Source organism: Lygodium microphyllum, chromosome 19, assembly GCF_053477565.2.
Source record: "Lygodium microphyllum isolate KBCC chromosome 19, Lygodium_microphyllum_v1.1.10, whole genome shotgun sequence".
NCBI lineage: Eukaryota > Viridiplantae > Streptophyta > Polypodiopsida > Schizaeales > Lygodiaceae > Lygodium > Lygodium microphyllum.
In genome coordinates, this window is record NC_141153.1 from 105,139,478 (window position 1) to 105,211,566 (window position 72,089).

The 72,089-nt window shown below is 40.7% G+C and overlaps 1 protein-coding gene across 1 annotated transcript; it reads right to left on the minus strand.

The window, feature by feature from the left end:
• Positions 1–21,470: 21,470 nt before the first annotated feature.
• On the minus strand, positions 21,471–24,937 carry LOC148020240 (uncharacterized). Its single transcript, XM_087700569.1, has 4 exons — positions 24,242–24,937; positions 23,104–23,160; positions 22,870–23,006; positions 21,471–22,777 (listed from the first exon to the last, which is right to left on the minus strand). The coding sequence occupies exons 1-4, from the start codon at positions 24,887–24,889 to the stop codon at positions 22,534–22,536; spliced, it is 1,086 nt and encodes a 361-aa protein (XP_087556695.1). The 5' UTR covers positions 24,890–24,937; the 3' UTR covers positions 21,471–22,533.
• Between the last annotated feature and the right edge of the window lie 47,152 nt (positions 24,938–72,089).

The following is a 72,089-nucleotide window of genomic DNA, read 5'->3' on the forward strand; positions in this document are numbered from 1 at the left end:
CTCCTACACCAAGTAATTTCCACGGAGAGACCTCTCACGGCGGGTTCGGTCCACATTCTCGGCACGGATTCACAATACCCTTGGTTAGGGTTTGGCGGTTTGCGGGGGGTAGCTAGCGCCATCATTCCTTAATTATCCCTTTAGGAAATCAACCACAGCTAAAGCAACCAGCTTAATAACAATTACTAGGGAAAAAAACCCTTTTATTTCCATGGCAATCAGTCATCTCAGACCCGGCCATGCAATCATCAATCACAAACAACTTGGATTAGCATCCAAAACCACATCAACAAACAGTTGAATGCACAACCTCTTACTTCAAGGCATCACAATCCCATTGCATGCACAACCAGAATTTAACTTGGATGTATCAAAACACTTTTACAACCTTTCCAAACAACCAAGCATAACTTGGGTCAACAATCCATCTTTAACAAGACCAACCTTCATTAAAACCATTTCAACAGTTCCGAGCAACATGCTTAGCACGAATCAACTACCCTAAAGTTCGCTCTCCCCCTTGGGTTAGGGCTTCGCAGGGTCGATTTAACAAGTTCCTTCTAGGTCCTTTTTTCTTACGCGGCCCTCAACGGTTGCGACTTACTTGACAATTTGTCTAGTTCATTGAGTTTCACAACCATAGAGCCTTTGATGGACAACCCTTTGTTGGAAAAGAAATGACTAAGTTCTTGGAGTTGGGTTCTTAAGTTTTCAAGGTATGGCAATAAACCCTCCTTGTTGGTCATCAGTTGGACATCAACTTTAAGTAAATGCAACATCTTCTAACCTTCTATCTTTAAGTGTGATACTATGCAAAATTTTTCTAGTCAAATTCACTCCTCATGCACTTGGAGCATACCAATGCAATAGCCACTCTTATCACCTTTCCACTCTATTAGCCCCATTAAAGTGATATGCAATGAGAAGTTCATGCATTGATAACCTCTAGACCCTAGTGTATCCACCTTTGTGCGGGTGTTTGCAAAGGTAAACATATATCACAACAACTATTGTGTCGTAGGAAATTTCTTAAGTGTGTATTAGATTCCTAAATGGATACATCATAGTGTAGGACAACTTAGATGTTTAAGAGAGCAGTTTTGATATTGATTATAACTTATTTAGGATGCAATCTATGTCATAACCTCAACTGAACATTATATGACTCGTACTAAGCCTTAATAAGTTTGCATCCTATGTGGGAATAAATTAGAAATTCCTTTCATTTCATGTGATAAATCATGCTTATAGATTAAATTATGCATACAATGGAAGACATAAGTTCCTTTTGAGTTTTACGGGTCACCTGGATGTGGAGAGAGGGTGACGAGATGTTACGGTTGGTTGTGACTCCACTGGCATTTCTATCTTCGACCGCGGCTTTCGCGCTAGTACTCTTAGTAAGCTTTCTCTTTGGATCCATCTTGCATACATGATCCTTCACCCTGGGTCCTTGATGTGGTGGCTTTGTTCAAGGGTAGCTCGCAAGTGATCACCAAACCGATGAGGGAGATGAGAGTCCGATAGTGTTCGTGACTTTGAAAATCGCCTTGGCTGGAGATAATCTCTAACTTTCACCCTCTCTCTCTCTCTCTCTCTCTCTCTCTCTCTCTCTCTCTCTCTCTCTCTCTCTCTCTCTCTCTCTCTCTCTCTCTCTCTCTCTCTCTCTCTCTCTCTCTCTCTCTCTCTCTCTCTCTCTCTCTCTCTCTCTCTCTCTCTCTCTCTCTCTCTCTCTCTCTCTCAGCATGACGGTCTGATTCTATCTCTCACTAACTATATCTCCCTTCCCCTATCATATTAATCCCTCTCTCTCTTCCTATTCTTCTCTTCTCTCTCCCTCTTCTCTCTCTTCTTCTTCTTTCCCTTTCCTCCTTCTCTCCTTCCTCTTCTCTCCTTCTCCCTCTTCTTCCCTTCTCTCTCCCACTCCTTATTCCTCTCTCCTTCCCCTTCTCCTTCTCTTCTTCTATTTCCTCTCCCACTCCTTCTTCTTCTCTTCTTTCCCTCTTCTTCACTTCTTCTCTTCTCCCTCCCTCTCCTCTTCCTTCTTCTCTTCTCCTTCCTTCTCTTCTCCTTCTCTTCCTTCTCTTCTCCTCCTCTTCTCCATCTTCTCCTCCTCTCTCTCCCTCCTCCTTCCCTTCACATTTCTCACGGGGGAAAAGGGCGCAGCTGTCAACGAAAAATGGCCTCTCTAGGCTTAATGAGCATAAAATCATACCTAAGGAGCTAGTCTTCAGGGTCTTTCCATGAGAAATATAGTTGATTAATGTTGGAGGCTAACAATTTAACAAACTCCAAATACACCCCAAATATATAATTCATAGAATCCTTCTTAATAGCAACCACAAAGACATTGCATTAGTCAAAAATTTGAGTTGTCAACTCCCATCAAGCAATGGAAATACTTGATAGTACCATCCCAGATATTCTTTTTTATTTTATGAAGTAGAGGGTTTGTAGTAGGGGTAAACACCATTGATATTGATTGAAGTAGAAGCATTTTTTAAAAGGGTGTTAATCATACAAGTAAAGATGTACCAAACCATAGAGTTGCAAGTAGAACCATGATGGATGCCCAACTAATGAGGTCATAGGCTTTGTCCAAGTCCATGTTGATGAGGACAAACTGGGGGGGGGGGGGGGGGGATTTTACATGGACTTTGCATTTTCTTGCACTTTTCCCCTGCCTTTCTCATTGCACCTATCATTGCACATGTTATGGCACCGTGGCCCCCCCTAATGTGACCCTGCTACCCACAATAATGGCATGTCAAAGAGAACTTACAAATAGTAATTATTTAGATTGCAATGTTATCAATGCCTTGACATAAGTAAATTCATGAGAGTCAACTCCCTTGTGTGTGAATCATAAGATCTTCCCATAGAATTATAGGTAAGACAATCTATGGTCTATTAAGACAAATTTCCATTGTCAAGTGATTGAAATAGGCAGCTCAAAGGCTTAAATAGAATATGGGTGAGGGTGTCCCCAAATAAAGGCCATGTATAAAATCAAGAAAAAAGAAATAGAAGATAATTCTTGTGTATGCCAATTTGTCTCAAGCATTCTCTTGCTTAGATTTTCTACATACTTTATTACTACTATTGTGAGAGAGAGAGAGAGAGAGAGAGAGAGAGAGAGAGAGAGAGAGAGAGAGAGAGAGAGAGAGAGAGAGAGAGAGAGAGAGAGAGAGAGAGAGAGAGAGTGTGTGTGTGTGTGTGTGTGTGTGTGTGTGTGTGTGTGTGTGTGTGTGTGTGTGTGTGTGTGTGTGTGTGTGTGTGTGTGTGTGTGTGTGTGTGTGTGTGTGTGTGTGTGTGTGTGTGTGTGTGTGTGTGTGTGTGTGTGTGTGTGTGTGTGTGTGTGTGTGTGTGTGTGTGTGTGTGTGTGTGTGTGTGTGTGTGTGTGTGTGTGTGTGTGTGTGTGTGTGTGTGTGTGTGTGTGTGTGTGTGTGTGTGTGTGTGTGTGTGTGTGTGTGTGTGTGTGTGTGTGTGTGTGTGTGTGTGTGTGTGTGTGTGTGTGAGAAACTAGAGATGAAGCACTCCTTGGATCCACTACCTCTATCTCCATCTTCTTCTTATTTATATATTCTTCTCCTCCTCCTTACAATGGTGACTAGAGCTTGAAGTGGGCTATGAGCATAGATCAAGCACTTAGAGTGAGGAGACTGCACAAGGATCATGAGACCGTCTCCAACTTCAAACTGGATCAACTACAATGAGAGGAAGAATGAGGTGTGTCCACCGCAATCTCGAAATTGTTGGTTTGTTTACATACTTATGGAAATGAACTCAATGGTTTGGAGAGGAGAAGAGAGTGACTAGGGGAGATCTAGTTAGCCAATGAAGTTTGAACTCTTGAAAGAATAAAAGTTCAACTCATAACCCAACACTGAGTGCATGGAAGCATCAATATTATCGGTTCCATTGTCGGGAAGAAGCAAAATCAGTCAACCAAGGTGTTCACTTCTCTTTCATGCATAGGAATAGGAAACTTTCAAGGGTATGTGAGTGGAAGCTTAATGAGTTGACAATTGCACACTTGTAGCTAGCCTCTAAAACATGCATGGTTAGGATAGGTAGAATGCATAGGTGAAAGGTTGCATATGGAGTGAGTGGTTGAATTGTTAATTGAATTTGTTTATTTTCATCGAAGGATTTTCATCGAAGGATATATTAGTGAGAGAAGGTCTGGATAATCAATGGAACATCAAGGCAATTTGGAAGGTTCTTTTGGTGCAAGAAGGTTGGGCCTGAGAAACTAGAGGTGAAGCACTACTCAACTCCACTATCTCTATCTCCATCTTCTTCTTCTTCAAATTCTTCTTCTCCTCCTCACAATGGTGACTTGAGCTTGAAGAGGGATATGAGCATAGATTAAGGGCTTGGATATGGCACAAGGATCGTGAGACCATCTCCAACTTCTAACTAGATCAACTACAATGAGAGGGAGAATGAGGTGTGTCTACTACAATCTCGGTAACGTTGATTTCCTTGCATGCTTATTGGAATGAGCTCTATAGTTCAGAGAGGAGAAGAGAGTGAGTAGGGGAGATCTAGTCGGCCAAGGATGATTGCACTCTTGAAATAATAAAAGTTCATCTCGTAACCCGCTATTGAGTGCATGGAAGCATCAATATTTTTGTTCATGTATCCATGACACGAAGAAATATCATCCAACCAAGGCACTCACTTCTCTTTTGTTCATTTGAATAGGAAACTTGCAAGGCTATGTGAGTGGGAGACTAATGAGGAATCGATCCTTGTACACTTGTAGCTCACCTCTAAAACATACATGGTTAGGATAGGTAGTGGAGTGCATAGATGGAATGTTGCATATAGAGTGGGTGAATTGTAAATTGAATATTTTTAATTTCATTAAAGAATATATTAGTGAGATAAGACCTAGATAATCAATGGAACATCAAGGCAATGTTCTTTCAAGACACAAGTTGGGGCCATTTGGATCAATCCTATGACATAGAAGAGAGGGGATTTTTCTCTCTATCTCACTTAGTATCCTACAGTTACACTTGAGGAGGACAGCCACTTGAGCAAACACGAGTAGATGCAAGCACTTGAGCTCAACTAAGAGGAAAGAAGAGCCAAGTCGAGTGGCACTTGAGTCTAAAGGAGATTTAAGGACACACACACAAAGTTAATGTTGGAATAAAAAAGCCTTGAGAAAAACTAAAGATATAAGGGAATAAATTAGTTAGAACATGGAAAGAAAGGGGAATAATTTAGCTTGAGTACATGTGAATCATGATTCAACTCAATAACAATCACCGCTACCAATAAAGAGTAACTAAGGCCATGCAAGCACTGCTTGTCACATGAAATTGAGTGCACCTATTGAGTAGAGTTCAACGCTCAATAACTTGAGCTCAAGTAGGAGAGAGGAAAGAGACAAACTCAAGCCAAGCACTGCTTGAGCATGAGAAGAGAGTCAAAGTGGATTAATAAACTCATAATTGAGTAAACATGTATAGATAAATCGAGCAATAGGCAAGAAAAGAGCAAGGTTTTCATTGCAAGGTGTGAAGATCACTACCATAGACAAGAGGAGAACCATTCGCAATGAGCAAGATAGGAGTAAAACACCACACTCAAGCCAAGCACAAGAGGGAGCCCACTCTCAAATCCTTCTATATGAATTGTAAGAGCTTCATGTAGAACTCTAGTTAAGACAAGTTCTCATCATGAGGTGCTTGAAAGGGACAACTCAAAGACTTAAGCAAAACATGGGCACCAAATAGAGAGGGGTGTCCCCAAATAAATGCATGTATAAAAGCTAGAAAAAAGAAATAGAAGATCATTCTTGTGTGCTCCAAATTGTCTCAATCATTCTCTTGCTTAGCCTTCTTACATGCTTGCTATTTTGAGAGAGAGAGAGAGAGAGAGAGAGAGAGAGAGAGAGAGAGAGAGAGAGAGAGAGAGAGAGTGTGTGTGTGTGTGTGTGTGTGTGTGTGTGTGTGTGTGAGAGCGCGCATATGTGAGGAACTCTAGAGGTGAAGCACTCCTTGGCTCTAGTGTCTCTTTCCCCATCTTCTTCTTCTTTAGATTGTTCTTCTCCTCCTTAAAATGGTGACTATAGCTACAAGGATCATGAGGCCACCTCTAACTTATGACCAAATCAACTACAACGAGAGGGAGAATGAGGTGTGTCTACTACAATCTCAAAAATGTTGGTTTACTTGCATGCTTATGGGAATGAACTCTATGGTTTAGAGAGGAGAAGAGAGTGAGTCGGGGAGAGGTAGTTAGCAAAGGAAGATTGGAATCTTGAAAGAATAAAATTTTAGCTCATAACTCGCTATTGAGTGCATGAAAGAGTCGATATTTTTGGTTTTGTATCTAAGGCAAACAAAATCTACCAACAAGGTGCTACTTCTCACTTGAACGTGGCAACCACTTGAGTAGACATGAGTAGACTCAATGCTCAATGTCGAGTAAGAGGAAAGAAGAGCCAATTCGAGTGGCACTTGATTCTAAAGGAGATTTAAGGAGAGAGAGACACACACACACGCGCACAAAGAGTTAATGTTGGAATAAAGAAGCCATGAGAAAAGATAAAGATATGGGGGAATAAATTAGTTAGATCATGAAAAGAAAGGGGGAAATTTTAGTCTAAGTACCTCGCCCATCATGATTCGACTCAATAACAATCACGACTACCAATAAAGAGTAATTAAGGCCATACAACCATTGCTTGTCACAATTGAAATTGAGTGCACCCATTGAGTAGAGTTGACTGCTCAAGCACTTGAGTGAGCTCAAGTTGGAGAGAGGAAAGAGAGAAACTCAAGTCAAGCACTACTTGAGCATGAGAAGAGAGTCAAAGAGGGTTAACAAAGGAATACTCACGTTCATGCAACCACGAACTCTGCACAATCGCCATTGAGTTTGCTCTTAACTACTCGAGTAATTTAACTTAAAGGCTAATCACAACCATTAGGTGCAATGGTATAGAATCTAAAAGCAATTAGTGTTGATCACTCATAATCAAGTGAATATGCAGAGAGTGATCAAGCAAAAGGCAAGAAGAGAGCAAGGTTTTTCTTGCATGATGTGAGCACTACCATAGACAAGAGGAGCACCATTAGAGATGAACAAGATAGGAGTACAACACCACATTGAGGCCAAGTATAGGAGGAAGCCCACTCTCAACTCCCTCCTGCGGGAATTGTAAGAGCTTCCTATAGAATTCTAGGTAAGACAATCTATGGTTTGTTAAGACAAGTTCCCATCATGAAGTGTTTGAAAGGGCCAACTAAAAGGCTTAATAGAAGGCACGAAATAGACAGGGGTGCCCCAAATAAAGGCCATGTATAAAAGCTAGAAAAAAGAAATAGGAGATCATTATTATGTGTGCCAATTTTTGTCAAGCATTCTCTTACTTAGGTTTCCAATATAGTTGGTTGCACCATCTCTATCTCTTACTTCAGTTTCCTGTATACTTGGTTGCACCATCTCTATCTCCATCTTCTTCTTCTTCAAATTGGTATTCTCCTCCTTACAATGGTGACTTGAGCTTGAAGTGGGCTATGAGCATAGATCAAGCTCTTAGAGTGAGGAGACAACACAAGGATTGTGAGACCATTTCCAACTTCAAACCGGATCAAAGACTGCACAAGGATCGTGAGACAATCTCCAACTTCGTGTCGGATCAACTACAACAAGGGGGAGAATGAGGTGTGTCTATGACAATGTCAAAATCATTGGTTTGCTTGCATGCATATGGGAATGGAATCTATGGTTTAAAGAGAAGAACTAGGGGAGACCTAGTCAACCAAGGAAGATTGGACTCTCGAAAGAATAAAAGTTTAGCTCATAACCTACTATTGAGTGCATGGAAGCTTCAATATTTTTGGTTCTATTGTCACAACAAAGCAAAATGAGCCAACCAAGGAGCTCACTTCTCTTCCATGCATAGGAATAGCAAACTTGCAAGGTTATGTGAGTAGGAGACTAATGAGGAATCAATCCTTGCACACTTGTAGCTTGCCTTGAAACACACATGGTTAGGATAGGTAGGACACATAGATGGAATGTTGCATATGGAGTGAGTGATTGAATTGTTAATTGAATTTGTTTAGTTTCATTGAAGGATATATTAGTGAGAGAAGACCTAGATAATCAATGGAACATTAAGTCAATGTGATTGGTTCTTTTGGTGCAAGTTTGGGCCATTTGGATCAATCCTATGATGCAAAAGAGGCTCTATCTTACTCAATATCCTACAGTTACACTTGAGAAGGGCAACCACTTAAGCAAACATGATTAAACTCAAGTGCTCGAACTCTAGTAAGAGGAAAGAAGAGCCAAGTAGAGTGGCACTCGAGTCTAAAGGATAACACACACACACGCATGCATGCACGCATGCCTACATAGACAGACAGATAGATAGATAGATAGATAGATAATCTTGGAATAAAGAAGTTGTGAGAAAATTTGAAGATATAAGGGGATAATTTAATCAAAGCGTAAAAAGAAAAGGGAATAATTTAGCCCAAGTACCTGGCGAATCATGTTTCGACCCAATAACAGTCTGCTTCCAATAAAGAATAATTAAGGCCATACAACCACTACTTGTCATAGTTGAAATTGAGTGCATCTGTTAAGTAGAGTTGAGCACTCAAGCAATTGAGCTCAATTGGGAGAGAGGAAAGAGAAAAACTTGAGCACTACTCCAACATGAGAAGAGAGTCAAAGTGAGTTAATAAAGGAATACTCAAGTTCGTATAACCACAACCTTTGCACAATCACCATCAGATTTGCTGCTCAAGTAATTTAACTTAAAGGCTAATCGCACCCATTAGGTGTAATGGCATAGAATCCAAAAGAAATTAGTGTTGATCACTATGAGCACACAGAGAGCAAAAGGCAAGAAGAGAGCACATTTTTCTTGTAGGGTGTGAGTACTACCATAGATAAGAGGAGCACCATTAGAGATGAGTGAGATAGGAGTAGAGCACCACACTCGAGCCCAACACATGAGCAACATGCAAGAAGCACACGAATGCCACCATCATCACTCACCAGCACCGTTTTGCGAGTATGATCCTCCTCAATTTTGTGCCTTTTCTCCAAAGCTTGAATCCCCCCAACCTTGGGGTTCTTATTCTTGCCTTGTATTGTTGCATAATTGAGTAGCTCTATGCATCACAAGCTTGAGGGTACCACAAGCTTTGTGCTCAACATGCTTTGTTGACACAAGCATTAGGCCGCCTATCACTCAAGCACAATGGCTCAATTGCCTTGGCACACCACTCTTGTCATGGCACTGTATACTCCAACAACGAGCTTACCATTTGACCCTTTGAACGTCCCTTCAAGTAATGGATTGCTTAGATAGTGCAATCTAGTGTAGATGCGTACTCTCAACGTACTTTCAGTGCTTAGGCAATTCACACTAGCCACAGCACGCTCAAGTCATGTGCTCAAGTGAACATCTCTAAAGTGCTCAACTCTAGTCCACTAAAATACTAGGATGGCTCTTGACTCGAGTGATGATCACTCGAGACTTCATATAGATACTCTTAACCCGAGGGCCACATGCACTTAAAGTATACCCTTTTACATAGGGATAACTAGTGTGTACCCCATTCAAGCCCACACCACTCAATTAGGATAAGGATACATTCCCAAAATCATTACACTAAGGTCTCGAATCTAAAGTGTTCAGGTACTTCTTTGACTTCTAGTCACTCAAGGCCACCTAGCTAACCATTGTACACTTAGATCATCATACACTTGAACTTGATTCAAATTTAGCATTCAACCCATTGACCTTCCAAGTGCTATGTGTAAACTATCATTGACCCTCAAATGCCAATGCATTCAACTAGTCACACACCCTTGAGTTGAGATCAATCAAGTCCTCACTAATTTGAACTCCTAACACACCACTTGCGTGAAGGTACTCAATCTCAAGTCTACACAAATCTAAATGGCCTCAAGCTAGAATACCACTTATGTGTCACATAATCGAGTGCAAGTATCCTTAAAAAGCCACCATTAGTCCCAAAAGTTGACAAGAATTATGTATTTGCACACTATACTTGATTGCAAGTAGAAGAAAGCCAATTTGAGCATGAGAGCATGGACAATAATTAAGTTTCCAATTGAATTTTATAAACACCCCAACCCAAAAGACCATTGATAAAGGAGCCAAATTGAACCAAAAAAACAAAGAAACCAAACCTTGGAACAAAAACTAACCAACCCCGCAAAACATAAGATAATTAAGTTGAATACTAAAATGATTGCTATTTTAAAAGAAACCTCACACAATTCGTTCACAACTTAGCAACAAACGGCCAAGTCTGTAAAGGCTAAACTATGCAAGTGCATGTGCTTGTAAACACTATCCTTGCCAAAAGCCAATTATTACACCTTGTGACTACCAACTAGGTCAATCACCTTAGGACAACCAATGCCTATAATGGAGAAACAACTACTAAAGAATGTGCCAAGGGATTTAAGCAACACCCTAGGCAGTTTCCAAGCTACAACCTAAAGGAATACTAACAAATTGACAACAATCATACATGGAACAATAGTATCAAACAATGACAGGCCAAAGTAGGAAAACACTCAATAAACTTATGGACTTGACCATAGCCGTATAACATAAGAGAGCATGCAACAAGAGAGAAATGACATTAGGAGGCTACTATTGAACATGGGGCTTACTGGATCTTTGAGTGACTCAATCATTGACCTAGTGTAAAGAACATCCTCTACAAATTAGGGCCCATGTGGTTAATTCACTACTCACAAGACTAGATGTCACACCTCGTACCAAGGATCAAGTGAAAATCCCCTTAGTAGCTGAAAGCTAGATTTTAGGGCGGAAAATGGGCCTAAAAATTGGGAAAAAATGTGGAATTTACCAGAAAAATATTCAACATCGAAGGCGGCAGCTCCAGCTAGGACAATTTTAGGCACCAAGTGAAATATGACTCTTAAAAGGCGCCCGAGTGACACTTGTTGATTTTTGATCATTTTTCAGACTGTCGTGCGGGTTGTCACGAGTTACAGGCCAATGCGGGATGTCAAGCTGGACGCGTAGAAATTTACAGAGCTCAAATCGAAGCCCGGATGGGGAAATGGCCACAAAATGGTCAAGATATGAAAAGGTGGACACTTGGGAGGCCAAAATTGGGCATGCCTTTTGAGTTTGGACCCCCCTCCCCCCTTCAAAATTTTAAGCATGCAAGATGGAAAAATGTGGAGAGAGAAGATGAAGGAGGAGATGGAGGCGCCATCATCTTCACGCCAAATTTTGCGCCCTCTCTTCTCTCTCTCATGATTGGGGGGTTGCATACAACCCATGGAACAGATCTTGGGCCTTGATTCCCCCCTGTGGGCCGAGCATATCGCCGTCCTTGGCTCGTCCAATGGTGGCCTGAATGGAGAATTCTAATTCTAGTCTTTCTCTCTCCTCCCTCTCTCTCCCTTAAGGGGCCGTTCTTGTGTGCAAGAGGAAAATGAAGAATGGTGGAGGAAAGCTTGTCCGGATGAGACCGGATTGCTTCCAGATCGGTGTAAACATGAAGATTGCTGATCTTGAAGATGTTGGACGTTGAATGAGGGCTGACACGCAGTCCCGTAGCAAAACCGAGATCCTGAGACACAAAGCCTAAGCGATAATTCAATTTTTATGAAGAAAAAATTAGTTTTTATGCTATTTGGTTTATGAAATATTGTTCCCATGGACTGATTATGCATCATAATGTTGTTTGCTATGAGTTTGATCAATCTATGCTCTGAAAATCAAAAAATCATACGTGATATGGCTGAAATTAATGTCATAAAACCCGTAAAACACACGTTTAAGGGGTAAAATAGGGGTTTTTGCAAAATAAAGGAGAAATATAAGATATAACATCAATAAAACCCTGAAATTTTGCTGTCAAGGAACCTAAGGGCCACAGCCCATAATCAATTCTAATTTCTAGTCATTTTTTATTGAAGAAAATAGAGGAAAAATACCAAAAAATGGTGAAAATTGGGTTTTAAATGGGAAAAAATTAGGAAACGATAAAAAGAAAATTCCAAAAAATTACATAAGTGTTTGTGCAATGTATAATGAAGATAGAGCATGAGGTTGGCCTCGATTTACCCTCGTTTCTATGTTCTTGTTCGTGTTTATTGCTTTCTCTACAAAGAAATACACATAAAATCACTCTTTCACCTATCAACGAATGAAAAACATTAAACGGTAGGGTGAGAGGGGAGTTTGAGCGTCAAAGTACAATCTTAAACATGATTTATGTGTTGCATCATGGCTATAGGCCGTTGTTTTAAAATAAAGGAAAAGGCAGCATGAGCGTAAGGCTCGGTGTCTCTCCTCGTTTCAATATATAAACGTTAGTATGAAAATCATGGAAAGATTGGTTTCGCACAATACACAATGCTGATTTTCTTTTGTTTGTGCACTAAACCATTCATGTTATGCACTATGCATGGTTCATGGTATCAAAGGAAAATCTCCTGGACTGCATAGCAATTGTTTTCTTAAGAATTTGACCCACGATTGAGAGTGAGAGGTTATCCCTTGCCGTAGGATAGAGGGTCGGTTTCCTAAGGGATTGTTAAGTGAGGACACATGGTATATCTCATGGAAATACGAGAAATATAAAAGAGAGGAGTTTGTGTTTGTTTGTGTTATATGTTTAGCAGCGCATCAAAGGGCTAATCCCTACGATGTAGGAGAGCTACAGTGGGGCTCCGACTATTAGTCGGTGGAGTGCCTCCATATGTGTGTGATCGTGGCATTGCCAATGTGTAAGGGTTCTCCCTCTGAGGAGTTTAAGGGAAACGTTGGACTATAAACTATAAACGCATGAGTTAAGCTTTAGGGCAGCTTGTCCTTTAGCATTAGATTGACGCTCCTGGTCCGCGAGGCTGTGAGGGTGTTTGTGTGTCATGAGCATGAGGTCCGGCTAGTGCTATAGCCAATGCCGGCCCATTTCAGGTCCCATCAGTGGTGCGTCTGTCGGGAGCTGCCGATAAGTGGCGGTCTCCGAATCTTAGTCTCATAAGGGACCTGTTATCTTTATTCTATTAGTCGATAGCCGCCTTGAAGCGGTGGATATCAAGTTAGTCTGATAAAAACCTTGGTCATCAGTATGACGGTTAATCCAAGAAATCCCCAACACCCAAAGGATACTTTGTCTATCTTAAACAATCTAGTGGGATCTTTGACACGTCGGGTGATTGACTATTTTCCCCTTTGCCCTGAAAGTGATACCATGCTTGAGTTTGGGTCAACAGCCCATGGAGATTAGAGAAAAGGGAAAGTGAAAGTAGTGCTAAGATGGCACAGTCATCTATGATCATTCATGATGATAATGTCATAGAAAATATTGTGACAACGATGGTTAATATGCACATAGGAGGACATAATGATTATGATCTAAAGATACATCCGATGCTAGTGCCCGACGCAGTTGGGTACCGTAGTGTGATTGCCAAGATCCATAAAGCATTGGATGATGTCCATGTGTGTGGAAAACCATTGTTAGTAAGGAAGACTTCATTAGGACCTATCCTAAGTTCTAGCAAAGTGGTGGCAGATGAGAATAGGCTTACTAGAACACCACTAGCAGATGATGGGATAGATTCCCTATTGCATAGTGTTGGACTCCCTAAACCACTTTATGAGTTGGCGGAAAGGGAAGTTCATGAAATTAGTGACTCTTCCACACCAGTAAAGGTAAAAATGGAAGATATTAAAGACCCTAACACACTGGTATTAGGTCAAGAGGAATACGAAGATTTTGATGACCCAGTCTTGATCCCAAAGGAGAGGACTAAATGCCCTCCTCTTTATAGGGATCTCCCAGTGTTTTATGGGTTGCCAAATGAGGATCCGATGGTGCATTTGAGAGAATACGACCTAACTTGCTTGGCAAGTGGGTTTAACAATATACACCGGATGCTCGTATTCTCAAGTACCCTAAAGGGAGAGGCAAGGAAATGGTACTGGAGCCTCCCAAGAGGGTCGATCAAATCATTTGAGGAGACTTGTGATAGATTTCTAGATGAGTATGAAAAGAAGCTCCCTATGATTCAGGTCTTAGGGCACCTTATGCAGTTTAGACAGGAGTCTTATCTTTCTGTTAAAGAATATGCTAGAGCCTTTGATAGTACTCTTAGGCTTTGGCCAAGAAGAGCCAGTGCATTACCTGATGATGTGCTATGTGAGCTCTTTCTAAATGGCTTAGAGATTAATACACAAATCCAAGTGGAACTGCGGAATCCTAAGTCATTAAGGGAAGCAAAAATGCATGCCATTGATTATGAGGGTCACGTTCAGAGATGCTGGGAAAACTTTTGGAGTTTTTCCCGCTCAGTACAAGTGCATCCTAGCTTCCAACCATTTCTACAAGGAGACAGCTCACTTGTTGATACCAAGGCAGCCTATGAGGGGAACCTTGGTGGCCAAAATCTCAAAGCAGAAAAGGGCAATTCTATGAGCAGTAATGACATGCATCTCAGTGAAAAGATTCCAAGCCATGCAAGTCCCATTAGGGCTTGCAACACTTCCACGAGAGGTAGTTGTGATGGCAACATGGATAGAATCATTGGGCCTATGAGTGCTGATAAGCATTCTATGTGTGGTTCTAATTATGTTGCTAGTAAAGCTTTTGAGAGACCTTTATCGTCTCCAAGTGAATCATGCTTCCGAGTGGATGTTGTTCCCTTTAGTGAAAGCATGGTCCCTACGAGTAACAAGTCACAGTGTGAACGTAAACAAGTAAAGACATCTTTTGTAAAGAGGATGCAAAATGCTAAAAGTCCACTTGTACTTCACGAAGATCATAAGGACATGAGGCCATTTGGCCATAGGGATAAGTTTGCATTGAGTTCGTTAGACCAGTGCAGCAAATTGAGGGAATGCAAGAATATTAAGGGAAATGTGAGATGGGTTTGGAGACCCAAAATCTTCAAAGGTATGGCAGGAGTGTCGGATGCAAGGCCAAGGATTCCATCTGGATATATTTTGTCGAACCCCCAAGAGGATAAGACTGGATATACATCTGACAATATACACTGCCTTGGGATACACCCATGTGATGTGCCTAGGCTTGAAGCTCTACCTAGTTTGGGTCGCAGCACTGATTTATGTGAAAACCTGAATAGAGAGGGTTTAAATGAGCACAAAGCTATGATTCTTTCTGCCAAAGGAGCCACTCAGCCGCTTGAACGATCAATTTATTCGGATTACAATAAATGTAGGACATGCGAGCCCACTGAGGTAGTTCATTCAGCTCATAGTGCCCAAGAAGGGATTGGCCTTATTGATGAGTTATTTGTGGAAAGGCTTGGACTTGTAGCTCTACAAAAAAAACCTAAGATAAAAAAATACAAGATCAAGCTTTTAGCCAACTTGCATGAGTAGCATGGGGCTAGTCGACCTATGATGTGCTATCCTTGGCACCTTGGGTACTCTGTTAGGGTGTGATGTATATGCCAAGGACATCAGCATTACATGGACTAAAATGACCTATCTAGTTTTAAGCTAGGAAGGCTAGCTGCTTTGGATATTACGTCTAGATTTCGTTAAGCCAAGAGAGCTGATCAGTTTTTGTCGTGAAATGCTTTATTTCATTAGGCCAAGAGGGCCAGTTGTCTGTTTAGTACAGGTGAGGTTAACGGTTTCTTGTTTAGTTTTGTGCTAGACAGGTTCGGAAGAAGAGCTTGGAAGGAGCCTTTTGTTGCGCGGAAGCTTCTCGTGGCCCTATCCAGGTGATATTTCTCCTTTATGAGTACCGTGTTTTATGCTATATGTGTATGTGTACTTGTAGGGGATTTTCTTTTCTTTATTGGGGGCCAGCGACCAAGGCATAAAGTCCCAGGTTTAGGTTAAGTATGACTGAGGGAGGCCTGAGTAGTCGTTGCCTCGTGTAAAGACATTGTCAGGCATCAAAAGACCTGTTTTTGAAGGTAGTTCTAGTGACCCTGTTCTGCTAGCCTGCTAGGCAGTCGTTCTAGGAGTTCTTGTTAGTTGTGAAGCAGTTAGAGAAGCCTGTCAAAAGGGGAAATGATGATGATAGAGAGGAAAAAAAACCCTGAATATTTAAAAGATAATAAATATATACAAAGATGTGTAAAAAGGGGTTCTACCCCCTATAAAAATAGAAATGAAATGAAATGAAAATTTATAAGCAGTTGATCATCGCCTAGCGAAGGCCTGGTAGGTTCCTGGGGACGAGTCAGACCCGGGGCCAATGCCTTGTCTTCCTAGGGGTGGCATCTTGCTGGAAAAGAAAAAAGTAAGGAAGGTTGGAGCGAAAATAAAAGTGAGCGTCAGAAAAGGATTAATTGTCGCCTTGCGAGGGCTTGGTAGGTTCTTGGGTACCGAGACAGGACTTGAGGCCGATGCCATGTTCTCCTTGGGTCACTACACTCAGCTCTCTCCTTTTTACACGCCCGAGTATGGAATAATAAAAACCCCTAAAAGAAGAAATATGCTAAAAGAAAATATTTATTGATCAGGCTATAGGAGTCCTCGCCTAGTAGCTCCTGGTTGTGTTGTCCTTAGTTAGGTAAGTAGTTCAGGCCACCACTTAGGGCAACCTCTTTGATAGTTCTTTTTAGTTTGGCCGTGTTGGAGCAGTCGGTTGGTGACTCGCTTCGGACCTTCTATCAAATTATGCTAGGCCTACTCCTTGTGGATGTCATGCCTTGGTTTTGTCAAGGGATAGGGTGAGCATTGTGCTGTGTTTAGTGTATCTATTTTGTATCAGCTTGATGCTTCCTTTGGTTATTTTATGCAGATCTATTGTGGGATTCAACGGGCTAAGTCGCCCTATCCCGTGGTCGCCAATGAAAGCTGGATTTTAGGGCAGCAAATGGGCCTAAAAATTGGAAAAAAATGTGGAATTTAGTAGAAAAATATTCAACATCGAAGGTGGCGGCTCCAGCTAGGACAATTTTAATCACCAAGTGAAATACGACTCTTAAAAGGCGCCCAAGCGACACTTGTTGATTTTTTATCATTTTTCAGACTGCCGTGCGGGTTGTCAAGAGTTACCGGCCAATGCGGGATATCAAGCCGGATGCGTAGAAATTTACAGAGCTCAAATCGGAGCCCGGATGGAGAAATGGCCACAAAATGGTCAAGATATGAAAAGGTGGACACTCGGGAGGCCAAAATTGGGCATGCCTTTTGAGTTTGGACCCCCCTCCCTTCAAAATTTTAAGCATACAAGATGAAAAAACGTGGAGAGAGAAGATGAAGGAGGAGATAGAGGCGCCACCATCTTCATGCCAAATTTTGCGCCCTCTCTTCTCTCTCTCATGATTGGGGGATTGCATACAACCCATGGAACAGATCTTGGGCCTTGATTCCCCCCTGTGGGCCGAGCATATCACCGTCCTTCGCTCGTCCAATGGTGGCCTGAATGGAGAATTCTGATTCTAGTCTTTCTCTCTCCTCTCTCTCTCTCCCTTAAGGGGTTGTTCTTGTGTGCAAGTGGAAAATGAAGAATGGTGGAGGAAAGCTTGTCCGAATGAGACCGGATTGCTTCCGGATCGATGTAGACATGAAGATTGCTGATCTTGAAGATGCTGGACGTTGAATGAGGGCTGACACACAGTCCCGTAGCAAAACCGAGATCCTGAGACACAAAGCCTAAGCGGTAATTCAATTTTTATGAAGAAAAAATGAGTTTTTATGCTATTTGGTTGATGAAATATTGTTCCCATGGGCTGATTATGCATCATAATGTTGTTTGTTATGAGTTTGATCAATCTTTGCTCTGAAAATCAGAAAATCATAAGTGATATGGTTGAAATTAATGTCATAAAACCCGTAAAACACACGTTTAAGAGGTAAAATAGAGGTTTTTTGCAAAATAAAAGAGAAATATGAGATATAACATCAATAAAACCCTAAAATTTTGCTGTCAAGGAACCTAAGGGCCACAACCCATAATCAATTCTAATTTATAGTCATTTTTTATTGAAGAAAATAGAGAAAAATGCCAAAAAAAATGGTGAAAATTGATTTTAAATGAAAAAATTTTAAGAAACGATAAAAGAAAAATTCCAAAAAATTACATAAGTGTTTGTACAATGTATAATGAAGGTAGAGCACGAGGTTGGCCTCGGTTTACCCTCATTTCTATGTTTTTGTCCGTATTTATTGCTTTCTCTACAAAGAAATACACATAAAATCACTCTTTCACCTATCAACGAATGCAAAACATTAAACGGTAGTGTGAGAGGGGAGTTTGAGCATCAAAGTACAATCTTAAACCTGATTTATGTGTTGCATCAAGGCTATAGGCCGTTGTTTTAAAATTTAAAAAAAGGCAGCATAAGCGTAAGGCTCGGCGTCTCTCCTCGTTTCAATATATAAACGTTAGTAAGAAAATCATGGAAAGATTGGTTTCGCACGATACATAATGCTAATTTTCTTTTGTTTGTGCACTAAACCATTCACGTTATGCACTATGCATGGTTCATGGTATCAAAGGAAAATCTCCTGGACTGCATAGCAATTGTTTTTCTTAGGAATTTGACCCACGATTGAGAGTGAGAGGTTATCCCTTGCCGTAGGATAGAGGGTCGGTTTCCTAAGGGACTGTTAAGTGAGAACACATTATATATCTCCTGAAAATACGAGAAATATAAAAGAGAGGAGTTTGTGTTTGTTTGTGTTATATGTTTAGCAGCGCATCAAAGGGCTAATCCCTGCGATGTAGGAGAGCTGCAATGGGGCTCCGACTATTAGTCGATGGAGTGCCTCCATATGTGTGTGATCGTGGCATTGCCAATGTGTAAGGGTTCTCCCTCTGAGGAGTTTAAGGGAAACGTTGGACTATAAACTATAAACGCATAAGTTAAGCTTTAGGACAGCTCTTCCTTTAGCATTAGATTGACGCTCCTAGTCCACGAGGCCGTGAGGGTGTTTGTGTGTCATGAGCATGAGGTCCGGCTAGTGCTATAGCCAGTGCCGGCCCATTTCAGGTCCCATCAGTAGCCAAGCAAATAGACAAGTATAGAATAGGAGATTATCCTTACAACTTCATAGAGTAATGTAATTTAAGTCTATGAGGCTGATAATCTCATCTTAGACTTGAAGAAGATACAAGCTTCCAAGTTCTCATAAGGAAGAACTTGGTTCATTGGACTAGATGCGACTAAGAAATCTCATTTCCTTACTCTCAAGGACCTGTTCAGTATGTACTTTATGAGAATTGATTATGGGGATGTCATTGTACCATTCATAAACTTAGAATAACATGTTGGAGAGAACATGTGCAACTACGTCTCCAAGGTTTGGAGCTTACACAAATGAATTCTTGGTGCAAAAAGATCAAAGGCCAAGGCCATTTACAAAGCCTTCATTAAGGGCATTCAAGACCAAACGAATCTATGAAACCATGGAAAATGACTCGACTTTGGATAGATCCAATCTTAATGAAATCTTAGACCATGCGCATCAATGACCTACATTGAGAGAGAAACCACAACAAAAGGGATAGGTCGAGCAATGCCGCATTTACAAAATGTAGCTCAAAACTAAGCATGACTAGAACTTGCTTGCCACTTTTAAGCAATATCTATCAAAGGTAGCTAGGCTCACCATGGCCCTAGAGCAACCCTGATGTAGGCGTCAAAACATCTAGTGCATGCATTGTGGAGGCAATCACCTACCATCTAAATGTTTGGGACCCCCAAGGGGCTGCACAAATTGTAGACGCATTGACGCATTGAGCATGAGGCAACCTTTTGCAAATCCCTTAGCCACATGCCCTATCCACACCAATACATTGCGAATACATAACAACAACAAAGTATAACACCCTACTACCAAGGCCTTTGCAATTGGCCTTGCTAACACCCCTTGAGCCAAAGCCAACTATGAAGAGAGCCAAAATCAATTCTTTAAGCATACTATATTGAAGAGCCTATTGAGGAGTATACCAATCCATGTCACATATGATGAGGAAGGTAATGTAATCGTTACAAACTATCTCACACTTGTCATGATGTTAGGGTGAGGAAGAAAGGTCTCCCTTAGATGCAAATAATTAATTTACTAGGACAACAAGTTCGTCTTCTTGGGCAATAGGTGCAAGGCAACTAAAGTAGAAATGGAAAGATAAAAGACCACACCTACCCACCTGGGTGCCATTTCTAACATGCTTCAAGGAAAGACAAGCTCCACACCTATGACCAATACCCTTAACAAATGCGTCCCTTGTGCAAAAGTCAAGTATTACTAGATGCAAATTATTGCCATTGTGGACTTACCATTCATGGAAGAGAGTGAATATAAAAAAGCCTACAAACATGAGTTAGCAAGGTGGAAAAGAGCTCACAACACATGGTTGAGCCCAACATGATTGGACTAACAATTCACATCCTTATGATGAACTCGAAGACATCTCAACCTAGTATTGGAGGTTCAACATTCCTATCAATTATTTAGAGATGAGAAAAATCCTCAATGTGGAGGTATCTCACGAACAACCCCAAGGCCAATCTTGTCATTCTCAAGTGCTAGTTCGACAAAAAGAGTAGAAATGGGCCAAGTTGTACGAGGCACTATTTGACTACTATAATTGTATAATGGTGACACTCCTGGAATTCGAAGATCACAAGGACAAAAAATATAGCAACATTGCAAAGGACTTTTCAGATATTGATAGTGAGAAACAAGACGGACAATGAATCTCAACACTGACTCTAAAAGTAAGACAACATTACAAATTTTGGTGGATCACAAGTCTCAAAAGGTTGATGGATTGGTAATAGATATCAAAGTGGCAATATTGAAATCAAAGTTCAAATGGTCAAAGCACTTCAAGATCCTAAACCATGAACAATCAAGATATGAGCCTACAAACCTCATCCCTACTCTCAAAGTCCTTGTACCAAGGGGAGCCAAGGTCAATGATGAAGATTGTACGATTGTACAAGAGTTGAACATAACAAGTTCAAAGTCAAACAATGATAAAGATACCAACCTTGAGATTGCACGACCTAATAAAGCTAAGCAATCTAAAACAAAGCTTCCCTATATACTTTAGATGATGGAAGCTAGAGGATGCCTAAGAATAACTAAGACTTTGATGATGACAACCAATGAAAACCAAAAGATCTCCACAAGTGACTCACTCAACTCAAGAAGGGAGATCGGATTGTTGTAATGCTTGAGTGCCAAGAGGAAAGGAAAATCCAATAAGCCCATCAAGAGACCTACAAAGATCAAGAAGGTGAACCTTGCCAAGAAAGGGCAACCTCCCAAGCACGTGTGTACCACTAACAGCCTTATAAAAGAGGAGAAAAAAAGCTCATTGAGGCACTAACAAAGTTTACACCAACCTTAAAAGGGGTACTTGCCACATCTACTCATTCAAACAATACCAACAAACCATAACACCAAGCCCACAAAACAAAGACCCTGAACGATAAACCCCAAGTACACACATCTTATACGAGAAAAGTTAGATAGCCATCTTGAGGCAAAGCTCATTTGCAAAATAAACCATACAGATTGGGTGTCACCCTTAGTAGTGGTAATCAAAATGAACATGAAAATTGGAGTATGCATAAACTACAAGGAGGTAAATCTAGCTACTAAGAGGAACCACTATCCATTGCCATACGTCACATGATTAAATGAGTAGCTTCCTTGATGGATGTAGGTCTACCCTTACAATTAGCACAAAACCGCCTTTGCCAAGGAATAGGGAGTGCAACACATAGGTATCCTCCTTCAGCTAAACATGACTTATCTGCTTTGAGTAGCCAATGTCAGAAAGGCATCTGCAAGTTTACAAAAACTTTACAGGATGGAGCTACATAAACATGTAATATGTCTGAATCCAACCCAAAAAGCAGAGTCACAAATCCACGACATAATGAAGCACCCTTGCAAGTCTAAGCGTAAGCACTCGTGAGAGAGAGAGAGAGAGAGAGAGAGAGAGAGAGAGAGAGAGAGATTTACGAGAGAGAGAGAGAGAGAGAGAGAGCAATGCATCCTTCCTTGTACCCGATATAAACAAATTCCCAAGCAAGGATCACAGAAGCAGACAAAACCATGCATCCTCTCCTGTGCAGTCGGTTGGTTGAGCATTTACCTTCAACAAACCAAGCTCCCCAAAGCATACAGCTTGTTGCCTCCTCTTCTGCCAATGTTTTAGAACTCATGGCAGATAAGTGAGAGAGAGCGACTTCTCTGCACTGTACTAGTCTGTTATATATCAGACAAAAGGATTAGAAAAGCCATACTCAGAGCGCTGGAGGTGATGCAGGCAGTAGCCCCTGTGCATAGTGCCCCTTAGAAAGGGTCCTGCGACCGTCTTTTTCAAGCAGATTTCCCAGTCACAATTTTTCTGGTCTACTTGCAAGAATAAATGCTTCATATTCATCATTCAATTACTGTACAAACTCAATCAAAGCAAGAAGAACTTGTCTGTGGCTGGCATGATGGGCCTTCCCTCAAAATCCCATCCACAGAAAGATAAGGGGCAAACCGGACATCCAATGTCCACCCACAAACTGCTCTCACTTTTGAAGGGTCTCAAGAGGCCCAGGATTGCAACGCAGACAAAATCCAACCAGCTCATCCTTCAAGAATGGAGGCTTGTTCTCTTCTCGGTCAGGACAGGTGGTGTAAGATGCATACATATTGTCGAGGCGCCACCGCCCATCTGGCAAGCGGACCACTTGATGATGAGGCCAGTGATTTATTTGCACCCTCTGACCTCTCTGTTTACTCCTCTCGGTTTTCTTCATTTTAACAAACTGCCTGTCCGGACGTAGGCCTCAATGTAAACATCCCAATCCATAATGGCATTGCATAATTGCATAACTTATATAATACAAATACAACGCACTCACCACACACTTTCTTGGCCACCCCAAATAGGATCGTTCTCTTGCAAGGATGTGACGCTGTGATCACAATGAAATCTTCGAAGTAATGGAGTCTCTCCGCGGCTTGTCGGATCTAACGAATGCCAGTATGGCCCACACGTCTGAATCAACATAACACCACAAAAATTCATTACCAAAGAATCAATAGCATGACGCATACATAAAAGATTGAATACCCGCTTTTCAAAGTGAACCTACAGGCTTCACTCGCATTTCCCAGATGTGAGCACACATCTCTTCTGGTGTCAATTCAACCTGCCAAAACAAGAGAAGCTATAGTTACAAGCCCACAAAAATGTCAGAATCATTCTGACAAAACACAATGACCTGACCCTCAAGTCCTCGCTAAAGATGCAGAGTGTGAAGCTCTAATGATAGCTGCAGGTGAAAGGTCTAGTATTTTTGTAGAACTAGACAACAGCTATGTGATCAAGTCTGTGATCAAGAATGTCACAAAAGGTAATCACAGAAAAAATACTCTCGCATGTGGCTTCTAAGAATAGGCATTCCGAAATCACAAACTGCTGAGGCTGGCAAGCACGAATATGTTTTCCGTAGGGCCCTCTCTAAAGACCATTCATCATCTGTACTCAAGTAAGATGATCTGTACCCCGGAGAGCACCATGACCCAGCTGTAAACAACTCATTCAGTAAGATCACCAGAACCATTACAAAAGCCTTGTTAATCATCACTAAGGTTGATACATTCACATACGTCCCATTCAAATCCCACCTGCTTATCAACGATAAGCTTTGGACCATGTCAAGCTTTTTAGCACGTAAAGTCCCAATTCTACTGGGCGCTTGTGAAGTGCCACTAGCAAATACTTCATGCCCACAAATATTACTTTAGTCCTTGCCACCTTCCATTTCTCAGGATTCAAGCGTCCTCCATCTTGATCCAATCTACAAAAGACCTCGTCACCTTGCCTTTGCTTGAACATTAAACCCTTTCGGACTTCTCTCTATCTCTCTCTATATATATACAAAAAAGAGTTTCCCAAAGAATTTCTCCAGAACAGTTCTCCAGAACAGCACAGCCAATCCCCTCGCATCTGTAGAATAACTAGACAATTATTTAGATCGGTAAACACACCCGAGCTCCTTGAAGTCTTGCCTTTCACGAGGCTAGTGCCCCACCCGACTACAATCTTACGAGGGGATAGTATCTCTTCATAACATCTTAGGTCAAGAACCTGTGATGCGTCAAAATTTGATGCATGCCGAGCAGCAACTTGATCTAATGAAGGTTCAGCCCCGTGTGGACTAAGGACTTGACATGAAACGCACAGAATCCCGTTTCTGTAATTAAGAGAAGAGAAGGTAGAATACATACCCGGGAAGCATCCCTCATGATGATGGAAAAGGCGGCGAAGGGAGGGAAGGGGACGGAGGATCGCAGGATGGGGAGCGGGACATGGGCGCGGGTGCAGAGCATCCGCTCGATGTGGGGCCTCCAGAGGCTGTCAGTGGAGGCGCAGGACCGCCAGGCAGTGCAGACGGCAGTGCATCGGGTGAGGCTGAGGGCGTCGAGGAGGGGTAGGATGCCAGTCAGGAAAAGGTCGACGCCGAGGGCGGTGAGAGGCTCCACGCAGCGCAGAGGGGGCGAGGGTGGGGGCAGCGGGGTGTGAGGAAAATCAGGCAGCACGGTCTTGCAGCCGGGCGTAGGCGGCAGCGGCAGCGGCAGGGGCAGGGGCAAGGGAAGAGGGAGAGGGAGAGGAAGAGGAAGAGGAAGGGGGAGGGAGAGTGGGGGAGAGGCAGGGACAGGGGATGCAGAAGATGAAGGTGATGGTGGTGGTGGTGGTGATGGTGATGGTGAAGCAGACGTTGATGATGATGATGATGATGATAATGGAGACACATCTACCAACACATCGCTCCTGCACACCATTTGCTGCTGCTGTTGATGAAGCAGCATTACAGTCGGTAGGCCTTGTAAGTTCTCTCCCTCTGAAACCTCTCTTTGGGCTTGACTCACGAGCATACCAGGTGGTTTCTCAGCACTGCCTCGCCCTTTCAAAACGTCAGAACATCATAGGATCTCCCCCCTTGTCTGGGGCCCCTCCCCTCGCACCCCAACACACACTGCCTGTGGCTGTGTGGTGTTGACTCAGCACTACACCCTCTCAAAGCACAACCCCATTCACATGACCTTGCATAGTTAGGCCTAGGATACACATCGGTCACTTGACAATGGACATTCTAAAGTCGATGGAGCTCTCATTCTTGCCAGTGCAGCCATTAGCACTTCATCAAGTCCACATAGTACCCTACTTGTTCAACTTGCAGAAGTTAACCGCACACAGCATCAATCCATTGGTTAACAAGGTATCAACATAGCCAACGTAGGCTTTCTCCCTCCTTATCTATTTTTTATTCGTGGAGTTGTTAAGTTTGGACCACCACTTCAGCTAACATGTGACTATGATGTTTCAAGTTAATGTTCGATGATTGCACAAGTTGAGTTCCTACAAGTGGCTGGGGTCTTAGCCAAATAAGGTAGTCTTATGTTGTCTAAAATTTCACGGTGTCACCATCTTTTGTATGTCACATGGATCATATAACAATTCTCTTATATCTATGTGAGATTATCCTTAATATTTGCACTAGGAAGAGAGAACAATCATCTTGGTATAATGACACCACTAAGGTTATGTATGGCTTTTTCACGGAAACAAGGAGAGAGAATCTATACTACATTAGAATTGAAAGAAATACCATATCTATCCCCAATCCTACATGGGAGTTTGAGAGAATAACCAACATAATAACCTTTTTTGGCCAAAAGGAACAAAATGTTGAATTGGTTATACAAAGTGTTGTTTCTACATAGTATAGCCATTCAATGATGAAGGGGAAAATGGAAGCATTTTTCTTTCTTAAAACTAACACAAGGTATTTGTACATTGTATTCGGTGAGACTTTGACCAAAAATAGAGGTTATAAGCTCATAGGCAATAAAAACCTTCAAAACAAAAGATCTCAAAATGGGCAATAGCCAACTCCATTTATGCAAGCATCTATTGCAACTAACATGGGTGTGAGTACACATTTTGCAACTAATAGTGAGCATATTGTAAAACTATATTGGTTGTGTAGTCAAATCTTTCAATCATCATCCTCATTTGAAAGGTAAGTAATCTCAATAACCCAATTTCATGAGATGATTCATGATTCGGATGATGGATGTGATGATTGATGATTAATGAGTCAAGTCTGCAACTTCTATTGTTGTGTGCAGGTCTCACGTTGCACACTCAACTCTAATTTTCTCCTACATCCCTCTTCCCAACACTTGATCAGGTTGGTCTTCCTCTCTTACTCAACAATTTCTATGAAGAAAAAATATAAATGTGTTGAATCAAATATAAAAATTACTTTTCAAAGAGCTCTCTCTCTCTCTCTCTCTCTCTCTCTCTCTCTCTCTCTCTCTCTCTCTCTCTCTCTCTCTCTCTCTCTCTCTCTCTCTCTCTCTCTCTCTCTCTCTCTCTCTCTCTCTCTCTCTCTCTCTCTCCCAACAGAATCTAAACAAAGTAATAGATTATGGACTATGGATCCACATTTAGCTTACTAGCAAGGAAAAAGAGGGAGATCCATCAATGGGTGAATTATTAAAGCTAACTTAAGAGTTTTATTATAGGTGGCTCTTTGTTTGAAGGGTGTATTTTTTTTTCACCCTTGTATAAAGGTTTGTAAATAGATTTGGCTTTGGATCACTTTGCAAAAAACCTAATTGCAAAAAAGTGCTTGAGGTTTGAATGGTCTTATTTTAAGTCTAAAAGATTCATTTTTTCACCTTAGAAAATCCCATTGATTTATCCCCATGTTATTTTCATAGATATTAAGGTCCGCAATCCTAATACTATTGTGGAAACCTTTAATAGCGACATTCCAGAGGTGGTTGCATCCACTCTACAAGACACATGAATGTTAGGAGGGCAAGGCAAATGGCCATGGGTAAAGCCATTAAATGATGATTCACAAATGCACGAAATAGGCACAACTCTAGTATAGTGTGGGTAGTCTTATTTTGTTGGAGCTACAACACTTGCATCAGAAATTTGACTGTGCAAAACTAGCAAGACATAGCTTGGAAGCACAATGTTGCATAAGAGCTTCATGTCTTGCAACAACAAATTTATGTTGCAATTGAGCAAGATATTGCATGGAAGACTAGGATTGTTGTTGCTCTACAAGGATTGCTTGTGGCATTGCTTCCCTTGGGCATCCACAAGGACACTAGCAAGCTATACAATGAGATGTGGGGCATGTTGTGGGGTGGAGAACAAGGGTGCGTAGTTTTGAGCTTGAAGTCTCAAATTGATAGGATTGAGATAGAAGGTACAAACTTGAAGATGCATCTTAGACTTTTAAGTGTCATGGTTGTTAGGTTGAGTAATGAATCACACACTGGAGTGAATGGCAATGTCCCCCCTCCTTTGACAGGTGGTGTGCATCCCTTTGGAGGTGCGAATATTGTTGTGGGGCCCTTTAGAGTCAAGCGTTAGGCATTGTCGGCATGCCAATGAGGATTTTGTAGAATATCAATCTCCACTATATGGAACATGTTGAATTATTTCTTAGTTGCTTTTGTATTATGATTTTAAGTTTGTTATCTTTATTTGTCGATGAGTTTAGAAAAAATTAGTTGTTTCAAAGTGCTCGTTAGAAAATTTATTTGTTTACCTCTCTCTCTCTGTGTATGTGCATTTATGATTTTAAGTTTGTTGTATTTGTTCATTGATGTGTGGAGATGTGTTGTAAAGTGACATGTATCCATGATTATGTGTAGGCGTCTTGTAATGCCTATCCCCCTCCCCCCCCCCCCCTCTCTCTCTCTCTCTCTCTCTCTCTCTCTCTCTCTCTCTCTCTCTCTCTCTCTCTCTCTCTCTCTCAATGAGTGTTTTAAAATTTGCATGTGTCTCATCTTTATGTGTTTCTATATTCATGTGCATGCAGTCTATGTTTCTCTATCTTTGTGTATGTGTGTGGGTGTCTTGCAAACTCACATGTACCCATCCTTATATTTAGGTTTGTTAATGTGTATCTCTTGCAATGCCTTTGTGTGTGTGTGTGTGTGTGTGTGTGTGTGTGCGCGCGCGCGGGTCTGTGTGCATGCGTGTGTGTGTGTGTGTGTGTGTGTGTGTGTGTGTGTGTGTGTGTGTGTGTGTGTGTGTGTGTGTGTGTGTGTGTGCGTGTGTGTGTGTGTGTGCGTGCGTGTGGGTGTGTGTGGGGGGGTGTGTGTGTGTGCATGCGTGCGTGCGTACGTACGTAGGTATCCATGCATGTATGTATGTATGTATGTATGTATGTATGTATGTATGTATGTATGTATGTATGTATGTATGTATGTATGTATGTATGGACTCGTGTGCATGCACTTTATGTTTCTCTATCTTTGTGTATGTGTGTGGGCATGTTGTAAAGTGACATGTATCCATGTTTATATGTAGGTATTTATTCTCTCTCTCTCTCTCTCTCTCTCTCTCTCTCTCTCTCTCTATGTATATATATATATATATATATATATATATTAAGTTTGCATGTGTCTCATCTTTATGCATATTTATATTCATGTGCATGCATTTTATATTTCTCTATCTTTGTGTGGGTGTCTTGCAAATTCACATGTACCCATCATTATATGTAGGTCTTTTAACATGCATGTCTCTTGTGATGCCTTTGTTTGTGTGCGTGCGTGCGTGCGTGGGGGTGTGTGTGTGTGTGTGTGTGTGTGTGTGTGTGTGTGTGTGTGTGTGTGTGTGTGTGTGTGTGTGTGTGTGTGTGTGTGTGTGTGTGTGTGTGTGTGTGTGTGTGTGTGTGTGTGTGTGTGTGTGTGTGTGTGTGTGTGTGTGTGTGTGTGTGTGTGTGTGTGTGTGTGTGTGTGTGTGTGTGTGTGTTTCTTGTTGATAACATTTTTATTTTGTATTTTCCCTTTTCAAATAGATCTTCATATTAGCACTTTGATATGGCTCCAAATGTGCCTATGCTTTCAAGGGAGCCCATGCTAGGCTTTGGTTAAACTTCACAAGAGTTAGTCAAAGACACAATGCAAGACTTCACACACAAATGCATAGGGTTCACTTGGGTCTTGCTTTATATCGTTCTCTAGAAGAAGTAAAGCACATAGAATGTCCTCTATAATGAATAATGGTACTTCTCATGGGGTGCAAACGTTGAATATGTCTATGCTTGCAAGTCAACTGCGCCCATTGTTGCATACAAGAGGCACAATCCCACAAATTCTTGAAAGACCACTTAATGAGCACAACCACTGAGATTCGATCCTTCTAATGGTGGGGTCCTTTTGCTTTTGCACAATCTCCAGAGATGTAGAGTCATCCAATAATGAGTGTATTGCATTTTCGAGACCTTGGACCTCATTGCCTCTCATAAATGACTAATGCATGTTCTCATTGTCACACAAAAGCTAGGTTAGCGAGTCAAAGAATACTCATTGTCCAATAGTGGGGAAACATTGCTATAGTAATGGAAAAGTTTCTTTGCCTCCCCACCAAGAACCACCTAAACATTTGTAGAGTTTGCTACATAGTAAGCATGTGCACAATTCAAGAGATATATTTGTGCATACAATGCTGCACTTAGTTTTGTTTCTATGGACGCAGAGATAAATGAGATGCTACTCGCTAGGTGTAATAGCAACACCTTTCGATGCATGGTTCCATCTATCATCGTATTGGCTCTATGGGGCCCGATTGATGGAACAATGCAAGGTCAAGATTTATGAAGTTATATGTGTACAATACATAGCATGAAATCTAGAATAGGATGGTTGTTATACCAAACCTTAATGGTGATGTATTGGGATTGCTACAAGAAATGATGCATGCTCATAATGTTTACTCTCGTGCTTTCCAATATGGTCTAAGACTGTGTTGCAAAACCCTATGGTGGAACTAAGAATAACTATTGCTAAGGGTCAGTGTAACTTGAGACAATACTTTGTGCATGACAGTAATGAGGTTGTTGCTATTATGTGTGGGCAAGGTGATGATGATACCTTACAACATCATGACATAAAGGTGCATTCAAGGAATGGTGTATGTGTCTCTATATCCAACTTGCTCAAAGCTACATGCCATTGCTTTATGTACTTTTGTTCCCCGCAATAATGAGGATGGATGGCATATGAAACTTCCATACACTACAATTTCCTTGGATCTTCATATGGAATAGGTGCCTAACAAGGAATGTGACATGCAAATGTAGTATTACACATTTCCTATTTAAGTGCAATTAGATACTACCATGCATCTTTTATATAAAGGCTGATTGTTGCAACAATACATGGTGGTTGCAAATGATGGGCATTGTGCTATGTTGGGAAGATTGGGCCATATGTATCACAATTGTACCACAATGCCATGGCAATTGTTCGTAGTAGAGGGAAGCGTGATCTTTTTGTTACATATACTTGCAATCCAAGATGGTCAAAGATCAATGATGCTTTGTTGCGTGGATAGATAGTGCATGATAGGCTAAATTTGACCACTAGGGTCTTTTATCATAAACACAAAGACACGATGAATTCCATTTTGAAGAAGATTTTTTTTGGTAAAGTTGTTGTGCAAGCTAGTGTGGTGGAGTCTTAGAAGTGGGGCTTGCCACACTCACATACTTTGATGTTGCAGAGCAATTTTAAGCCTAGGGACGTAGAACACTATGATAGACTGGTTCCTAAACTATTTGACACTATTGTGGCTTGCAATATGTATGGTCCATGTCACCCTTACTGTCATAAAACCCAAAGAAAATACCATCAAAAATCATGCACACACACACACACAAACAAAGGCACTTCATTGTTGCATGTCTATAAAGATGTTGGTGGCCCATAAATTTATAAAGAAACATAGAAACATATGTCTATATAAAAGGAAAATCAAGGAGACTCCCTTATATATGCAAGTCTTTGAGTTTTATGGCATTATACATTAGTAACCCACTGACATGATATTGAACCTACGTGCATCTCATCAAGCCCCATATACAATTTGAAGTGCATATGTCATCCAACAATGTTAAAATTATTGTATAAAATATGGAGTTGACTAAGAGGGGTTGGATTAAATATTGATCAAGGGTTGGTGGAAGTATTTTGGTTTTGGTCAAAAAGCATAATCATTTTATGATAATGTACACTAACTAAATCTCAATTGGTCAAATGCATAACCATTTTGGTTAGAAGCATAACCCTTTTATGATAGTAGAAACTAATTAAGCTTATGTCTATTGATGCACACAGCTTATTGAGTCTTAAAGTAGAAAACAAGTCAACAAAAATTAAGTTTCACCCAATATTTTGTATACATTGTATTGCAAGCAAATCCTTTAGTTCCATATATAGTAGCATGAATTAGTTGAGATGTTTGGATTTAAAAACTTAATGCCACATGATTACCATAGTATGCATTCATGAATTATTAAATAAGCTCACAAAATTTATCCAGTTATGATACTAACATGATGGTAGTTGGTAGAACACTATGCCAACTTCACTTAATTTATCAAAATCAAGCTCTTGATACTACTACATTCACCATATTGCAAGAAAACCTCAATGTAACTCAAAAAATAGTATATTAACTCTTTCAAGGCATTACATGAAAGCATTGATCCAAGTCAAAGGCTAGTCTAGCTCTTGTAAGGTCATCCAAACCAACTAAAGAATTTGAATGAAATGTTTGCACATAGAAGAAGCTAATTAAGATGGACACTTCTAGGATGACCATCAAAATGATGTTATTTAGGAGGCGCGTGCACAAAGAGAGAGAGAGAGAGAGAGAGAGAGAGAGAGAGAGAGAGAGAGAGAGAGAGAGAGAGAGAGAGAGAGAGAGAGAGAGAGAGAGAGAGAGAGAGAGAGAGAGAGAGAGAGAGAGAGAGAGAGAGAGAGTAGAGAGTAGAGTAGTTTATTATCGTCCACAGAAGGCCAAATTATGACCCATGGGACCTTTCCATATATACAATGATTCTCCTCCCCCATGGTAGAAAAGGGTAGTTACGGTGAAAGAATGATCTATGCAGCGTGGTTCTCCCGAAAGCGTAATATGCGGGTGATGAGACCCCCTAACTTCAATATAGGAATAGTGGTCAGAAACTAGTGAAGTGGCGCTTGTAAAGTGATATCAAATTCAGCCCGTATGTGTGCATATGCTAGGCATGTCATAATCATGTGCTCCTCTGATTCTACACTCTATAATCCACACAACTTGCATAATCTCATCTCTCTTGCCTGTCCACTTCCATGCACCTATCTTGATCAATAAAGTGTGTAATCGAGTTTGAAGTCGTGCAATACTCCATCTGAGAGAGAGAGAGAGAGAGAGAGAGAGAGAGAGAGAGAGAGAGAGAGAGAGAGAGAGAGAGAGAGAGAGAGAGAGAGAGAGAGAGAGAGAGAGAGAGAGAGAGAGAGAGAGAGAGAGAGAGAGAGAGAGAGCGAGAGAGAGAGAGGGAGGGAGGGAGGGAGGGAGGGAGGGAGAGAGAGAGAGAGAGAGAGAGAGAGAGAGAGAGAGAGAGAGAGAGAGAGAGAGAGAGAGAGAGAGAGAGAGAGAGCGAGAGAGAGAGGGAGGGAGGGAGGGAGGGAGGGAGGGAGGGAGGGAGGGAGAGAGAGAGAGAGAGAGAGAGAGAGAGAGAGAGAGAGAGAGAGGGAGAGTAGAGAGTGAAGATTTAACTTTCCTATTTCCACTTGTAGAGTTAAAAAGCAACTTTCCTATTTTGTTAGCTTGTAAAGTTTTCAATAGGCCACTTGATTAAGATATGATGCATCACTATAATCAAGTATAAATATCTTATCAAATTGCCATAGAATCCCCATTAGGCATTGATAACTCCCTTGCAAATGAGGTGGGTTCGCTCCATTGCCTTTGAGCACCATTGCCTCTTGGTAAATGCACTTAAGTCCAATCCATTTTTGTGTGGAGCTCTTCATTCTCTCGATGAGCCTCCACAAGCTGTCATTGCACTTCTACTATGTCATGATGGGAGTCGACTAGATGCACAAAGGGTTGCATAGTAGACTCCCTTGATCTGCACTTCAAGCCTTTAGTGGTATAGGCCAATGCTTGCTAAGAAACTTTATGTTGAATTCCCTAGGCAGTGTGACAAAAGCATCCATGGTGGGAAGATTACTAAATGTCATGCCAACTTACGCATTTGACTAGGATGATGAAGGGCTCTAAGGGCATGTATTGGGGAAAATGCCACTTTTAAGGAGGACTAGCTTGGTCTTCAAGTGCATCCTAGATTGGGACCTAAAGGCAAATCTTAGGAAGAAGGCCAGAGTTAAGAAGGAGGAGGAATAGTCAAAGGATCATCCAGCTTCAAATCTAGAGTTGGGGACACTGGGTCCAAATCAATGGTTTGTGGATGGAGCAAGTGATTGCTTTTGAACTCCATCTTTGACTTCATCCATCGTTGTCATTGTTGCCACTTCCTATACTCTTGATGTCATGGTGGCTGAAGTTTTCATCACTTGAAATGCCTTAGATGGGATCCCTTCTTAGGGATAGGGAAGAGAAATGATAAATGCTAGAGCTAAGCTTGTTTTTCACTAATTTCTTCTCCCCGGCCACATGTAAGATTTGAAACTCCAAAAACACCAAGAAAATGGCATTCCAGATACTTCAACCACTATTTGTATGAAAGGAGAGGGAGACCACCCAAGTAGATAAGTTAAAAGCCTTCGATTGAATAGAAAGAACCTCCATTAAAAACTTGATCATTGGCTACTTACTAAATCTGACATGTTTCCTAGCTAGTATTCCTCTCCCCTGGACCACCAAATGGCACCCTCATTTGAGTTGCTATAAGCTATACATGTGTCTCAGCCACACCTTCAATAGGTAGTAGTAATCACTCAACCACTAGTATAGGAATAAGTAACATCTTTGAAACACATAATCCTCAAAAAGTGAAGCCCTCTGCAAGTTGCTAGCAAATGAGCTCACCGTACTTGTTAGGGCAAGTAATAGACCAAGATAGCTACAGAAGGGAAGAAACCCAATGGAATCAAGCCACTCCTTGATGGCATCTCCATGGACAAATGGAAATTAATAATAAACTCAATTATTGCCATGGTTGAGTAGAACACGAAGTGATAGAAAGCAAGGGAGATCATTTATCGGGAGGAATGGGAGAGAGCAATGGATTACACAATATATACATCCCAAGAACTCCCAACATTTGTATGATATGTGCATGCCCAAAAATGGAATAAAATAAAACTTCTAATACATTCTTCTAATAACATAATAGATACATCACAAGAACTCCCAACATTTGTATGACAAGTGCATGGCCAAAAATCGAATAGGATAATGCGTCTAATATATTATTCTCACCTCAACCAAAGGGGTGATGACTGGTCTCTTAAAAATTGTGCACCTTGAAAAGCCATGTCACCAGTTCCCTCATGATGTGCCTCAAGATGTGTACACAAATAGAGAGGGCAAGGTTGCCACATCATTTGCATCTTATAATGGACAATCTATGCCTGATGGTTGGCTAGCTAGATCCAAAAGCCAACCCACATCCACTTTGATCCAAGTCACCATAAAAAAATCATCTAAGGCTAGTTGAGCTGTTGTTGGGACATCTAAACTATAGGTCTACATTGAGTGTGAACCGAATCTAAAAATAGGCATCACAATCGCAAACTTGAATAGGGTTGGAATTGGAACCCATTAATAATACATGGCAACAAGCCATGTAGATCAATCAAATTAAAATCATTAGAGCTATTGTTTTAGAGTATCCTAAATGGTCCACTCCATTAGAAAATTTAGTTTGTTGGCAGCTTCTCCATCTACATGTTGAATACCAAAACAACTTGTTGGTCGAGCAATCCACCTACTTCTTCTATCAGACTTGGATTTTAGTGAGCAAATAGAAACTACAAAACCGGTCCTCATCTAACTTGTTGAGGTTTTCCAATCAAAAAAGTGGGGATCCCTCAAAGTAACAACCAATCCTTGATTTCTAAATGTATCATAAGGACCACAAATTAGAGTGAGGTAATAGCTTCCAATCCAAAAGCCATCTTAAAGGGGATAAAATAGTATAAACGTTGAAAGAAGTGTTGTAAATCTATAGTGTTGATGGGATTTTAACATCCTAATTTATACAATGATGCTCCACCAACTTAGTCAAGTTTTTACACAATGTTTGATTAGTAGATTCTCCCAACCCATTGGCCTGAGGGTAATAAGAGAAGACTAAAGACTTCTTATGGATGATCATGAAGAACGTAATGATATGGCAAATGACCTTGCGAATGAAATGGGATCCATGGTTACAACTCATAATCAGCTCCATCGAATAGCCATATTGAGTGATAATATCTTTGAAGAGACAAACCGCCACAAAGTTGGCCATATTGTCCTTCAAGGGCAAACCCACTTAGTGCAACAACTAATGGTTGTGAGAATGTATTTATCTAGGCACAAGACATAGTAGGTTTGGATGGGCCACAAAGTCCAGATCCCACTTGTGAAATGGTTCTATCTAGATGGAATAGGACTACTCTATGTCTTCTGCGCCACCTCCACTATTTCTACTATTGTCTAAATAGCTACCTCTAGCATGAGAGGAGCTAGATGGGTAGGTTGCAAAATATGAAGTAGATGATCCCAAAATGCTATTACCAGATTCAAAAGCTGGCCTAATGGAATGTTGATAGAATAGGGTAGCAGGATAGCACTTGCCCTAGTACATCGTGCACACAAACATGCAGTTTGAGGATTTCTACCAAGGCCCCTAGTGATGCATTCGCTTTTGTGTATGCATTAGAACATGGTCCAAAATTGATATTGGCCCTAGGGCTTTGGCATTTCAATAGGTATACTACAATAGACAACTTTGCCACCTGATGCTCAATAGCTTCCTACTTGGGCAGGGAACTCTAAGAGGGTTGTTTCATGATTATTGCTTTGCTCACTTCCTAGAGTGGGTAATAATTAACATTGGTGTTAAGAAAATCCTCTTGTTTGATCACACTCACAAAAGACATGCCTTGCCTTTTTTCATATCACTATTTTTGAGCATTGCAAGCTTATTCTTCCACACGTTTATGCCATGAACTTCGTTCCATGCATATAAAAGAAGCACATTTTACTAGAAAGTTGAGGGGGGTCTTGGACTACCTTTTCCATAATTTTGCATTGCTACCCCATGCCACATGGAGGCTAACCCTATTGGGCATAAGAAGTAGTATGCATTATCATAATAGATGGCCTTGATGCATTCCAATTTGTGGGAGCATTTATCCTAGTTCTTTGCTAACCATCTCCTTGAGCTAACTCACAACGTGCTTTATGACTATGCACCTCCCTATCTTGATTGGTTTCATGCACAATTTGTCGTCAAATATTTGGAGTTCTTACATTTTGAACACCAAAGGACATTGGTAGAGGATTTGCAAGTGACCTCCAAGGATTTCTAGCTTTTGTCCTTCCTTTTGGGACTTTGTGGGCTTCTTTCCTTCGTCGTCCTTGAAATCCTCCTCCTCATTATTACTATTTTCCTCCATGTTTGTACCTAAATCTAAATCAATGACATGGGGTTTGTGATTTAGCAAGCCTTTTATAATTAGTACTTTTCATATGGTATATCTCCATACATTGGTGCACCTTATTAAACCAGATAGTTTGTCAATGCCCATAACTTTTGGAAAAATAATAAGTGCATAGTCACTCACCAAGGAAAAACCTATCAAAGAAATATCTCAACTATATCAATAATATCTATTGCACCTCTACACATCAATTGCATTATTCACAAATACAAGCTAGCTTGAGAATCAATACACCATTGGGTCATTTGCAACCATACTAAAGAAATATCATTTTTGAATATAAATAGCTTAGTTGTGAATACAAAAGCCTTCAATGGTACCATGCACACCCCAAATGATATAGACATATCAAGTAGTTAATGTGCATTTTACCAAATCACATCGTTTTGGTATCATATTACATGCATACAAAAAATTGTCAATGACTAGAAAAAGTACAAGCATCCCCTTTCATGAATTAATGGTTGTTTCACACACACAACTCTCCTCACTAAGGCTCCCAAACAACCATCCATGCTTTTGCCCTTTGAATAGTAGCTCCTCTATTGTGGTAGGCCATTTGCTCACCTTTGAGCCACCATTCTCTCGGGCATTCCTAATCAGCCGTGTTTAAGAGCAACTCCCTCACTATGGCTATCTGAAAACTATTACTGGTTTTATTACTATAGTTGTTGATAGTCCCAACATATTATGAATGGTATGGAGGTCTCCTTTCTCCCCCTTTTTTTTTTGGGATAACCCCTCATTAGGTAGGGTTTTTAAACCTTTGTCTTAATAGTCTTAAAAGTGTTCATACTCGACCCACTAATACTCTATAAGGGTAGTTCTAATGAGGCACATCTACATAAAGGGTGAGGCATAAGTCCATTGATCTTCTTCCATCCAAAAAAAGCAACAACTATTTTGCTCTCTTCTTAAAATATAATTAAATGTTATATGTCACTAGAAGATTTTGTATCACGTGTGGTATTTACAATATAGAAAATGTAGCACATAGGATCAAAATGTGCTTGGTATTACTCTTCATACATGGATGATGCATTTGATTGTAGCAAAGATTACTATTTGTAGTATAAGGATGATGTGTTTGATTATTGTAGCATAGATTACTATTCATAGTATAAGGAGTGCTATTTGTAGTCTTAATATTACCATTATGAGTAGAATCCAACATACGGAAATGTTTAGCATGAGATGTTATATGAAAACTTACCCCACCATCATCCCACCATGGTTCTTATTTGGTTCCAAGATCAAAACTTTTGGCTTGTGCAATCTCCTTAATAAAGAGAAGAGAACCATCATAAAGAAAGTTGGCCAATCGACTTGATTTTCTACAATCCTCTCAAAGTGTCCATAATTTAAATAATAGTAGCAATGGATAAAGTTATGATAATCTCTATCTCCTCATCCTCTCCCTTTACCAGAAAGGAATGCTCCCCTCTTGGATAAAAAGAATAATTATTTTCATGTAATTGTTGATCATTATTATAGTCTAGGTTAGTGTGTTTCTCTTCCTCTTTAAGGAGGATAACCAAAAAATGAACGAGTGCAAAAAGTGAGCAACAAAAAGCTAGTGAAAACATAAATTTTCAAAAGAAAAATTTAATTATTCAAAATAAGTCACACAAATGTATAACCAAATATTACTCATATTTATAGTTATATTTGTCCATATAGTATGTGAAGTCTAGCTATAAGAAGAGAACTAACATACAAATATGTCTAGTCATTGCAAAATCAATTATGGACAATAACTCCAACCAAACAAATGAAAAATGGTCACCACAACATAGCCAAATTAAAATGTAACCCCAACTTGTCAACTGTGCTAGTATGTGCGCCATGCATGTATGTACTCCTCTCTATCTCATTTGGCAAAAATCCATGAATGAATTATTGAGTAAAGTGATGCCCTATGCATTAAACCCATGCGTATTATATATGAAAAATATCTATTTAATTTACATTTATTATATCCTCCTCAACAAAATGATTGGTTCTATCCTTGTCCTTGCCTTTCTTATTTGTTCTTTGAACTCCTTTGTGAACTTGAATCTCCATTTAATGATATTACCCAAAAGGTCACTTGCCCTTGTTTATTTGGTCTTTGAACTCCTTTGTCAACTTGAATCTCTAGTCAATAATATTAGCGGCCTTGCATTACTAAGGGTATCATCTTGTTGAGGCTATTTATTAGTATTACTATTTGTGACAATAGGGTCCACATTTTCAAAAGATTTGACCATAGGACCCACAATTCAAGAAGGGATACTACTCTACACAAATGTGCACCTTTATTAGCCCCTCTCAACTTGTACCAGAGCAATGTTCATGGGAGTTCATGCTTGGAGCGAGGAGTGAAGCTTCATCGTGAAGATCAAGGATTTGAGCTTGATGTTCGCATATCTTGATAGATGCACTATTATTATTATTATTATTAAGCTCTACATCTAAGGCAAATAGATAGTCCGAATTGAGGAGCCATTGAGGCTCAATTTGGGGCTGTGATAGCCCCATTTGGATGCACTTGGACACAACCTTTAGTGGTTGGAATTGAAGCAAAACAACTTGGATTTGGATGCTCAAAAAGAGATTTTGATTCTTGCAAAGAGGTCTTGTATATGCTTTTAATGTATGTAAGTAGAAGGCTTGTTTAAGCAGGGAGCATCTTGTCATCTAGGAATTTTTCAAAAAAAGAATCGCAAAAATTTTAGTATTCATTGAAGAGTGCTCAAACTATTTTGGTATTGTCATTGTTGTTGTGGTGAGCACTTGGTTTTGTAGTTTTTGATCTTATAATTGATTGTATCTTAGTTGCTTGTTGGTATGCATTTGTCTAAGTTTTGGAAAATATTGATGCAAATTTAGTCATTTTTTGGCTGTTGTGGACACTCAAATTATAGTTAGTTAGCCTCCTTTAAACTTGCAATCGGGCATATCTTAATATTTTGATGTGCAAGATATATTGCTACCATTATGGCTTCTTTATCTACTTCTAAAAATGCATTATTGAATATTGAAAACTTGGATGACGTCAAAATTTCTTATGAAAGAGTAAATCTATATGTATTAGTTTAGTAGAAGTAGATAATGCTAATAAAATGCAATGGTGTTAAGCCTAAGGGTGTGGGTATAGACACATGGATGTATTGGCAAATGCAATGGTGTTAAACCTAAGGGTATGGGTATAGACACATGGAAAGGAATGGATGAGTTGGCACATTCCACTATCGTGTTGACACTCTCAAAGGTGAAAGACATGGCAAGTGGTGCTTATGGTGTATGGAAGAAGCTATATGATATGTACAAGGAAGAAAGTGTTGCTTCATAAGTATTCTAGTTGAATCAACTCATTCTCCACATGGAGGAGGGGGCTTCATGTCTAGCCATTTCAATGAGTTTAATACTATTTTTAACTAGTTGACATTATAGACTATCACTTTTCATGATTCGATGAAATGCTTTTTTGTGGAAGATAATGATTAATTTATGTGTAATTTACATAATATATCATATGGTTTGAAACATGCTCTAGGGTAATGGTATCATAGGTTTGATGCCCTTATGCAATGTTATGGGTAAATTAGAAGTAAGACTAACATTGCCTATACACTAGGAAGGCTACAAATGGGATCCTTATGATTTTGATTCTCTATGTGAATGACATGCTCATTGTTGAGATGTTAGTCATGGATGTGGATGCACTAAAGAAAAGGTTGCATGAAACCTTTGACATGAAGGATTTAGGGAATGCAGTGGGGATTGCCAACCTTCATGCGTATCATGCAAGATAGAGACAAAAGGATACTCTATTTGTCTCAAAAGAATACATTGGGAAGTTATTGGAGTGTTTCACTGTGGAGAGAGGGAAGTTAACCAGTGTTCCATTGCCTCTATATTTGAAACCTAGCTGAGAAAACAACTCTAATTTAGGTGAGAATAAGGCTAAAAATGGCCAAAATTCCTTATGCATTTGTAGTTGGTAGCTTGAGCTATGGTTGCTATATGTCTAGACATTGCTTGTAAAGCAAGAGGGAAAAACTTGGCAAAGGATTGGGAGGTAGTAAAGAGTATCATGAGATACTTGAATGGCATTAGAGCTATGTGCATATGCTTTGAAAGGAAGGATACATCTATTCTTGGATATGTAGATACTAATTTTGTGGAGAATGTGACTCCTTACTACATGTTTTATCTTTACTTTCTCTTAGGTCTCTTGATTGCAACCATATATGGCTTTATCTACCACCGACGCTAAGTATGCTACAACCATTGAGGTTTGCAATGAAGCCATATGGCTTACTCATTTGATGGGAGACTTGAGCATTGTAGGAGTTGCGCCTACATTGTAGGAGATAGTTAGAGTGCCATTCACTTGCAACCCTATCTTTCATGCAAAGATAAAGCACATTGAGTTGAAGTATTACTTCATCAGGGAGGTGATGACAATTGTATTGAGCTTATCAAGGTCCACAAGGATGATAACCCTGCAAATATTCTTAGAAAGAGTTTACCTTTTGAGTGTTTTGCATGTTGCAAAGTGTTGATGGGCATTTGATAGTATCTTCACTTTCTACTCACACTCCCATAAAGGTGCATTAGCTTTAAGTGGGGTAAAGGCCCATTGCCAATAGCCAAGCAATTGTTGGGGGTAAAGGTGCCTGTGGTGCCTAGTCGCCCATGTATTAGTTACACTAATAGTACTCGCACACCCACACACTTGTACATTGCAAGTGGTGGGTGCCCATCACTGTCACTTCATTCTTTATTCTTTTAGTGACATTTGAATAAAGGGAAGGCTAGTCATACATTGTGACTGTTGGAGTTCCCACATTCTCTCTCTCTCTCTCTCTCTCTCTCTCTCTCTCTCTCTCTCTCTCCACCATAGCTCTTACTTTTGCTCTGTGCTTCCACTTCAATGCTCACTTGCTTCAATTGATATCAAAGCCATTGCATTGACATTGAGGAGCTCTTCCCCTTCAATTTACTTTAGCTCGAGAAAAGCTCGAGAAAAGCTTCATCTTGAAGGTTCCATAGTAGTTCAGCCCTCTTCTTCCTGAATTATGAATCTTGCTATTGCTTCTTTCCTAGTTGTCCCCTCCACTTGAGGCTTGTTCCAAAGCTTCAAGATAATTTCCCAAGCCTCAATAAGTTCTCAATAGCAATCATTAGTACCAGTAGGACTAGCAACAACATTAGTGCAATTTGTGCATGTTCCAAGACTAGCCTTCCCTACTTCTCCTCCAACCATTGGTAGCTTTATTGTGGGCCTCATGACCCTTGGCATTGAGTAGACATTGTTTGCCTCCCTCTCCGACATTGGTACTCAATTTGGAGTATTGTTTTGAGATTGAATGCTTTAGCTATTCATTGTTTCAACAAGGCAGCATGTTGTTATACAAAAGGATGGCCATTACTTCATTGTTTGAGCTTCACTAATACTCATATATCGATGCATTGATGCTAGGATGCTCAGTACATGTCTTGAGATTCTTCTTGGATAGGTTTGAGCTTTCTTTGCTTAGTTTGAAGCAAGGTTATTTGTTGAATATACAATGGACAACAAGTGTTTTACTTGAAAGCTTTATGCATTGATGACTTATATGCTTCTTGGGTCAATAAAGTATGTACTTGGCATGGATGTATGGGATTGGACATGCCTATGGTGACACCTAAGGCTCCATTTTGAGCCACATTGGATGCTTTGGAACCTTGATTTTATGCTTCCATTGCTATTACAGACTTGAAGAGTACATAGTGGGCTTTATGCTCTCGGATATAAGCTACTTAGAATTTGGATGTATGGATGCCTTCCACATGATGCTTTGAGCTTTATTTGCTCATTTGGCATTCGACTCTTGTTCCAATGGGAGTTGCTACTCACTATTTGGATACTACATTGAGAATTTGGTTATGAAATTAGGCTTGAGGGTCTTGTAATGAGATTGTGGGATTTGGTGACATGTATATGCTCTTGTCATGCTTTATGTACATAGTTGATGCTTAGTGGGCTGATTTGACATTACTTTTGGGCCGACACCTATCTCTATCACGATGTTGTTAGTGATGCATGCATCTTGGTTGGTTATGTACTAAGCTTCCATTACATTGTTTAGTCCACTATGCCTTTGGTTGTCCTCTTTTGTTACCCATGAGACCCACTCTATGCATGATGGTTATGCCTATGTGATATATCGCATTTGTAGAGGCGAGCTCACACTCAACCGCCAAGTCCCACGGACCGCTTATTCGTTCAAGCGTTTCAAGCGAGCACCTATGGCTATCTCTCACCCAGTTGATGCACCTTTGATCCTACTAGGGTGTAGTGAGCTTACCTCAATGCCCGAGTGAGTTGCCTCCTCTCTCAAGTATATACTGGTAGCTCCACGATTCTTGATGCAAGCTTAAGCATCCCCAAGCCTCCACCTCCAAGCTCCATCCTCCATAGCCGCATGCGAGACACACAAAGAGAAGAGAAGAGAAGAAGAAGAGAGGAGATGGTGGAGAGCTTCACCTCCTCAATCCCTTACCCTCACACACTCACTCCCTCACACTCTCGCACTTCCTCTCTCAAGCACACACAAGCAAGCAAAAGAAGAGAAAAAGGGAAGAAGAAGAGTCTCTTGTTGCCACACACCAAAGAATGAGCTCTCATTCACTTTTTGAACTTTATATACATGCCCTAAAATACCATGGGTGGTCATCCCCTTTTTTACATGACTGGCCATTGTGGCAAAGCCCTCTTTTCCATTCCCTTCTACTTAGCCTATTTGTTTAGCCTATGCCCGTCTACCCTCTTACAATTTGCACAGGAGGGAGCCTGGTGCTCTTTTACAAAAGTTTTGGGGCTCCTTTCACTTAAAAATGTACTTTTGCCTTTAATTTGATTTTAGAGACCGTCCTTACGCCTTTGCTTGTTCTCTGTTCTGCTTCTTCCATTGCATCCGTATTTTTCTTCTTTTTCTTCCGTTACCCCCCTCCTAGTTTAGTGCCAGTACAATGGCACTGATGTGGAGTGGTTGGAAGGAGGGATGGGTGTAGCCGGGTGGCTTTTTTGAGTTTGTATACAAGCCCTTGTAGGGGTTGGTCGACCCTTGAAATTGGAGATGAAGTTGGGGTGGGTCCCTCTTTGCTACTGGCCTTGAAGGGATTTGTCCTTTGAAATTGAATATCGTGTTGTACGGATCCCTGCGTGGAGAGAGGCTGATGGGCGGATCCATATTTGAAATTGACGATCGTGTTATATGGATCCATCTTTTGGCCCTCCGTGGTTGCCTTCTCTTGCACTATTCCAAATGAGCATCTTCATTCACTTTTTGATTGGGGTCTCCTTAGTCTACCTTTGCCTTGTTTTGCATGCATGGTGACATTGTCACATAAGATGACCTCCCTCCTAGATGGGTGCTAGTTCCAGGACTCTTACAGTTTTAAGTTGGTAAAGGTTCAATGATTTAAAAGGGCGGTCATGTGAGTCGATGATGATGGGTCTCATGGGAATTGGTCTTGGGAAGAAGCTATTGAACCAGTTAAGGTGGTGGAGGCTGGGAGTGCATTGCATGGATGATGAGGCTTCCAATGTCGGGGGTTGGAGCCTTGTTTGTACTTGAAAAGAAAAGAAGGTGCACTACATGGGGGTGTGTCTGCTCTATCGTGTGATGCATTGTGCTTGTGCTAGTGGAACTTGGAGTTGGGTCGAGTCTGGGTGTTGCCCCACACTTGAGGACCCAGTTTGTGCATAAGGGAGGTGCGATGCGTGTAGCTTGGGGTGATAGGTGTAACCATAGGTGAGTGTTACCTCTCTAGGTATGTCCTACCCTTGATGTGCCCTAAGTGTGAAGTGGGGAATCAAAAATGAGGCTAGGGGGTCAGGGATGAAGCCAGCTGACCGAAGCCACCGGACACACCCAACTTGAGAACCCCTAGGTGTAGTGACTGTGACTGATGTGGAGTTATGTGCTTTTCTTGTGTTTGCTTCTCTTTCGTTCAGGTTTGTTTCTTCCTTTTCTTTTTCTCTCTTTTTCTTTTCTTTTCCTTTCTTTTCTCTTCTTTGCTCTCCTTTTTTTTTTTGGATTCTTTCTTTGTTCTGGTTTTACATAGTTATGACAAAAGCTAAGCTTTGTCCTCAGAGTCATGCTAAGGTGGAGGAGGGGGTCTAAGAGATTTATTGAGGAATTGCCAACTCTACAAGTACCCTTTGAGATTTAGGCGGCCTTGCAGAGTGGTGGTAGAGAGGAACGAATGATTGCAATACATAAAGCAGCTATCATTCATATCCTCTAGAAGGGATAAACAAAACGAGGGAGAAAAGTGGTGTGCATCATTAATCGAGCCATGATGCAGCCATCTATGGTGTTGGGATCAAAGAAAATGGGTGGAAGTTTGCGTTTTTGTGGGGTGGGATTTTGCCTAAGTAATATCCTAAGTAGCCTAAGGTAATTATAGGTAGTAATGAATGCACAGTCAGGGCACAAGGAGAATTCATCCAGAAAATAGACGATAAAGTCACCCAGATTTTCTGGGGTAAAGATAAGGGCTTCCTCTGGGTGTGGTGCAATTTGCATTGTAGATTATGGAGAAGTCGTACCGACTGTGGACATTGGGGTCAAAATCCACTCCCATTCTTCGGGGGTATTGCATGAATATTGGGTGTTGTGTTCGAATGGGAGGATGTTGTAGAATGCCACCAAAGTATCCATGTTTATGTCATATAGGTGTCTTCTCCATGTAGGTTGGCGCTCGTAGCCAGACACTGATCTCGAGACTTCAAAAACCTTATCCTACCAAAGTTCCACACCCTCCATGCGCCAGAGGGTGGGGTTCTGTTCTCTCTCCTTCAGCCACATGTCTCCTAGCTTGCTTCTAATGGCAATCACCTCTTCCATCACTGTAATGGGGAGGACTTGGCACAAGTTGGTTGGGAAGTGGAAGTTAAGATCAAAGGGCTGTCCTGCACTTTCCTATTGCTCCCAGACAATGAGATCTGTGTGGAAGCGGGCTGGGAGTCATATGAGGTTGGTGGAACGAGTGCAGTCGGCCCTATTACTAGTCTAGCATTCAATCTTCTCCTCACTTCCTCCACCATCTATTTCCTTTTTTCTTTCAATGCTGCTCTCCTCTCGACGGAGGTGTCCTCTTCATGGGAAGCTCGACAAGAGGAAGAGGCTGGATTGAATTTTGAGATGGGACCTCATGAAGAGGAATTAGTCCCACCACCTCCTTCTCCACCCCCAAAAGATTGAATGCTAGACCTTCCTAGTCTAGCCCTTCCTCTATTGGCGGGCTCATGGTGTTCAGCTCATCTCTCCTACCTAATGCTCTATAGATCGGCACGTAGCTAGAGCCATATCCTCATCCTCCTTTCTTTTCAGCTCTGCCTCTTCTTCAGCTGCTTTCCTTTTTCTCTCCTCCTTGGACCTTCTTGATTCTTCTCTCAACTTTTTTGTCTTTTCTTCTGCTTTCTTTTTCCTCTCTTCTTTAGTCTTTTTGGACTCTGTGCGAGCCCTCTGCAAATTTGCTTTTTCTTTTTTTCTCATTTCTTCCTTTGTCATTCCCTGTGAAGTCTTCCTCCTTTGCTTCCTGCACCTCTGTTGACTAGTTTGCAACTCTCCTTCCCCTTCATCTTTAGTCTCCATCTCTTCACTTGTTTGCATCTCCTGCTCTTGTTGAGGAGGTGATCTTAGTGGTTTCTCTCCAACCCCTTCTTCTTCTCCTTCTCTCTGCCCTTGCCCCAAGCCTCCTCTAATGATAGCCGTAAGGACCCCACCAAATCTGATGGTTGAGGCCTTAGAAGATGAGGCTTTCCTTTTGGCCTTGGTAGTTAGGGACTCTCCTCTTGTTGGCCCTCCTCCTGTTGCTAGGGCCTTAGCCAAGGTCTCCATCTTTCTCATGAAACCATTGAGATTCACCTCATCCAGTGCTCGTGCTGCGATGGTCTCTAGCAGAGGGACATTAATGCGGATCATGATGGTATTGTACCTTTGGCTAGAGAACAACACGTGCACAATTTTTGCTGGAGTTGAATCTCATGGTTGGGGATATCTGCCAAGCTGATGCGGTCGTTGGTATGGAACTTTATCTTGTCCACTTCCAGCATGGTGTACACATCTTTTTTTGGCTTCCGTTCCACCTTATCGGCCAATCCCAGGGCCTTTCCACCAGGTTTGGGGTCTTGTACTTGGCGAATCTCTTCCCCCTCTTGCACTGTGATGGTGCTACGGTTCCTGTTAAAAATTCTTAGAAATTCTACACAACGGATATAATCGACTCCTTGGCTCACTGCTTCCATGTATTTTACAATTGGCATTGGTCTATGATCCGCCTCAGGGCGCGTTCCTCGATGGCTACGTCCTCTAGGTTCAAGACATGCCGGAACTTAAACTGGTTAAAGGCTCGTGTTTCCACTGAAAGGCCGTATTTTGCCTGCTCTTCTTCTGAGAAAAGCCATTTGCCAGCCTTTTCTTGGCTTGCCATGATGGGTGCTTGTCATGAAGCCACATTTACCATTAGTGTTTTTCAGACTAATTACAAGCAGAAGGAGATGACTACATACTTGTTGAACTGACATGTAGAAGGAGACTTTTCCTTCAAGTAGTCTATTGATTTCAAATTTATTGACATTTTTCTCCATCACAAGTTGTTCATCCTTTCATTTCTATTATTAGGCATTGATTGAGGTTTCTAATGTGTGCTTTTTCTTTATTGTTTTCCTTATGTGTTTGATTTGATTTTGATTCACCTTACCCCCTTACCCCCTCCCCCTTGGAATTGAGAAGAATCCTTCCTAGGATTGAGGGTTAGAGTATAGAGGGCATTTAGCATATGGGCATAGTGTTTACTTTTGCAGGAGCCAAGCATAGAAGTTTGGATTATATTCCATATGAGCGTACCAGTCCATATCAAAAGGTTGGATGATAACCCGGGTGATGTAACTAAGGACATAGAGCAAGAAATCACCGGAGTCTACGCGACTAGCAATGTGCAATTCCTCCTCGGTGAGGATACGATCTAAGTAGGGGTGTCCCTAAATGTGTTCTTCCATGGGTCAGTCAAGAATGGTCATCAATACCTTATAAGAGGTTGGAGTTGGGTCGTACTCTAATGTTTTGATTGCGCGTCATTGCTTGGCATTTGTCATGATTTGACATCCTTCGAGTTCCCAGTGAAGGCAAAGGGCGTATCATTTACTCAAGAAAGGGGTAAGATAAGCAACCAAGTCATCCCATGTGTTCTTGGCCAAGTCTAGGGCCATAGTCAGAATCAATAGTTGCTCAAAAGAGAGTCTAAGGCTGGTGGGGGGTTGAGGTTTGATAGAAATAGAAGGTTCATCAGCTAATGGTGGCCGCTTTGGTTGTTGCTAAGCTTGCGGTTGGGCCTTTTATACACTAGGCTGGGTTGTGGCTGCTGACAGTGCATTGCTACATGTGAGTGACATTCCATGAGCTGTAGGACTATTCATGGCATGCATGTGAGTAGTAGGCTACAATTTGAGTCGGTAGACTCGCTCAGTCTTCACTGGTTTGTGTGTTGGTGATTCTGAAGGCTTTGAATCTAGAGGCTTTTGCAGCATTGGCCATGGATGTGTCATGTGGCCTTGTGTGGTCAAGCTTGAGGGTGGCGTTTGATTAGTGCCTTTGGCTATTTTGGCCTTAGGAATCCATATCTAGGCATTACCCTCATAATAGCCTTGAGCTTGCAATAGGGTCTTGGGGACCTATCATGGCTTTGACCGTACGTCGATGTCTATAGTTGCATCTTGACCTCCTAGGGTGGCACAAGGTGGGGTTCTTAGCCTTGTGAGGATGTAGGTGTCTGCTCCCCTGGGGGGCGGTTGTTGCCTTTTAGTCATCCATTGAAGCTTTGGCTCATGGGCCTTATCTTTGACTTCAGTGATTTGCTAGTCCTGAGGCTTGGTGGGTTGTGACGAAGCACTCTCCCCTCCTTAGACTTGGTAGTAAGTTTCTCTATCGGTGGCTTTGCGGAGTTGGAAGGAGTCACGCAACCCTTGCTAACAGCTGTAACTATGTGGATGTTGCCCATGGCTAGGTGGATACGCTGCGACTCATAGTCGACATTGCAATAAGCTTGCTTCTTAAAGGTTCGTCCTAACAACGACTCTGTGCTTGCATCTTTAGTGTCAGGAAATACATAGAAGATCATTGACATGCTTTCAGACTCGATAGGAACTGCAGCCTTGCACTTTCCCAAGAGTGCATATGATCGGCCCCCATACGGGCTGAGTTTAGAGTTAGTGGGCTATAACTGCACTTTGCCAATTTGGCTCCAATGATCATGAGTTAAGATATTGAATTCAGCTCCCTCATCGATCAATGCATTGAAGGTGCATGTGTGCTTGGTTGTGACCGTTATGCATAGGTAAGCTGGTTCTAAGGCTTCCTCATCCTCATCATCCAGCTCAGTGATAGTGGCTACTCATACATTAACAGGAGACACTAGCATTGGAGGCTCATGTAGTGGGTGAGTGGGAGGAAAGTACTTCTTTATGCGGCTACCATTGAAGAGGCCTATGCCCTCACCTTTTAGGGCTTCGAGTTCTATGTTGCCAGTTTGACTGATGATTCGAGGAACTTTGAAAGGACCTAACCCCCTAACTTAATTTTTCTCTTTATGTACATCCCTTGACCGAGTATAGCAGTACTAAGTTGCCCTATTCAAAGTCTCACTGCTTGACATGCTTGTCAGACTAGCTTTTGTGTCTTTCCTTATCACATATTAGTGCATGGGTGGCTAGAAGCCTAGTTTTCAATACTTGTTTGAGCTCAACGAGGCATTCCGTTCATGTCTCCTTCCCATCCCATCTCTCTTGAAGGGCTATCCTCATGCTAGAAATGAAGAATTCTAAGGGTAGAATTGCCTTAGTTCCATAGGTCAACCTAAAGGGAGTCTGACCTACAGCCATTTTGTAAGCCGTGTGGTAGGCCCACAAGGCCGCATTCAACTTGTTATCCCAGTCACTGCGCGAAGCAGAGATTACCTTGGTCATGACATTCACCAAGTTTTTATTTGTGGATTCAGCTTGGCCATTTGCGTGAGGGTAATAAGGCAAAGATTTTTGATGGATGATTAGGAAGGTGGATAGGAGATGAGCTATCACTTCGTTGATGAAGTGTGTGCCTTGGTCACTAACAAGTTCAATGGGGGGCAGCTGAATCGTGAGATCACTTGCTCCCATAAGAACTTGGGAGTGGTCCTAGCATCATTTTTTCTCGTAGCTCATGCTTCTACCCATTTTGTTAGACAATCAATGGTGACAATGATGTACTTAGCTTGTGAATACTGTGCCACAAGACTAATGGGTCCGATGAAGTCAATCCTCCATTTCTCAAAGGGTTGTCGTGCAATGATTGGGATTAGCTCCATGTGATCCTTACAAATAGGGACCTTAGTCAGTTGGCACTCATCACAATGCTTTACAAATCGTGCTGTATCTCGAAAAAGAGTGGGCCACCACAACTAGGAGTGTAGCACTTTACGGGCTGTCAGGTCTCCACCACTAAAGTGTCCTTCTGTGATTCCACCGTATGCCTTTGTGAGAACGTCATGCATTTCATACTCACACATGCATCTATGCAGCAACCCATCTTGCCCCGACCTATAGAGTTGGCCTGCTATCAAGTAATAGGGTTGGATCTTCAAGATGAGTCGCTTAAGTCAAGCCTTTTCTATTAGTTTTTTGTGTAGTCCGTGCTCAAGCACTTGGACTATGTCACCTGCCCAATACGATGTAATGTTGGCTTTAAACAAATCCCTGGATAAGTTGAATAGATATGGGTCTGGTAGTTCGTCTACAATGCCTTGTCTAGTAGCTTCTCCTAGGGGGATGCGAGACATATGGTCAGCCATGCAGTGCTGCTTTCCTTTACGTACCACCACTGTGAAGTCAAATTCTAAAAGTAGAAGTAGCCATTGGGTGATGCGTCCTGTAGCACAAGGTTTATTAACAAGATATAGCAAGGCTTGATGGTCAACAAAGAAGGTAAAAGGTGTAGCCAAATGATAATGCCGAAATTTCTTTACAGCAAATACCATGGCCAAACCCACTCTCTCCGTTGTTGAGTAATTCATTTCGATCTCAGTGAGTTGTCCGTTAGCAAAGCTCACTGGGTAATCTAGGTTATGTTCACCAAGCTAGCACAACACAGCTTCTATGGCGAATTTCGAAGCGTCAATGTGCACATGGAATGTGAGTGTCCAATCTGGGGCTCGTAGAATTGGTGCAGTGGTCAGAACCTTTTTCAATTCCTCATATATGCGTTGGCATTCCTTGATCCATTTGAATATGATCAACAACTTGTATAGAGGTCTAGCAATCAATGCGTAGTTCAATACAAACTGCTAATAATACCCTGGATGGCCTAAGAAGCACTGAACGTCTTTGTAATCAGTTGGGGGTGGAAGATCGACAATGAATCTAACCTTCAAGAAGTCTGTGGGGCAATGATGTTCTTCGATACTATGTGCCCTAGGATGCATCCATGCTTTACCCAAAATTGGCACTTCAAGGGGTTCAACAAGAGACGATATAGTCGACATCGTTAAAAGACCACTCCAAGTTTGTCTAAGTGTTCCCTCCAAGTAGAGTGAACACACAAGTCATCTATGAAGACCTCTAACTCCTTCCTAAGCATGTCTTTGAATATAGTGCACATAAGTCATTAGAAAGTAGTTGGTGTATTAGTCAACCTGAAAGGCAATTAGAGTGGACAACTAGCTCAAGGAGAGAAGCTCTAGGAGTTCGAATCGAGAAGAGCCCAACGCTAGGAATTTTGAGAGGGCTTCAACGTCAAGTGAGAGGTCATGCCAAAGTGCTCAGGATAAAGGGAAGGGCACTGATTCAGGGCAAGAGCTAGCAGAGATGAAGATGGACATAGCCAAATTGCAGGAGATTATGAGACAACTAACACGCTCACACATCCAATGCGTGTATTGTGGCAAAAATCACCTGCCAACCGAGTGTCAGGACCCTAGGTCACGACCTTGATCTGATTGCGATAGGTTTGGCCATGACGCCATGCATTGTCGATTACCTCAAAGACTCCCATACTCTTAGCCTTATGGTCAACCCTACGTTGTGATTAGGCCGCCAAACTTCTTTAGAAGGGGAGCCCCATTGGCCCTCCCAGCACCTAATGGCACTAAGCCAGTCATCCCTAGGATGGACATAAACCCTACGAGCATCCCTAGACCACCTGGACCCTATGTACCGAGTGACACTTCAGTCCACTATGTGGAGGAGCCAAATGGCAATGAGCCTTATGTACACCCTTACATATCATATGATGAAGAAGGCAATGCAATCATTATGGACTACCAACTAGTGCCAGTGATGGCATTAGGTAGAGGGAGAGGCAAAGGCCTAGGAGGACAAACACAAGAGCCAATTGTGTGTTGGGACCATTTCTTCGCTCTACCCCAAGAGGGAGCAAGCCAATAGAGACAAGGCTGACCTAAGATACGCTGAGTGTGAAATCACTCATCTCTTTGTCGATTTCCCTTGAAGGAAGCCATCCTCTAGTTTGGAAAAACAAGCCATCAATCCCATTGGGGTTGTTCGGTGTTGAGACACTCGATGGGGAGGCCACACCTATCCCATTGCATGTCATGACCAGCACACAAACAAAGCAAGCCAGCATATCATTGCCAAGGCCTAGAAATCTCAACGCAACCTTAATCGGAAAGAAGAGTAGGAGACTGAGGAAGAAGAGATCAGATGCTAAGGTCACGCTCAAGAGTAGGAGACAAAGCAGGCCAGCATATCATTGCCAAGGCCTAGAAATCTCGACGCAACCTCAATCGAAAAGAAGAGTAGGAGATAGAGGAAGAAGAGACCAGATGCTAAGGTCACGCTCAAAACCGAAAGTGCCACCACACTTCCTACTGGAAAGAAAGTCATTGATCCAGAGGCAGAAACGTCAGCTCCAAAGACCATTTAAAAGGGAAGTGCTAAGGTCAGGGAGTATCCCACGGGGAGTACCCCAACCCAAAGCGCCAACTCAAACCCATCGAGAAAGTGAAGGAGTGGGTGAAAGAAGCCTAAGAGCACCTAAAAGACGATGAGCCCATACTAGAAGATGAGATCGATGGTCTCTCAAGCATAAGCATGCCAGTCTCACCCTTACAACCAAAATCAAGGGATACGATAGCACCACAAGCAGTTCTGCTTAGACAAAGTCTAAATGCTACATGCCAACAAATCAGTCAAGGCCATTGGCCAAGAATCGCGGAGTTAGGAGAGAGGCAAGAAACTAGCAATCTCCTTAAAATTAATACATTGGTGACCACCCCTATGACTCTAAGCTTAAGAGACCTGCTTAGGCTCCAATGCTATGACAAGAGCTGAAACAGTGGGTCGAAGAATCAAATGAGAAAGGTGCCCCCACAAACGTGCACAAGCACAACGCAGAAACGCAAATACCGAGCCTAATGCTACACTCCATGCGTAAATCCTTGCACATCAACGCTTTCTGAGAAGGCATAAAGATGCATGCAATCCTACCGATCTTAGCTCTTGGAGATGTCACAAGAAAGGAAATCATAGACACGAGATCAGGAGTGAGTGTGCTAAGCCATGTAGTACTCCAAACTTGGGGTAACCCACCGATCAAGACTATTAGGTTCAACATTACAGTGGCTAACAGAATGAAGGTAAAACCATTTGGTGTGTTAAAGAATTGGCCAATGAAGATTGCAGGAGTCCAATTCTCTATTGACTTTATAGTCATGAAGGGAGTGGACTACAACATCTTGCTAGTCTGACCCTGGATGCGCAATGTGAGAGTCATAGAAGACTAGGGCAACGGTCTCATCTTCCTAGGTAATTGAACAAAGGTTGTAAGGGTAGAGATGGACACCTGGAAGACCATGTCGGTTGACCTAGATGCCATCTCCACCATGTTGAAGGGCAACGACGGCCAAATTAGGAAATATTATGGGCCCTTAACCAAGTATATTCCGTATCTTGAGGACGAGTGAGACTGGATGCATGTTCTTGCTGCCATCGACCTGTCATTCTCTGGCAATGATGAGTATGAACAAGCCATCAAGATGATTGGCAAGCCCAAGGACACACCCTTAGTACTAGTCTACATGATGGTTGGAAGCCTACGCAGAAGACCCAACCTTGTCACATTCCGAGTCCTGAACAATAGACGAGAGCTCCTTGAGATCCTAGGATATCTGATGGATAAGTTGACTGGCAATCCAACAACGAATCTCAAGCCGCTCTAAGATCTCTTAAATGAGCATAAGTGACAATGGTCCAAGGTGTGTGATTTAAACTTGATGTACAATTGGGCCTTAGTCCCCAATGACCAACAAGAAGAGACGTATCAGGACTTGGGGGATGATGAGCAGTCGGACAAAGATAGCTCTCACGACAAATATCAAGACTGTTGTTCCTTCAGTGATGAGAGTAAAGGGGAAATAGACACTATAGAATATGACACTGGGGGGCATGTAATCGAGAACAAATACGAGTTGACTCTAGACCACGCAAGCAGAACACCTTTAGGATAGAGAGAGGAGTCATGTGCATGGATTGCAATCAAACCTAGTTGAAGCACATAGGCACAATTGACTACGAGCATGCATGCCTAGCCCAGTAGACCTAGCCCAACCAAGTGATGCACCACTACTAAGAACGGACTCACCTTCTGAGTTGTGACCACCAAGAGAGACTCCCTCTTCTTGCAAAGACGAAGAGTTTGATTCTGAGTCAAAAGTTAGCTCAAATAGTGATCCTGAGATTCCTCAACCTTCCAAGACTAGACACACCAAGGGGGGCCTACCCGTCCACTTAAGGCGACGACGGATAAGGGAGGAACGATGGAAGCTGCCTAAGGAAACACATGTAGAATAGCAGCGAAAACTGCAAGATCTACCAAAGCGATTCACAAAATTGAAAAAAGGAGATAGGGTAGTGATCTTGCTGGGAGCCAAACGACAAGGACAAGCAAGCGAAACAATCGAAGGGCCTACCAAGGTCAAGGAGGTCAATTTAGCCAAGGAAGGGGAGACAACTCGACCTGTCTTTATAGCTGATGACTTGACTGAGGAAGAGGAAGCAAGTTTCATTGCTCTCTTATACAAGAGTATATAGACATCTTTGCTTGGTCCCTAGAAGAGCTCAACGGGTAGACCCAAGTGTAGTGACTCACAACATACCCATGACACTTGACACAATGCCCGACCATATCCCATGAATCTAAGGCACACCCATGCCGTCAAGGAAAAAATTGACTAGCTAATGATAGCAGAATTCATCTAGGAAATTGAGCACACTGACTGGGTTTCACCCATAGTCATCGTATTGAAGATGAATGGAAATATTAGAGTGTGTGTTAATTACAATAAGGTAAACACTACTACAAAGAGAGATGACTATCCATTATCGTACACCGAGCACATGCTCAAGAGAGTGGCTGGCAAAGAGGCCTATAGTTTTCTGAACAGCTTCTCTAGATACAATCAGGTGTAAGTGCATCCTAATGATAGGTATAAGACCGCATTCGCCATTGAGTGGGGCATCTTTGCCTAAGACAACTATTTAGCTTTCGCACTCCCACTTGTGCTCGTGGCTTGATGGGGTACTAAGCTTAGTTCCTGGCCTTCCACGTTGCTTGTTAGGGTCTACGTTGTGTTGTTCAGCTTGTTTAGGGTCAATTTGGGGTCTTACAACCAGCCTACGGCACTAAGCATGCCAAGTTTATTGAAATGTGTGCCAGCATGGTTCTTGACTGTTCGGTCACAATTCTTACGTCTGTAACTGACTGTAAGGCATTTGGTGAGTTTTCCTGAAGTGGGTCACGCTCTTCGTCGGTCAGGGTTTGTCAAGTTTCTACATTTTCTCTCTCAGGCTATGTCCAATTTACCAGAGTTCGATTTTGAGAATTAGACATTCGATTTAGGCTATGTTTCATTCTAGGAATCGGACAACGATTGTCACGATCAGATAGGGTATGTCTGATCGAACAACGTTGGTTGGTCCAATTTCAATTGGTCCAATTTTGGGATGTCCGATTTGACGGGGTGTCTGGTCCAATTGTCACAATCAAACAGGAGGGTATGTCCGATCAAACAAGCTTGAGTGTCCAATTCTCAAAATCGAATAGGGTGAGTTGTCAGAGTGGTGATGTGGTAGGTCTAATCCTAAGTGTTCGATTTTGGAAATTGGACAATGTGGTCCGAGTGTCTGATTCTAGGAATCGGACACTGTTACGACCATCCGATTTCAGCAAGCCGAAACGACAACTCGAGCATGATTCGATAAAATGCCACTGGTATGTACAATGTTAGCCCTCTAGACTTTCCAAAACACAACTAGGGAAGTGGGGGAAGGGTCTCATATACCTAGATATCATAAAAACCTCCGGTTCAACTTGATCGATCCATTGCCAAGTAGAGGCCTCCAAGCTCTCTCTCTCTCTCTCTCTCAACCAAGGTTTCAAATGAGCTCTCCCTTGGCCTCTTGGCTATTAAACCCCTTCATGGCAGAGGTCTTGCCACTCCTAATCCCTCACTTGTCAGCTTTAATCCCCTTGAGCACTCTTTTTTTTCCGTTTTTCTTGGTTATGCCCTGTTTGGGCCTGTTTTACAACAACAAACCCTACGCTTTTCCAATCCAATTTCTTAATCCTAACCTACTCTAAATGCAACAAGGAATAAAAGAAAAGTACTAAAATGATTTCTCCTACTCTCCTGATCATCAAACCATCAAAATAACCAAAACACTTACTTGTTGTGAAGATAAAAAAACCCAAAACTTCCTACCTATCTCAAGCTCCGGTTCAGGGGTGAAACCCTTACTTTGATGCTCGATTTGAGGTGCGCAAGCGCTCAAGCTTGAATTCTGGTATTGGCAATGGAACCAAAATATAGAGGCGATCAACCGCCAAGACCCACTGACCGCTTATTCGTTCAAGTGTTTCAAGCAAGCACCTATGGCTATCTCTCACCTAGCCCATACACCTTCGATCCTACTGGGGTGTAGTGAGCTTACCTTAAAACCCAAATGAGTTGCCTCCTCCGTCAAGCACACTGGTAGCTCCATGATTCTTGATGCAAGCTCAAGCATCCTCAAGCCTCCACCTCCATAGTCGTGCATGAGACAAAAGAAGAGAAGAGAAGAGAAGAAGAAGAGAGGAGATGGTGGAGAGCTTCACCTCCTCAATCCCTTACCCTCACACACTCACTCCCTCACACTCTCGCACTTCCTCTCTCAAGCACACACAAGCAAGCAAAAGAAGAGAAAAAGGGAAGAAGAAGAGTCTCTTGCTGCCACACACCAAAGAATGAGCTCTCATTCACTTTTTGAACTTTATATACATGCCCTAAAATACCATGGGTGGTCATCCCCTTTTTTACATGACTGGCCATTGTGGCAAAGCCCTCTTTTCCATTCCCTTCTACTTAGCCTATTTGTTTAGCCTATGCCCGTCTACCCTCTTACAATTTGCACAGGAGGGAGCCTGGTGCTCTTTTACAAAAGTTTTGGGGCTCCTTTCACTTAAAAATGTACTTTTGCCTTTAATTTGATTTTAGAGACTGTCCTTGCGCCTTTGCTTGTTCTCTGTTCTGCTTCTTCCATTGCATCCGTATTTTTCTTCTTTTTTTTCCATCTCAAGCTGGGGTTAACATCAGTATGACACGACGATCCTTTGAAAGTTCTATGTGCCAGTTGCATATTCAATCATTGCTAGTTGGAGCTATTCCCTGGCATTTATAATTTGTCTTATACTAGTTGATTGCTCATCTTTGGTATTGATTTATACAACAAATCACCTCCATTTCATAGTTCTTTGCATTGAGTTTATGGACAATTCAGTACTTGATTAGTACCCTTGTTTTGAGCTTGATCTGGTAGTGGTTTTAAGGTTTTTTGTAGTAATTATAATAGCCTACTTTGACAATTTGTGCACATGTTTACCTTTATTATGGCTAGTGGCTCGAGTGATAGTGCTAGCTTTAATATTAACAAGTTGGATGGCACCAACTACAGCTATTGGAAGGCCCGAATTTGCCAAGTTTTAGTGTAGAAAATGTAGGTTAGGCCTTTAAAACATAAGGGTGTCAAGCTCAAACCTATTGATCTAGAGGATTGGGATGAATTAGATGAGCTATGTAAGTCCACCATCATATTGTTCCTCTCTAAGTAGGTATTCTATAATGTTGTCTCTGATGGGAAATCCATATGGAAATTATGGGAAAAGAATGACAATGTCTATGTTAAGCAGAGCCTCACTTCTCAAATTATTGGCTGAAGTAACTCATGGACCTTTGCATGAAGGAGGGCACATCTATGTCCACTCATTTAAATGAGTTTCATTCCATTATCAATCATTTTTCTTCACAGTGGATTGAATCCAAGGGTGCTCTTCTTCCCTTAACCCTATTAATTACATTGCTTGAATCATGGGATACCTTTTGTACTACTATGTGTGCCAACATACCTACTAATGGGTTATAGTTACAGGATGTAGAGGGTGCACTCTTGGTTGAAGAGGTTAAAAAAAAGAATATCACTGCTTTCCATAGCTCTCATGCTTTGACAATTAGAGGCAATATTGGTAGGGGCGGTAATGTCTACTGTGGGAGAGACTCTCAACAGTCTCGCTCTCAGTCATGTGGACAGTCTCATAGTAAGTCCCATGGTCGTTAGTCCTCATTGACTTGTCATTATTGTTGGAAAGTAGGACATCTTTGGCTATAGTTCCATAAAATGCATGAAGGAAAGGTAAGAAAAACGGCAAGGGTAACGTATATGACAAAAATGATGATTGCATCATTGTCCCTAGCAAGTCTAGGATTAAAATTGAAGAGATTAATGTTGTGCATATTGATTTTGATGATGATTTCATACTTGCAGCTTCTTCTTTGAATACTTCATAGAGCAAACTGATGCTTTTTTAGGGCATACTTAGTGTTGGCTGATAGACTCGGGGGATTCCTTTCATGTGACCTCTCACAAAGAGTGGTTTAACTCCTATTGTAATATAACTAGATCTGTCCATTTGGATAATGACCTGGCATTGACAATAGTTGGTATTGGTGATATCTAGTTTAGTTCAGGTTGCATGTTTACTCTTCATGGTGTACACCATGTAGTAGTTCTCACGAGAAGAGCCTTATCTCTACTAGCACTTTGGATGATGTAGGTTATGTAGTTTCTTTAGTGATTCCTCATGGAAGATTATTTGTGGGAATCTTGTCATTGCACATGGTGCTAAGTCAAGTACTCTCTACCCCTTGCTTGTATCTGGATCAGTTGAATACATTTTGGCAGAGGTTGGATGCAGTTTTGCATGTATCTTTGTGGCATTGTTGCCTTTGGATACATGTCCTTGAAACGAATGAAATATCTTCCCTCCCTTGACTATAAATGTTTTGAGTCTTGTGATCATTGTTTATATGGTAGGTAGACACACAATACACATAAAAAGTTTGGTATGACACACATGGGTAAGCCTTTGGCTCTTATTCATTCAGATGTATGTCATTCCATGACCTACAAGTCATTAGGCGGCATGAATTATTTCATTACTTTCATTGATGATTGTACGCATAAGGTCTGGGTATATCATGTTAAGCAGAAATCAAAAGTCTTGGCTACATTTCCTTGCTTTGGTTGAGAACTAGTCTGGGTATAGGATAAAATATCTAAGGCCAGATAATGGGGGTGAGTATGCCTCTAAAGCCTTTGAGCAATTTTGTGATGAGAGGGATGTTAAGAGTTAGTTGACCACCCCGTACACCCCACCCCAAAATGGTATGGCTGAGCACATGAATAGGACATTTTAGGAACGATTTTGTAGTATGCTTAGTGCATGTCTTTGGTTGTGAGACTTTGAGCCATGTACCCAAGGGCAAGCACAATAAGGTGGATCCCAAGTCTAGGAAATACATCTTTCTTGGTTATGGGGATACAGGTGAGATGGGCTATCACCTATGAGATCTGTAGGTTGCTCGAAAGGTTATATGCAACCATGATGTTATTTTCCATGAGAAGAAAATGCATAAGCAGCCTGAGCCTATCATTGAGGTATGTAGGGTGATATTTCAAGAGGATCCTCCTACTACTTTACAACTAGCTAGATAACTTGGAGAAGTAGCTGATGACCTCATGGCCTAGGTCCTTGATGCTCCACAGGATGTATAGGCTGCCCCACAGCCTGGGTCTATTAGAGATAAATGACAACTTGCATGGTTTGAGCCCTCTATGGATTATGTTATGGTGACTGATATTGGTGAGCCTCTTACTTATAATGAGGCCATGGGTAGAGGTGATAGTCACTCTTAGGAGAGGGCCATGCAATTGGAGTATGACTTATTGTAGAAAAATCATACATGGGATTTGATTCCTTTGCCTAGTGGCAAGTGTGCTTTGCCGTGCAAGTGAATGTACAAGTTGAAAAGTACCCTTGGATGCCCCAAGCCGAGACACAAGACTAGATTGGTTGCTAAGGGCTTCAAGCAGGAGCATGGCATGGACTTTGATGAATTCTTTTCTCCAGTTGCTTAGTTTGACTTAGATCTTTATTATATGGATGTCAAGATAGATTTTCTTCATGGGGACTTGCATGATGAGATTTAAATGGAGCAGTGTAAGACCTTTGTAGAACCTAGTAGGGATCGCCTAGTATGTAGATTGAGGAAGAGCCTTTATGGCCTTAAGTAGGCACCTAGGGAATGGTACCACAAGTTTGATGCCTTTATGCATTTACAGGGATATTCATGTGGTGATATGGATCCATGTTTATATAGAAGAAGGCTTGTGATGAAAGCCATATGATTTTGATACTCTATGTAGATGATATGTTGATTGTTGGGAATACTCATAATGAGTTGGATACCTTGAAAGGTTAGCTCCAGATGATCTTTGAGATGAAGGATATGGGATAGGCCTCACATATTCTTGGGATGTGCATTATGCTCAATCACTCTGGGGGATTCTCTACCTATCACAAAAGGAGGACATCCAGAATGTCCTTGAGCAGTTTCATCTGTTGGATATTAAGCCTATTGGATGTCCTTTACCTTCTCATGTGAAGGTTAGTTAGGCTGATTGTCCGCAATCTAATGAGCAAAAGGATGAGATGGCCAAGTTCCCTTATGCAACTATAGTGGGTAGTTTGGTGTATGCCATGATAGCCACTCATCCTGACATAGCATTTGCAGTGGGAGTTGTGGCACGCTATATGGCTACACCTACTAGTAGATAGCATTGGGATGCCGTCAAGGGTATAATGAGATACTTGAAGGGCACAATAGCTCTGTGCATATGTTATGGTGGCCATGATATAGGAGTTGTGGGGGGTACATTGACTTTGATTATGTAGAACATGTAGATAGTAGGCAGTCCACCTCTTGCTATATTTTCACTTTTGTTGGAGGTGTTTTTTCTCGGATGTCTAGGGTGTAGAATTGCATGGCCCTATCCACTACAGAGGTAGAGTATGTGGCAACCATTGAGGCTTGCAAGGAGGCTCTCTGGCTAGGCCATCTAGTGGTAAACCTTAGCATTACTGATGTGGTCCCTACATTGCATTTGGATTCTATGAGTGCTATTCAATTTGTCTTCCATGCGAAGACGAAGCACATTGAGATGAGTTGCCACTTTATTTGAGAGGTCGTTGAGGACAAGTATGTTGAGCTTGTGAAGATCTCAGTTGACTAAAATCCTACAAATCTACTCACTAAAAGTCTTTCAGCAAAGCGCTTTCCCTTCCTTAGGAAGTTGATGGGTGTTGAATGAGATGAGGTCTTTCCTCATTTTGTTATACTTATGTACGTTTGTACTTTGTCACATTTTTTTTTCTTGTTCTCTCCTCACATTGGGGGCATATTCACATTTAAGTGGGAGGTTGTTGGGGGTAATGGTGCATGTGCCTAGCTGCATGTGTATTAGTTACACTGATAATACCGCATACCCGCACACCTGTACACTATAGGTGGCGAGTGCCCATCATTGTCACTTCATTCTTTATTCTTTTAGTGACATTTGAATAAAGGGAAGTCTAGTCACGCATTGTGATTGTTGGAGTTCCCATACTATGTGCGTCTCTCCCTTTTGCTCTTGCTCCATCCACCATAGCTCTTTCTTCTGCTCTGTGCTTCCACTTCTCAAGGCTCACTCCCTTCAACAATCACCCCCTTATATAAGTATATTGTATAGTCATATACAATGAAGATAACAAAGAATAGAGGTACCATTCATTGTACCCACTAAACTCTCTTGTGAATCTCTCTCTCTCTCAACCCTCTTGCACTCCATAGTTCCTATCTCGCTTTCCACCATTGCTTCCCTCATAGGATATTTGTTTGTTCAAAGCTATAGTTGTGCATTGCTCATCTACATTTTGAACTCACATATTGGAGTGGTAACAAGAACTTATGCATAAAGGGGTCATGCACACATAGGCCCTTATTTTCACCCAACCCTTAATATGTGTCATATGATCAAAGAGTGCACACATGTTGCCTAAACTACATCTTGGTCACATCTCAAATCAAAATATCCACACCAAAACTAGGTCTCATTGTAAACACCTTGAAGATGTTCCCAAGAAACATTTCCATGAGCAAATCTCTTCTAATATATACATCTAAACTTTTACATCATGTATAAGGGAGTAAGCAAAACCATAAAAGGATGAAAATATTGTCCTTCTTGGTTTTTAGTCAACTAATGAATGTCTAGAGGCCAATCAAACCTTTTAAAAACTTGTTTCGACATTTGTGTTATGCTTAATTATAAAGTAAGGTACCAAATAATATAATGTATATTAGTTATGTGTTTACATATGGATGCAAGTATACTAATAGAACATGGGGTCTTGAGCATGAGATAACAATATATGGGCAAGAAAATTTTTGGAGCAAGTCTTTTAAGCCCATCTACCATGTCTCACTACACCTATTTCACTTGTTCAACTCTTTTCCCTCACCACCTCTATATCATAGCATCCTTGTTATTAGACCATTACCACTATCATGGTCACCTCCACCCCTACCTCTATCCCCATCCCCCTAGTTGTTGCCAACCCAAACCATTGATGTTGGAACCACCACCATGGACATCATTGCCACCATTACCACCTTTCAATGACTAGCCACCTCCACTACCATTGCTACCATTACAAGTGTCACAACCACATTGTTATTATCATCACCATTACCACATCCATTGTAGCACATACATACATACATACATACATACATACATACATACATACATACATACATACATACATACATACATACATACATACATACATACATACATACATACATACATACATACATACATACATACATACATACATACATACATACATATATATATATATATATATATATATATATATATATATATATATATAGAGAGAGAGAGAGAGAGAGAGAGAGAGAGAGAGAGAGAGGCTTCCAATATTTTTTGGTATCACTCCCTATGAAATGCAACATTAATAAGGTAATAAAAATCAGAGTCGCATGCTTGTTGTAAAGACTAGAGAGAAAGTGCACATTTCCAAGTGATGCTTTGTTTATCAAAATAGACCTATTTTTGTGATGTGCTTCCAAAACTCCATCATAAGATGGATTTTATGCTTTACCCAAAAGATAATGAGAAAATGAGTTGTTTTTATATAGAGAATAACTAAAACTAGTGGCGTAGCTAGTATTGCTAGCCAGGCCCGTTAATTGCACGATGTGTAGTTTGTGATCTTGCAAAGCCAGTAAGGCCAGCAAAGGAAAGCAATTGTGCTATTGCATGGTAGCTTCTCTTGCTCACAAAAAGAGGTCAGGTCAAATGGTGCACTTCTTACACAAAAAATGCTATGCTTTATGTATGATCTTGTGCGAAATCCCACCAATATCAAAAGGTAATAAGCTATATTTTTGCAATGACCAACACACACACACACACACACACAGACACACACACACACACACACACACACACACACACTCTCTCTCTCTCTCTCACTCTCTCTCTCTAGAAAGAGAGAGAATGTGTGTGAGTTGTGTGTATTTGCACTTATGTATTTTCTAGGGCTTCAAGGACCATTGTAAATGCCTAAAATTTCCAAGCTTTGCTATGTTGATCAAAATAGACATACTTTTATGTTGTATTTTCATGATAAAGTTGAAAACTCCATCATAAGATGGATTTTGTCCTCTACCCAAAAGATAATGAGAAATGAGTTGTTTTCTTGTATAGAGTAACTAAAAGTTGACTATAATCTTGTAGAAGAGAAGAAGCAAATGCTACTAGAACTAGAAGCACATAAAGAGCATTCAAGTTGTGATGGAATTTTCCCTCCACACACCTAAAAGATACTGAGAAAATGAGTTGTTTTCTTACATAGACAAAAAAAAAGACTAGTATCTCGTAGAACAAAAGAAGTAAATACTAGTAGAATTAGAAGTAATAAAGAGCAATTAACTCATCCAAAGGAAGGAAATGAAGAATTAAGGGTTTCTTTTGGATGTCTAAGGGCCAAAGAAAACAAACAAAAGGCATCAATTTCAATGAGTCAATCACCCATAATGACAATTGAAATGATAATGATAGAACCAACAATTAGTTTCATGTGAGCTACTTAACTATAAAGGAAACTAAGTGAATAAACCATGATGGTAGTATAAAAGACCATAAAATTTGAGGCTATCGCATGACAAGTCACATTGAATTAAAACAAGGGTGCATGAGGTGCTTGGAGAATTGGCCCATGACTTTAATTTGGATTGCACTAATGGTAATTACTTCTTTGTGTTTGGCTTTGTGCAATGATTAATTGTTACCTTATCTTGAAAACAAACATTTAACTAATTAAGCAAGGAAAACATTGAGATTCATGCCCAACATTTCCTTTGAACGTTGGGCCTACTTTGACACTAAAATTGCAATGTGATCACCATCTTATTCACCTCATCGATACACAATAAGTCTATCCAACTTAAAAGTTCTAAAGAGTTTTTGTGTTGTAGAACCATTGACCAAAACAAATGATAAAAGGAAAATTTTAGCATGACCAATGAGTTTTTACCTTATAGAGTCATAGACATGACAAAAACACATGATGAAGGGAAAATGCTAGCACCCTAGTTATCCTCACCACTACAAGAACTACATTGTATGCAATATGCAAATTCAAAACTGGCACCATATGTCAAAACAAAAATGTTGCAATACAACCATATTAGAAAAATTGTTTTGTGTGTATATAGTGATTGGAATTTAACTTTGGCATAATTGGTTAAGATTCTATTGGAAGATGGTGCTTTGGAATATTTTATCTTTGTGGTAGCCAACCATATTCAAACTTGAGTAACATGATTTATACCGAAGATATTATGAATTTGGTTTTATTTTAGCTACTATAGTTATAGATGATGTAGAACCATGGCTTGAATTTGTAGCTTTGGTGAGCTTGGGCAATTATTAACCTAAAACAATTCTTTGAATCAACATATTTTCATACATTCATATTTTAGAAGCCAATGATAGCCATCTAAAGTTCTTGCTTCTGCAAAATTTTTAACACTCCATACTACTCACAATAGAGTTGAAAATGCCTACTTGAAATTGTATATTTAACTCTAAATGTCTAAAACTTGCATGAGATACAAAACTAAGAGATCCGCTATTGTGTGAAAGAGCTCTATCTTCTTAAGATTATGTGCACGCACGCGTGCGCGCGCGCGCACACACACACGCACACGCACATGCACACACGCACACACACATGCACATGCACATGCACACGCACACGCACACGCACACGCACGTGCGCGTGCACACACATACACACACATGTACATGTACATGTACATATACATATACATATACATATACATATACATATACATATACATATACATATACATATACATATACATATACATATAGTTGTTATTAAGTTTAAACTTCTCCTCAAGGTTTAAGTATAACACTCATTTGCAATGAACACTTTGTTTGTCCTAGCTTTTCCATGTCATTTAAACCATGGAGGCCTCAAGAAATAGATTTCCATGGACCTACTTTGGAAAGCATGGAGTTTTCCATTATGCATTAAGTACAAATCTCATTCTTCACAAGTCTTGCTTCATTTTTCAAATTCAAAGCATTTTCGACATAATAAGAAATGGATATGAGTGAAGTGTTGTCTAGTGAGAAAACGATATAAGTGATGTCGTGGAGGGTGTCAAGGTCACGATCTGATGAGTTGTTAGTATATAGCTATGTGTAAAGTTGTAACTTCATAAAACTAGGTCACACTACTTAATCCAAGATACTCTAACCCAATGGCATCTTGATATGAAAACACGTGTAAAGAGGATGCTCAAAAATAAATTAAAAAAAGTTGACTTGCCAACAAAATGAGAATTAAAAATAAACAAAACTCTTTATATCCTTGTAGGTATTATGTCCTTTGAACAAAGAATGCTAATTAATTTGTTATCACTTATGCTTTTGCCTCAATAATATTACTTTTTGGGACATGAAGTCTTTTTTGGAGCCTATATTCTATGGCTTTTCTTGCAACATATTCTTTGATGAGGAAGTGGCGAACAAAATGATATTTTCCCTTCAACTATAGGTTACACCTGGAAAGGGAATTTAGAGAGCATAATCTATACTACTAAAATTTTAAGATCATGTATGATGTTTGCACTTTGAGCCCTTTGATTTTGTACTTTTTGTGGTTGTGATTGAGAGATGTGAGATTTTTCCAAAGAACGAGTAACTTATGCATCACCATTATATTCATCGAAATCAATGGAAGCATAAGGCCTTATGTTTTAATTACTTTGATATATTTAACCATATTTTCATATTAATAGTGATATAATGTTCAATTTTTAATAATTTTGCCTTTTATTGCATCATAATTGTTTATGAGGTACAAAATATAAGGCCCTTTATGGTCAATTTTTTGTGAGTCCATGTATATGTGAATGTGCACCCTTGTATGCATGTCCATTGCAAAAGGTCAAGTTTTAAACATTATGTGTATGAAAATTGTTAAAAAAGAAGGTTTTCTAGTTCCATGTTATTGAAAAACCAATTTACTAGGTTTTGTGTTATTTGATTAACAGATAGTGTAGGACCTTCTTAACTCATATACTCACACTCTTCTTCTCCTCCACATGTCCTATAATTTAGATTGCTACTTTAAGTCACTACATTGTTGATTGATGATGCATTGAAAGCAACTTTGCCTAAAGCTTGTTCTCACCATGTATGCTTTGTGATGCAATTAGATGTAAGGAATTATGATGAATATGTAGTAAAAATATTTTTAAATGAGGTCTTGAAGGACATTCAAAAGGAAGCATCTTTTGTATATGAGAACCAAGCATTGGGGAGCCCTATAAATACAACTCCCATGTTAAAGGCTGGAAATGGAGATAAAGAAGGCCATTTGAGGAGTGGAAGGTCACCCAGTAGAGGAAAGGCCTCTTCAACAAAGCCAACAACTCCATGAGGTAATAACATTTCGGTGTATTTTATTTCACAACCAAACCTTGGTTTTGTCGCATTTCTCATTGATGTCTTTGATAAATTAGCATCAACGATATTTGAAAATGATAGACTAGAAGATGGCATTGCTCTGGAGATGATGATTTGGATTGCCCTCTAAAGTCATTTATGGAGTTTGGTAAGAACTTAGTGCAAGAAAGGTGATTCCTCCTTCCTTAATGACAATGAATGGTGACTGCTTAGTTACGATAGCTTGTCAATTTTGATGTGTGGTTGCATGCTTTATATTGATTCAAAGGAAGCGATGAAAAGACCAAGGTTCACTACAAGGAAGACAAAGTCGCATGTGTCAGTCATCCCACACCTTTGCACATGGTGGTGCTATTCCAAAAATCTTAGTGCACACATTGTGTGTCAACATATATTATGTAGCCTAGAAACCATTCCTTTGTATTTTGCAGTTTGTATGCATTGTCATTCCCTTTGTGATTCTTGGAGCATTGCTCTCCAATATGAAAATATGAGCCCCTAGTTGTATTCATTTTTCACATTATGTTAATTTCATCTCTTTGAATTTTCACATTGCTTATTTGTCTCGACCATTGTATTGTATGTAAATTTCAGTCCTCTAAATTATTAGATTGTTCTTTTGTCTCAGTCATTATATTGATTTGAAATTGGTTTCGTGGATGTGGAATTCAGTGTTTATTGCTTTGCCTCGTGTGCATCGTGCATCATCAAGGAAACAAGTTAGATTTTTTGGCTCTATAGATGCAAAATAAAATCTAGATGAAATGTACACTAGTGAGGTTATGGAACATGCAATGGATGGGATGCATACAGAGCATGTAATGGGCTAGTAATACTTCAAAATACTATGCATGTTGATAATGAAATGGTGGATGCTGTGGTTGATTATGATGGAAGTGGCAATCATGTAGACATAGATTCAAACTTAAACCATGAGAACCACACAACCCATGATGTACAAGATCATGGCAATGAGGGTAGCCCAAATGCTATAGAATCATTGCATGATAGCTAGTTCATTGATGTTATGCATGATAGTTGCAGTGAAGGCAAGCCTATTGAAAATGTATCGTATGATGGGTAGGACCATGGTAGAAAAGGGATGCATTGTCAAAATGTTACAACCACTGATGATGTGCACAATAATGGTAGTGAAGGTATGCATGCTAAAAATGTATTGCATGATGGGTAGGATCATGGTAGAAAAAGGATGCATAATACTCAAAGTGAAGGTATGCCTGTTGAAAATGCATTGCATGATGGCAAGGGCATGGTAGAAGAGGGATCCATGATTATCAAGATATCACATCCAATAATGATATACATGGTAGTCACAATGAATGCATGCTTGTTGAGAATCTATATGGGTAGGACATTGGCAAAAAAGTGATGCATTATACATGTATTGAAGGTATGCTTATTGAAAATAAATCATACAATGGATAGAATCATGGCAGAAAAGGGATGCCCAATTTTCAAGATGCCACAACCATTAATGATGTTCAGGATAGTCACAACTAAGGCATGCTTTGCTGAGAATTTAAGACCGTGGAAGAAAAGGGATGCATGATTGTCAAGACACTACTATAACACAACTATTATCATCACATGGTTCAGATGCTCTTGATTCTCTGGAGATGTCATTTGCTGATTGTGATGTGCATGTGCATGTTGAGTAGGATCTTGGTAATGGGGGCACAAGTCTTGTGCAAAACACTAGTGGAATGGATTCCTTGCCATCCCACGGTTTGGAAAGGCCACATGCTATTGAAGATGAAGGTAGCTATGCCATGGCTCACATGAAGCACAAGATGAGGGTAGCCAATGGAGCCTCAAAAAGCGACTATTGAGTATGCCAACACAAGTGTACTAAATTCTTGAGATGGCCCAATGGATTCTCAAAAAGTGACTATTGAGTATGCTAGCGGAGACCTGCATGGTAAGAAAAAGTCCACGGAAGGTGAGCCTATGGACCCTTTAGACTCTCTCATTGTTGTGAGTATCAAAGATGTATGGCATAGGCACTAGGAGGACCCCACAAACCCTAATTTGAAATTGGACATGCTTTGATAGTAGATTCAAATGGTCTAATTTTTGCGAAAGTGGATGAAAGGAAAGCACGTCGGCATGGCAAAAAAATTCCTAGATATTCAAGATGGTTAATATCTTGTTAAGGTGTCGCATAAGTCTTGTAGTAAAAAAGGATGTACAAATTTTTTTGGATTGGTGATTTCAAAGGTTAAGTGTGTTTTTTTGGATGTGTGCTAGGCAAAAGAGGGCAAAGACCATGCTAAGATATGCATTCTGTACTTGAAAAGGGTAGCGTGTTAGGTTGTGCAATTGGCTTGTGGCTTCGGATCGGTGAAAGTATGCAACATCTCACCCATTTCTACATCCTTATGATAGGGAGAGTGTGGCATCATACAAAGGTAGGCAATGAATATTTTGAAAATGAAAGAAAAGAGTTAGATAGTGATTGGTATGTACACAAAAAGTCACCCCTTTTTTGGTTATGTATTTTCACATATATACTGGTATCATCAAATGAAAAAAAATAACTAGAAAACACATGATCTTTACATAGAATTTAGCCCCTTTTTTGTGTTATGTATTTTCTCTTATGTACTAGATCATGCATCATTATTTTCTTTTTATCTATGTGGTGGCTATCAAACTATAGGCTCTCATATCACATAAACTTTTCATTAGCAAACATGTTAACCAAATACAACCGATGTATAAATTAATGAAAACGAGAGTTGTTATGCAAGATCGTGTTTCATTAGAGGCCCATTATTGAAAATGAGAGTTGTTGGCACATTGGGAACACAGGTTTTTGCCCAACATCATCATGCATCAATGTTGGTGCCGTTCACAATGAGAATCATATGCCATATGGCATATTGTTATAAATTGCTTCATATACATTAGTAGACATCTTGTAGCACTTCATGATTTCATTAATCAATTCCATTGGAAAACTTGATGGCATGCACTAAATGCTATATATCGAAGCTTTTTCATGTCGATCCATCAACCTAAAATCCACTTTGTTTGTCCCATGTCCCTTGATCACATAAGTATTTGTAATAATCTTGTTTCCCCAATTGTCAATCATTGCATTGGGGATATGCTCCTTTGGTGATGTGCACTTCAACACATGAAAATCTAGGCCTTTCTCATTGTTCTCCTCTGCAACAATTGCCAAGTTGCCTTCATTCTCCAAAGCATCAGAAAGGATGTCATGGTGTCCTTAATACAATGGCTTGCCATCATCCTCAAAGTCAACCTTACTTATGCCCATGCTTCAACATATGATCCATTTGTGCAATGTTGTCACTTGCTTTGCATACAAGCATTAGAAAAGCATGCTAAATCACTTGTTTTTACTTTCATGCTACTTGAATAACCACAAAAAACATGTAAGGAGCATGATCATGGAATGGGTTTAAATCCCATGATTTAGTTTTGTTAACCTCATCAAGTTTCACTCCCAAAATACTTTGCTCACATGGTCTTTATTGGAAATAGACATAGCATCCGGCCTTGCATTCACATGTTATCTCAAAAAGCTTACAACATTGGCACCACAGTGTAACTTTGCTCCATCCTATTTAAGTTGCTCATGAGTCAATGTCCTTTTCACAACTACACTAGCTCCATCATGTTCTCCTTTCCTATGTTTAGATCCAAAGAAGTAGTGTGTCATGGTTAAACTTGTCATTCCTTTGTAGCTAGACACAAAGTTAAATGCTCCTTTTGCTTTGAATTGAGATGTAACCCCATATGACTAGAGCCAGTGCTCTTCCAAAAAATGAAGAGTCTTTTGAACTGTACCATCCCTCTAAAAGTACATAATGAGAATCAAAATTGTAACTTGGCTAGAGTACTAATGCATTGATTGTATCTCATTCTATTATTGAAAAGTGTACTTCTCTATAAATTCTATGACAGACACAATTGTCTAGGCATTGAATGTTTGCATATGAAATCTAAATAGATTTTCTTGCCACTTGCAATGAAGTTGTGAACAATAAACTTCTTTAAGTGCATTCTATTCATTGTTATCAATCTATTGTAGCTCAACTCCTTAAACCTATGAAAATATCTCTTCCTTTTGTGTCTCTTATTGTCAACCCAACAACAACATCTTTGAATATTTTAATTGTGGCACATTTTGATTCTTCCTTCACCTCAAATGGACAACATAGTAGATTTCATATACCACATTCCAAACATTTATCTTGCAAACACTTTAATGCATGGTAAGCAGAGATTTTAGCTCAAGCATGAAGCAAGATCTCCCATGTTTGGTTGACACTAAGCTGAATTTCAGTGTTTGAACTACAAGTACCAATCTTAGCAAGTTTGCAAATCTAACAACTACAATGGCGTTGTTTCCTATGGAAACTTCTCCATGATTGATGTAGTTGGTTGAAAGCATCTCTTAATAATCAAATTTGGACATGTTGAATGCAACATGTATTTCTATCCTTTAACTTGGACACAAAATAGGGCTTCAACTTTTGAAACTCCTCTACTACATAAGGACCTCTAGAGATTCCCTTTTAAATTGTATAAAAAATTGCACCTGCAAGGAAAATGATGAAAATTTTAGTTGAGAAAAATACATGCGAAAAAAGTGTATGCATTCTTTAAAAAAACAAACAGCATATATTAGATATTAGGTACATATCAAATAACAAATGAGTTCTATACGAAATGGCAACTTCAAAGAGGCTACTAATGTGAGTGATATGTTGTACTTCGACATCAAATTTTGCTATACCACAATTATGCATAATGTTGCTTCAGCGATATGTCTTCGCTAGTAATTTGTCAACTTACAACCAGTGGATTTTGCCCTTGACATATGTCCCTAGAAGGTTTTGCATGGAGTAAGGAGGTTTCAAAACTCATATTCATTTTCTATTTATATATACCACAATTATGCATAATGTTTCTTTAGTGATATGGCTTTGCTAGTAATTTGTCAACTTACAACCAGTGGATTTTGCCCTTAACATATGTCCTTAGAAGGTTTTGCATGGGGTAAGGAGA

Excerpts from the sequence above, each read along its gene's own strand:
- LOC148020240 (XM_087700569.1), bottom strand. The coding sequence starts at position 24,889 with ATGCTCGTGAGTCAAGCCCAAAGAGAGGTTTCAGAGGGAGAGAACTTA. Across the intron at positions 23,007-23,103 it reads GGGAAATGCGAGTGAAGCCT|ACGTGTGGGCCATACTGGCA; the intron begins GTAGGTTCACTT and ends ATGTTGATTCAG. Across the intron at positions 22,778-22,869 it reads GGTGGCCAAGAAAGTGTGTG|GCAGTTTGTTAAAATGAAGA; the intron begins GTGAGTGCGTTG and ends ACGTCCGGACAG.